We start from the raw sequence: 72,089 nt of genomic DNA on the forward strand, positions 1-72,089 counted from the left end.
CTACGTTGGGCTTTTGCATGTCTGTGGAGTTTCTTTTTTTCTTCTACTTCTTCTGTTTTTTTTTTTTCTCTTTCTTTAATTTTAATTTTTTAAACCTATTATATTTTTTCTACATTTATTCCTTTGTTTGCTTTTCCTATTGTTCTTTTCCCCTTGCAGTTAATCTTTAATGTATATAAATCTTCATCTACCTTTATTTAACTTTGCATATCTATTCTTTCTTTCTTTTCTTTCTCTCCTTTCCTCTCAACATATTTGTTAGTTTTGTTTTCATTGCTTTATTTCCCACTTGGCACCTTGCTTTCTTTGTTTTGTTTTGTTTTTTTTCCCCCAGTCTGTGCTTAAGTTAGTTTTGTTCTTAACGGGTAAATATAATTTTTGATTTCCTTTGTTCACTGGGTCAATCTATTGTACTTTATTTTTGTTGGACTGTTTTCACTTTGCTCATGGGTGTATATGTATATGTGTATATTCCATTATTTTAATTATTATTTGCCTGATTTTGTAACTGCCATTTGTCTGGGGTTCATCTTTGATTTCTCATTTTTCAATATTTGTTTTAATCTCACTTAATGCCATAACAAACCATTTGTGGAATCTTTGTTCCTGACCAGAGGTCAAGCCCTGAGCCTTTGGAGTGGGAGCACTGACTCCAAGACCCTAGACTACCAGAGAACTAACCCTAGGGAGTATCAAATAGTGAGAACTCACACAAAGGAAACCACTTGAATACAAGACCTGGCATCACCAAACCACCAGTAGCGCCCTGTACAGGATGCTTCATCTAAACAACAAAACAAAAATACAAACCCAATCATCAGCAGACAGGATTATCACCTCACTCAGCCTTGCACATCAGAGGAAAAACAAACAAACAAACAAAAACTCAGCACAAATCTCACCCTATACAAAGCTCACACAAACCACTGGACCAACCTTAGGAGGGCAGAAACCAAAAGGAAAAAAGAATTCAACCTTCTTCAAAGAAAGAATTCAACTTTCTTTGAAGCTTGGGGAAAGGAGATCTCAAACACAATAACTAAAAAAAAGTAATGAGAAGGCAGATAAATACTGTACAAATGAAGGAACAAACTAGAAACACAGGGGTCCAAATAAATGAAGAGGAAATAGGCAAACTACCTGAAAAAGAATCCAGAATAATGATAGTAAAGATGATCAAAAACCTTGAAAACAAAATGGAGAAAATGAAAGAATCAGTTAACAAAGACCTAGAAGAATTAAAGAATAAACATACAGAGGCAAACAGCACAATTACTGAAATTAAAAATACTCTAGAAGGAATCAATAGCAGAATATCTGAAGCAGAAGAAGGAATCAGTGAGCTAGAAGATAAACTGGTGGAAATAAGCTCTGAAGAGCAAAATAAAGAAAAAGAATGAAAAGAGCTGAGGACAATCTCAGACACCTCTGGGACCATATCAAATGCACCAACATTCAAATTATAGGGGTCCCAGAAGAAGAAGAGAAAAAGAAAGGGTATGAGAAAATTTTTGAAGAGATTATAGTTGAAAATTTCCCCAACATGGAGAAGAAAATAGTCAATCAAGTCCAATAGGCACAAAGAGTCCCATACAGGATAATCCCAAGGAGAAACTTGCCAAGACACATACTAATCAAACTAAAAAAGACTACACACAAAGCAAGAATATTAAAAGTAGCAAGAGAGAAGCAACAAGTAACATACAGGGAAACCCCATACACTTAACAGCTGATCTTTCAGCAGAAACTCTGCAGGCCAGAAGAGAATGGCAGGATATATTTAAGCTACTGAAAGGGAAAAATCTACAACCAAGATTACTGTACCTGGCAAGGATCTCATTCAAAATTGATGGAGAAATAAAAAGCTTTTTAGACAAGCAAAAGTTAAGAGAATTCAGTACTATCAAACCAGCCTTACAACAAATGATAAGGGGACTTATGTAGCCAAGAAATACAAGAGAAGAAAAAAGAGCTACAAAATTAACCCCAAACAATTAAGAAAATGGCAAAAGGAACATATATATCAATAATTACTTTAAATGTAAATGGAGTAAATGCTCCAACCAAAAGACACAGTCTGGCTGAATGGATACAAAAACAAGACCCACTTCAGACCTCAAGACACATATAAACTGAAAGTAAGAGGATGGAAAAATATATTCCATGAAAATGGGAAGCAAAAGAAAACTGGAGTAGCGGTCCTCATATCAGACAAAATAGACCTGAGTAGCAGTCCTCATATCAGACAAAATAGATCTTAAAATAAAGAAGATCACAAGAGATAAGGAAGGACAATACATTATAATCAAGGGATCAGTCCAAGAGGAAGACATAACAATTGTAAATATCTATGCACCCAACATAGGAGCACCCCAATACATAAGACAAACACTAACAGACATAAAAGGAGAAATTGACAGTAACACAATAATAGTTGGAGACTTTAACACTCCACTCACACCAATGGACAGATCATCAAAACAGAAAATTAATAAGGAAATGTGTCTTAAATGATACATTAGATTAGATGGATCTCACTGATATCTTTGGGACATTCCATCCAAATGCAGAAGAATACACCTTCTTCTCAAGTGCACATGGAACATTCTCCAGGATAGACCACATCTTGGGTCACAAATCGAACCTCAGTAAATTTAAGAAAACTGAAATCGTATCAAGCATCTTCTCCTACCACAATGCTATGAGACTAAATATCAATCACAAGAAAAAAAGCGTAAGATTTTTGCTTAATGGAGATTAAGCAACATGCTTCTAAATAACCAACAGGTTACTGAAGAAATCAAAAGGGAAATCAAAAAATTTCTAGAAACAAATCACAATGAAAACACAACAACTCAAAACCTATGAGATGCAGCAAAAGCAGTTCTCAGAGGGAAGTTTATAGCAATACAATCTTACCTCAAGAAACAAGAAAAACATCAAATAGACAACCTAACTTTACACCTAAAACAACTGGGAAAAGAGCAAAAAAAAAAAAAAAAAACAAAAAACCCTCAAAATTAGTAGAAGGAAAGAAATCATAAAGATCCAAGCAGAAATAAATGAAAAAGAAATGAAAGAAATAATCAGTTCAGTTCAGTTCAGTTCAGTTGCTCAGTCGTGTCCAACTCTTTGTGACCCCATGAATTGCAGCATGCCAGGCCTCCCTGTCCATCACCAACTCCCAGAGTTCACTCAAACTCATGTGCATCAAGTCGGTGATGCCATCCAGCCATTTCATCCTCTGTCGTCCCCTTCTCCTCTTGCCCCCAATCCCTCCCAGCATCAGAATCTTTTCCAATGAGTCAAATCTTCACATCAGGTGGCCAAAGTATTGGAGTTTCAGATGGTTCTTTAAGAAGATAAACAAAATTGACAAACCTTTAGCCAGACTCATCAAGAAAAAAAGAGAGAAGAATCAAATCAACAAAATTAGAAATGGAAAAGAAGAGGTCACAACAGATGATACAGAAACACAAAGGATTGTAAGAGACTATTATGAACAACTATATGGCAATAAAATAGATAACCTGGAAGAAATGCATAGATTCTTAGAAAAGTTCAATCTTCAAGACTGAGCCAGGAAGAAATAGGAATTATGAGCAACCCAATTACAAGCACTAAAATTGAAGCTGTGATCCAAAATCTCCCAAAAAAACAAAAGCCCAGGACCAGATGGCTTCACAGGAGAATTCTATCAAACATTTAGAGAAGAGTTAATGCTTATCCTTGTAAAACTCTTTCAAAAAATTGCAGAGGAAGGAACACTTCCAAATTCATTCTACAAGGCCACCATCACCCTGATACCAAAACCAGACAAAGACAAGCCCAAAAAAGAAAACTATAGGCCAATATCACTGATGAACATAGATGCAAAAATCCTCAAAAAAATTTTAGCAAAAAAAATTCAGCAACACATCAAAAAGCTCATACACCATGATCAAGTTGGGCTTATTCCAGGGATGCAAGGATTCTTCAAAATATACAAATCAATCAATGTGATATACCATATTAACAAATTGAAAGTTAAAAACCATATGATCATCTCAATAGATGCAGAAAAAGCCTTTGACAAAATTTAGCACCCATTTATGATTAAAACTCTTCAAAAAATGGGCACAGAAGGAACCTACCTCAACATAGTAAATGCCATATATGATAAGCCTACAGCAAACATTGTTCTCAATGGTGAAAAACTGAAGGCATTCCCCCTGAGATCAGGAACAAGACAGGGTGTCCACTTTCACCACTATTATTCAGCATAGTTCTGAAATTCCTAGCTATAGCAATCAGAGAAGAAAAAGAAATAAAAGGAATTCAGATCAGAAAAGAAGTAGAGCTCTCACTGTTGGCAGATGACATGATATTGTAAGTAGAAAACCCTAAAGATAGTATCAGAAAACTACTAGAGCTCATCAGTGAATTTAGCAAAGTTGCAGGATACAAAATCAATACACAGAAATCACTTGCATTTCTATATACTAACAATGAAAAATCAGACAGAGAAATTAAAGAATCAATCCCATTCACCATTGCAACAAAAATAATTAAATATCTTGGAATAAACTTACTTAAGGAGACAAAAGAACTGTACACAGAAAATTATAAGACACTAATGAAAGAAATCAAAGATGACATAAACAGATGGAGAGACATTCCATGTTCCTAGGTAAGAAGAATCAATATTGTGAAAATGACTTTATTACTAAACGCAATCTACAGATTTAATGTGATTCCTATCAAATTACCAATGGCATTTTTCACAGAACTAGAACAAAAAATTTCACAATTCATATGGAAACACAAAAGACCCTGAATAGCCAAAGCAGTCTTGAGAAAGAAGAATGAAACTGGAGGAATCAACCTTCCTGACTTCAGATTATACTACAAAGCCACAGTCATCAAGTATGGTACTGGGACAAAGACAGAAATATAGACCAATGGAACAAGATAGAAAGCCCAGAAATAAACGCATGCACCTATGGGTACCTTATTTTTGACAAAGGAGGCAAGAATGTACAATGGGGCAAAGGCAGCCTCTTCAATAAATGGTGCTGGGAAAACTGGACAGCTACATGTAAAAGAATGAAATTAGATCACTTCCTAATACCATACACAAAGATAAACTCAGAATGAATTAAAAACCTAAATGTAAGACCAGAAGCTATAAAACTGTTAGAGGAAAACATAGGCAGAACACTCAATGACATAAATCAAAGCACGATCTTCTAAAACCCACCTCCTCCTGCTGCTGCTGCTGCTAAGTCACTTCAGTCATGTCCGACTCTGTGAGACCCCGTAGACGGCAGCCTACTAGGCTCCCCCATTCCTGGGATTCTCCAGGCAAGAACACTGGAGTGGGTTGCCATTTCCTTCTCCAATGCATGAAAATGAAAAGGGAAAGTGAAGTTGCTCAGTCATGTTCGACTCTAGCGACCCCATGGACTGCAGCCTACCAGGCTCCTCCATCCATGGGATTTTCCAGGCAAGAGTACTGGAGTGGGTTGACATTGCCTTCTCCGACCCACCTCCTAGAGTAATGGAATAAAAACAAAAGTAAACAAATGGGACCTGATTAAACTTTTGCACAGCAAAGGATACCACAAGCAAGGTGAAAAGACTACCCTCAGAATGGGAGAAAATAATAGCAAATGAAATAACTGGCAAAGGATTAATTTCCAAAATATATAAGCAGCTCATACAACTCAATACCAGAAAAACAAACCACCAATCAAAAAGTGGGAAAAAGACCTAAACAGACATTTCTCCAAAGAAGACTTACAGATGGCTAACAAACACATGAAAAGATGCTCAACATTGCTCATTATTAGAGAAATGCAAATCAAAACTACAATGAGATATCATCTCACACCAGTCAGAATGGCTGTCATCAAAAAGTCTACAATCAATAAATGCTGGAGAGAGTGTGGAGAAAAGGGAACACTCTTGCACTTATGGTGGGAGTGTAAATTGACACAGCCACTATGGAAGACAGTATGGAAATTCCTTTAAAAAATAGGAATAAAACCACCATATGACCCAGCAATCCCACTCCTAGGCATATACCCTGAGGAAACCAAAATTGAAAGAGACACATGTATCCCATTGTTCATTGCAGCACTATTTACAATAGCTAGAACTTGGAAGCAACCTAGATTTCCTTCGACATATGAATGGATAAAGAAGTTGTGGTATATGTACACAATGGAATATTACTCAACCATAAAAAGGAAAGCATTTGAGTCAGTTCTAATGAGGTGGATGAACCTAGGATCTATTATACAGAGTGAAGTGAGTCAGAAAGAGAAAAATAAATATTGTATTGTAACGCATATATACAGAATTTAGCTAAGTGGTATTGAAGAATTTATTTACAGGGCAACAATGGAGAAGCAGACATAGAGAATAGACTTATGGACATGGGGAGAGGGGAGGAGAGGGTGAGATATATGGAAAGAGTAACAGAAACTTACATTACCATATGTAAAATAGATAGCCAATGGGAATTTTCTGTATGGCTCAGGAAACTCAAACAGGGGCTCTGTATCAACCTAGAGAAGTGGGAAGGGGAGGGAAATGGGAGGGAGTTTCAAAAGGGAGGGGATATATGTATACCTATGGCTGATTCATGTTGAAGTTTGACAGAAAACAGCAAAATTCTGTAAAGCAATTATCCTTCAATAAAATTTTTTTTTTTTTAAAGAAAGCTGAGTGTTGAAGAATTAATGCTTTTGAACTGTGGTGTTGGAGAAGACTCTTGAGAGCCCCCTTGGACTACAAGGAGATCCAACCAGTCAATCCTAAGGAATCAGTCCTGAATATTCATTGGAAGGACTGATGCTGAAGCTGAAACTCCAATACTTTGGCCACTTGATATGAAGAACTGACTCATTGGAAAAGACCCTGATGCTGAGAAAGATTGAAGGTGGGAGGAGAAGGGGATGACAGAGGATGAGATGGTTGGATGGCATCACCAACTCGATGGACATGAGTTTGAGCAAGCTCTGGGAGTTGGTAACGGACAAGCAAGCATGGCGTGCTTCAGTCTATGGGGTCACAGAGTCAGGCACGACTGAGTGACTGAACTGAACTGAACTGAACTGAACTGAAGAGGGTAGATATCAGGTTAAACACTCTCATTGTTTCTGGACCTGGAGGGATGGTACGGGGAGGGAGGTGGGAGGGGGGTTCAGGATGGGGAACATGTGTACACCTGTGGTGGATTCATGTTGATGTGTGGCAGTACCAATACAATATTGTAAAGTAATTGACCTCCAATTAAATAAATAAATTTAAATAAAAAAAAACATAAGCAGTTTCTTGTATATGAATAAAGTCACATTTCCTACAGAACATGGCTTAGTGATGGATGTAATAGTATCAGTTTCATGAGTAGCAGTGAAAACCTCACTGCCTAACTCCAAAATACCCCACATCAAAAATCCTATAAGTTATTATATCACAAAACTTCCATTAGATGGCAGACAAAAGACCACAATAAACAAATGTCATAGGCCTGATCTAGGAAATACTGGGACTTCCAAGATGGCTTAGATGGTAAAGAATCTGCCTGCAATGTAGGAGAGCCAGGTTCAATCCCTGGGAAGATCCCCTGGAAAAGGAAATGGCAACCCACTCCAGTATTCTTGCCTGGGAAATTCTAACAGAGAACGCTGGCTGTCTACAGTCCGTGGAGTCACAAAGAGTCAGACACGACTGAGTGACTAACATCTTCACTTTTCAAGAAATATTGATAAACTAATAGTGATATTGTCCCATTTCCAACAGAAGCCCCTTAGACTTGAATAGGTTCAAATGTGTTGGGGACCCCTGGGGAGGAGTTACAGCTGTGCTGAGTGGTGGAGAAACCCTCCATCTGCTCTATGCCTGGAAAGGTGGCCTTGCCCCCTGTCTCCTAAGATGGCTATGTCCCCAGAGCCCATCTCTACCCTTTTCTGAGCAGCATCAATCTCAGTAGGTCATATATTCACAACTGCTAAAGCTGACCTTGTTGGCTAAAGATTAGCAAATGGATTTCATTGACATTCTCACGGCCCATTATGTCACAACCTAATTTTAAAGGTGATTTTTGGTTCTCTCCTTCCCATCCCAGTTAACCTCGATGCAGAGTGAAATTAAAAATATGTCAGAAGCTCTTGGCCACATTCACAGCAGGCTCCCCCTTCTGCTCATGTTTATGGATCTCTAGCTTGGCCCTGCATGTGCTTTGTGCACGAGTGACTCTGTGAAGCCTTCCTGAAGCCAAAGCTCTGGATCTTTCCTTTCCCTAAGTATTCTATTGCTGTTTACAGTTATTATGACTATTACTATCCATCATTTAATACAGTGTAAATTGAGCTTTCCTATCACTTGAACTGAAAATTGGCCAAATGATTCTTTCATCTTAAACAAATTTAAATTGGTAGTGGAATTGGAAACAATGTTTTATTTTTCACTTTAAACTCTGAAGTCACAGGAAACATAAACAAATCATTACTTTAAATAAATTTCTTCTTAAAACTGGATAAACAAAAATTGTAGGTCATATATTGTCTAAATCAGCACTATTCTGGCATGACAGTTTGTAACTTCATAAAATTTTCAACAATATTTAAATTCAAATAATTCAAAGCCATTAACCTGAAGTATAAATTTAATTTATAAATTATCTTTGTAGCAAGTTTGACACAGAACACGATCTTGTTCAGGACTGGGTGCAGAAGAAGGAAGAGATTAGAAAACACACACTCTATCTCTCTTGTGCCTCGTTTTACTAAACGAAATAAGGTAAACTAGCTATAGACATCCACTGGTTTAATTAGCCACATTGTTTATTGCATTTCATAATCTATTCCACATCATGAATTATGAGATTTTCATTGCCTTATAGACAGAGTATTATATTGAACACAGGCTTTAAAAATACATTTGGGGTAAAAAGATATTACAAGGTATCAAGTTACAGTTTTCTGATCAACACTTGTCTATATGACATCTGATCCATGAATCCTCAAGACCACAGATTATGGCAGTTCCGTCATGCACAGACTGCTTCCCAGTGTGTGTTGTAGACATAGATTCTCTGTCTTTGCAGCCACCACAGGAAGGCCTGGGGACTCCTTGGTCTTGTTCTACTTTATGACAGAGCTGGCTTCATCTTCATCCCTGTATCTCCTCCTACCTGTCCTCTCTGCAGCTCACAACAGCTCCAGGGGATGTGGTCTTGGTCTTCATCCTACTTTGGAGAGAACTGATCTTCCTGGATTTGGGCTGATCCTGGCTTTTTGGTTTATCCTAATCCAGGCTCTAACTCCAGGGGACATTCTCTCTAATTAGAGAAAGAAGCAGTGACTGTTGGTGAGATAGCCAGAACTGGCATCACTGGACATATAAATGGCTTCCAGATAGTAAGGATGTGTATAAAGGCCTGTAGAGCTAGAAAGATAGCCTACATTTTCAGGTGTAGAGGGACAAATCCATGACCTAGGAGGTGGCAGTGTAGGAGGAACGTTGAGACTACTGTTCATTGCAGTGCATGGGCTTCCCACTGTGATGGCTTCTCTTCCTACTGAGCATGGCCTCTACATGCATGGGCTTGGTAGTTGTGGCTCCCAGGCTCTAGAGCACAGGTTCAGCAGTTGTGGCCTGCAGGCTTAGTTGCTTCTCAGCCTGTGAGATCTTCCTGGACCAGGAATCAAACCCCTGTCCCCTACGTTGGTAGGTGAATTCCCAACCACTAGACCACCAGGGAAGCCCAATACCTATTATTTAATTCCATTTCATCTCCATAGAATGAATGCAGACATACAAAGAGAGCAGGTATTTGAAGAGCTGAGAAAAGAAGTAGTGAAGCCTGTATGGGTAAACTGTATTTAGCTCTCTTTAGTGTCCGTAGCTCTTCCTGTCTCAGAAGCAGCTGCTCATGAGCTGAAAATCTAAAAGAAAATAGATGGTCGAGGCTTCAAAGCCAAGCAGAGGTTTCTGTAATGTCTATGGTCAGAGATAAAAATAAGTCTCCAAGGAACCCAGAGAAGGTTGGATACTGATTAGTACAAAGCCTTCAGGTAGAAAGGGGGAAGGACCACACCTGAGAGAGAGAATGAACCAGGAAGAGCAAGGAATCACCAGGCTGAGGACCAGTCTCAAAGTCGTGCCTCCCTGATTGAATGGAAGTGATAAACACCTAGCACTTCAGCTGCCAGAACCAAACCTAAACACTTTCTGAGTGATAAAATCATTCCAGAATATTAAATCATCTAAAACATTTTTGGGGTAAATATGTATGTTAATCTACCTAAGTACAAATATAACAAATATAGTCTTGCTTTCATTAAAACACTGAGGCCTACAATATCAAGGGGAAAAAATAGGCAGGTTTAGGAAAGGCACTCAACACCAGTGAATGAAAACCACAATCAAGACAAGATTCTAAGGATTTGTAACTATGGAGGTGCTTTCTTATTATAAGCTGAGCATACTATGTGACACCATGGAGAACTTTGTCATGAGCACTTATAATATATTTGTGGGTATCAGGAAAAAAAGATGTTTGAAAATGTGCAAAGAAGAGCTACACATTGTCCTAGAAATGATACTGTCATTGGGGAAAACCCTTAGTGTGCTTTTCAAAAAGTAGTCACATAAAATGCACCTGCTCAACAGGGATCTTAAAGAAGCTCAGTGTGTAGGTCTCTGGTAATAAAGTCCCAGAGTCCAGACCCATTCTGAGTATCATTATTAATTTTATTATTTTTTTTATTAATGCTTCTTAATTCTATTCAACATTTACGTTTTGCAGCATGAATAATTTCACAGCAGATTCCATGACAATAGGGCACATACACTTGGGAAAGGCTCTCAATGACCTGAGCAATGGGCACTTGATTACATACCTGTTCCTTCTATCACATCCTGTCCCAAGGACAGTGTGAGTCTGGGGACATAGTTGACAATGAACATATACATTAGAAAGAATTGTGAGTGAGAAGGTCCATCCAATAAAGGAGAGGAGTGAGGACGAGGTCTCCGGAGGGTGATCTGGTTAGTGACAGTCATAGGGAGGACAGAGATCAAGCGTCCCCTACACGAGGTGTGAGAAAGAGCAAAACCAAAGGTTCTCCCTAAGCCGACGCTCCTGGCTTTGTAGACCTAGAGATCAGACTCACATTTACTCACACCCGCTGTCACCTCCTGTAATCAGAGGTAGGACCCTGCATGTGACTTCTGTGCACAGAACCCTCACTGGGACTGCCGGAGTCCAGCTCCAGCAGCCAGGGATTCAACCTGAAGGGATTCCCTGCCTCAGCGAGAAACTGAGGCAGCCTCTCATTTTTCTTGGACTGCCTGTTTATTTCAAGCTTATGATTCTCTTTTATACTTTTACAAAAGCATTAGGTCAGAGGTTTGATATTTTTAGTTCCCATTGACCCAGATTTATTTTTCTCCAAAAATCGTTGTTGCCCCTTAAAAGGACTTCCTTCCTCAGTGATTCTCTTATCTACTTTTTGTCATGTGTCCTTGTGAATACACTGTAACTCATGCTAATTCTGGGCTGCATACCACATTCCTCAGTTTAATTCTTATCTTTCTAAGTCCTGTTTGCCCCTAGTATCCTAAGCTCACTATTTCTTAGAAAGGGCTTCTTGCTAATAATATCTCTAAAGTCGCTAATTTCTATAAGCTATAGTAGAATATGCTAACATTACAGCAGTCCTTAAATCTTTAGCTTATAACTATTTTAATTATTCCTAAGCCCTCAATTCAGCAAACTCCTTTGCCATAAACACTTTTCTCACAAATGGGCTTCAGATAGCAATCCCTCCCGTGGCCTCAAGCTGCAGCCTGTGTGCTCACCCTGGAACACTTTTTTGTAAAAGTCCTTGAACAAATGTCAGTGATTAACTTTATGAATTATTCTTTGAGCACAGCTGCAGAAGGCTTTATGCCTTCTCGTGCTCCTCTCAAAAACAATAAACACCTTAATATTCTCTTCAGTCAATTCAGCCAAGGAAAGGAAAAAACAAGTCAGAATCACAAAGCCTAACTCCTTCATTCTGGGTCCGTGCCTACGGAACAAAGGGATGGGGTTTAGGGCCGTGCCTCAGTAATGTCAGTAATGCCTAATGCGGCTCCCGACATGGGGCCACACGTGTCATGGCCCTAAACACACCCCTCCCCCAGGGGCTCAGCCCTTGTGCTCAGCTGAGCAGCTGCTTCCCCCAGGAAACTGGGGTCAGAGCAGCTGCTCCTCTCAGTGGAGAACAAGCTAGGGGAGGAGGAAATGGTGGGGAGCCATGGAAGGAGGTGGGAATAGCCTCAGGTCCCGAGCCTAGGAGTCTCTGTCATGAGCTCCCCAGGGTCTGGATCCCTGGCTCCATGCTGACTTTCCCTCACAGACAGCTCCATGCTGACTTTCCCCCAGCTCTCAGCATCACTGACCCTGAAGGACTGGCCACCTGCTCTCCAGGCCACAGAAGCACAGAGCTGTCCCACGCTGACTTCACTACCAAAATCAGAGATGTTTGTTCATAGACAGGGTCAGGGTCCCAGGGAGGGTCTGCTTTGTGGTTCTAAGAAAACTCTTTTCCCCATTCTCTCTGATAGAAAACCCTTGTGTTGATAAGCTTAAGCATTCTGATTGTTTGTTGGCTCATTGATAAGTAGTGTCGGACTCTTTGGGACACTATGGACTGTAGCTCTCCAGGCTCCTCTGTCCATGGGATTTACAAGGCAAGAAAACTGGAGGGGGTTGCTTCCTCCTCCAGGGAATCTTCCCAACCTGTGTCCACTGAGCCACGTAGGAAGCCCAATCATTCTGATATGTACTCTTTTAAACCTCAAAACATATCTGTATATTAGAAATACAAAACCACTATGAAATTTACATTTCATGTGGATGTCATGTAGTCAGAGTTTCCAAAAACATTCAACTAAACCTGTTTCTGAATTTCCTGATTCAAGTCTTCCTCATGCTGTCTATGTGCTCCATCCATCTCAGCTCTGGCTCTCTATCCTGGGCTGCTCTAAACCCAGTTTTACCTGAAGATAGATATACTTCTCCTCTAACTCTCAGAATGACAGTTTCTTTGGTTGGGAAGAGTATTAACTTGAAAACTGTAAGAGTACAGCATCCGAGAATGTGATGCATTCTGTGTATTTGTCCTGATAGTGACACATGTAAACCTTCATTTGTTGGGCAATTAAGATATATCCCCTTTAAGTATCCCTGATTTTTTAATTGCTATTAAATTGAAAAACAACAAATCCAGAGTCTCTTAAATAAATATTATGAAGAAGGAAAATCACCACATAATCATGGAAACTCAGCCTTATTAAAGAGAAGTATAGTAAGACTGATAAAGTTCTAAAAAAAACTATAAAATAGGGAGAGAAAATAGAAAGAAACATTTAAGTATGTCTCTTTACTACTCATGCAGCATAAATTTCATCTGTACTAGGTTTAAGGTTTTACTTTCTTTACTCACATCAGTCTCCCCACCTCCTTGGGTTCTGTCCACATATCTGCCCCCACCAAGGGATTTGCATGTGGCTCCCCAGGGAGGACCTTCCCTTGCAAGTCTGAGATAAAAGCTCAGCTCTGGTCTTGCTCTGACTTATCAGGATCAGTTCAAACTTCTGAACATGAGGTTCCCTGCTTAGCTCCTGGAGCTCCTCCTGCTCTGGGTCCAGGTGAGGATGGAGGGGGATGAGAAGGAGGATGCAAAGAGTGGTGACTCTGGGGCAGCACTGCTTTTCATGTGTGTTTGTCCATATGTTAGATGCACACCTTATCCTCTGTAAAGGGCATGTGATGTTTATCAACATGAGAATGAGGATGGATGTAGAGGGAAGAAGTATGTATGCTCTGGTTGTGACAGAGAAAGAGTGGGAAAGTGGGCATGAGCTCTAGAGACCTCTTTTTCTTTGTAAATCTCTGATTCATTTTGAAATTTGATATGTTGGCTACTAATCAGAATCACAAATAGTTTAGAATGAAATAAACAATAAATGGAAAATTTCTGTATATAACTCTCAAGATTGTCTGAAATCTTGTACTATTATCTCATTATTTTAGGATCCAGTGGGGACATTGTGCTGACCCAGACTCCACTCTCCTTGTCTGTCTTCCCTGGAGAGACGGCGTCCATCTCCTGCAGAACCAGTCAGAGCCTCGAAGATAGTTATGGAGACACTTATTTGAGTTGGCACTTGCAGAAGCCTAGCCAGTCTCCACAGCTTCTGATCTATTTGGTTTCCAATAGAGCCTCTGGGGTCCCAGACAGGTTCACTGGCAGTGGGTCAGGAACAGATTTCACCTTTAAAATCAGCAGGGTGGAGGCTGAGGATGCTGGAGTTTATTACTGCCAACAGAGTATACAAGCACCTCCCACAGTGGTACAGCCCTGAACATAAACCCCCCTCTCCTGGTGGCCCAGCTGCTCACATGTGTTGACTGGGGAGCAGGTAAGCAGAGTCTCTGACTGTGTAGGAAAACATGTTGGAGGTCAGGGGAGTAGGATGAAGCTGAGGACTCTGGACCATGAGAGCCTCAGCTGCACCTCAGACACCACAGGTTAAGGACCATTAGCTGAACAGCCTTGAGTGATAGGACCAGTAGGAGAATGGAGGGTCTAAGTGCCCTCTGAGCAAACAGCTCTGAAGAGGGAGAGGTGAGTGAGAGCTCATCCTACTTCTCTCCCCTTGTGTACAGTGACATGTAGAAAAAATACAGTCAGTATATCAGTGGGACAATGAGGCAGATTTTTAGCAAAATACATGCTTGGATTACTAGTTTGGGTATACTTTTAAGAAGATAGAAGGTCATAATATTAAAAAAGTTTTTTTCCCACTTTTTACACTTTCTGAATATCCTTTTTACTATGTATCTTCCTATTCCTTCAACATATGTCAGATCACAGTCTCCACAAGCAGCCCCCAGATAGAATTAGTGGGGGAAATTTAGGGAAAGTTTTCAGTATGAATGTCCAAAATTTTTTGTTTTGAAATGGTGACAGACACAATATCACAATGCAAACATCTCTGATTTCTCTCAGTTGCCTTTCAGAGAAACACAAATATGAGTATTAGAATTCCTAAAGCTGGGGTTTAACCTTTTTAAAAATAACATAAACTGGAAGCCATAGGGCATATAATTTACACCAGAGAACACTGGAAGGATTCAGAAGACTATGACACACTCTTTTTCTCAAAACTTAGGAATTTTAAGGCGTGGGAAGACTGCAGGAATGGAAATGTGAAGGGGACCAAGTCAACACACGCAACTGAACATACTGCTCTTTGGCTTCGATTTGGTGGGATAAAAAACAGTGGTGCTATAAAACACTGGTGAAAGAAATCAAAGAGGACACTAATAGATGGAGAAATATACCATGTTCATGGATTGGAAGAATCAATATAGTGAAAATGAGTATACTACGCAAAGCAATTTATAGATTCAATGTAATCCCTATCAAGCTACCAACGGTATTCTTCACAGAGCTAGAACGAATAATTTCACAATTTGTATGGAAATACAAAAAACCTTGAATAGCCAAAGCTATCTTGAGAAAGAAGAATGGAACTGGAGGAATCAACCTACCTGACTTGAGGCTCTACTACAAAGCCACAGTCATCAAGACAGTATGGTACTGGCACAAAGACAGAAATATAGATCAATGGAACAAAATAGAAAGCCCAGAGATTAATCCACGCACATATGGACACCTTATCTTTTACAAAGGAGGCAAGAATATACAATGGATTAAAGACAATCTCTTTAACAAGTGGTGCTGGGAAAACTGGTCAACCACTTGTAAAAGAATGAAACTAGAACACTTTCTAACACCATACACAAAAATAAACTCAAAATGGATTAAAGATCTAAATGTAAGACCAGAAACTATAAAACTCCTAGAGGAGAACATAGGCAAAACACTCTCCGACATATATCACAGCAGGATCCTCTATGACCCACCTCCCAGAATATTGGAAATAAAAGCAAAAATAAACAAATGGGACCTAATTAAACTTAAAAGCTTCCGCACACCAAAGGAAACTATAAGCAAGGTGAAAAGACAGCCTTCAGAATGGGAGAAAATAATAGCAAATGAAGCAACAGACAAACAACTAATCTCAAAAATATACAAGCAACTCCTACAGCTCAATTCCAGAAAAATAAATGACCCAATCAAAAAATGGGCCAAAGAACTAAATAGACATTTCTCCAAAGAAGACATACAGATGGCTAACAAACACATGAAAAGATGCTCAATATCACTCATTATCAGAGAAATGCAAATCAAAACCACTATGAGGTACCATTTCAAGCCAGTCAGAATGGCTGCGATCCAAAAGTCTATAAGCAATAAATGCTGGAGAGGGTGTGGAGACAAGGGAACCCTCTTACACTGTTTGTGGGAATGCAAACTAGTACAGCCACTATGGAGAACAGTGTGGAGATTCCTTAAAAAACTGGAAATAGAACTGCCTTATGATCCAGCAATCCCACTGCTGGGCATACACACTGAGGAAACCAGAAGGGAAAGAGACATGTGTACCCCAATGTTCATCGCAGCACTGTTTATAATAGCCAGGACATGGAAGCAACCTAGATGTCCATCAGCAGATGAATGGATAAGAAAGCAGTGGTACATATACACAATGGAGTATTACTCAGCCATTGAAAAGAATACATTTGAATCAGTTCTAATGAGGTGGATGAAACTGGAGCCTATTATACAGAGTGAAGTAAGCCAGAAAGAAAAACACCAATACAGTATACTAATGCATATATATGGAATTTAAAAAGATGGTAACGATAACCCTGTATATGAGACAGCAAAAGAAACACTGATGTATAGAAAAGTCTTTTGGACTCTGTGGGAGAGGGAGAGGGTGGGATGATTTGGGAGAATGGCATTGAAATATGTATAATATCATATATGAAACGAGTTGCCAGTCCAGATTCAATGCACAATACTGGATGCTTGGGGCTGATGCACTGGGACGACCCAGAGGGATGGTATGGGGAGGCAGGAGGGAGGAGGGTTCAGGATGGGGAACACATGTATGTCTGTGGCGGATTCATTTCGATATATGGCAGAACCAATACAATATTGTAAAGTTTAAAAATAAAATTAAATTTAAAAAAAGAAAAAGAAAACAGTGGTGCTGATAAGAAGAACCCAGAGAGAAAACCCAGTATGTTCCTTATGGAATTACAAGGAGAAAGGGCCATCTGCCTGGTTTCCCAGGTTGTGTCTGGGCCACTGCACGTGTCACAGGAAATGTGTGTGTGGCCAGGGCTTGAGACCTTCCATCTTCAAGGGCTCAGTGATGTTCCTGTGCAGAGACCTAAAGTCATGTCACCTAGTCACTGTCAACTTTACTCAGCCAAGGAGAATCTCAAAGACACACTTGCTCTTCCATGTGGTCCAGCAGAGGCCATATATTTGGACTGGGGAGGTGCTACCAACAGTGACAGGGAACGTCTTAAGAGTTCAAAACCCAGGAAATGCCGAGGAGATGGAGACCAACTTCCAGCATCTGGACAAGTATTAAGGACTTGAGAAAAGAAAAAGTCTGAATAAGTAGGTTTCTGTTTTCTGACCCAGCAAACCTAGTCTGCCTGCTGACTCAGACTTCAGCCAAGTCCCCTGTGATGGAAGTTACGTTATGGGGCCACAAACCTCAGGTGGATTTATTGTTTCCAGATGGGTTGGTCCACTTGAGCCAAGTCAGAGCTTCTGTTCACATGCAGTTTTGGAAAATGATGTAAGAGCAAAATGTTGGTAAACATTGGCTCAACAAGAAAGGAATGTTTTGACTTTGTTATTTCAAGCCATTTAATTCTCATTTTCCATTTTCCCCTGATGCTATACAAATATGAATTTTCCACTTTACATTTTGGTTATTGGTAAATTTTTCAGTGGATGGATTTCCAAGTTGTCCAACATTCATGGAGATTTATGCCATATTTTAATCCAAATCACTTTGGAGCTTAGAAAGTTGGTAACATATCGTCATAAAAACAAAAAATTCAAACAATAAATAAATACCTTGGGTTCACACAAGTGTCATTCCTAAATGTGGATCTGACTTCTGTTTCTAGTGATAGCCAAGTAGAATGCAAATGCTTCAAATACATCCCATTTTTAGAAATGCTCTTATTACTTCTGAATGTATCATAGGCGTGCTAATCACATTCTCTGACATGGAGTGAATTGCATTAAATAATTTCAAGTCCACCTGGGTAGTAGAATACTGTTTCTTGTTAAGGGGGTAAAACTTATTAGAGGTCATCCTTTCCAGAATAATCTGTTTAGTAGCAAGTGCAATTAAAACTGGATTCTTAATTATAATAATTTAAGAAATGGTTTACATAGAGAATTTATAACACAAGCAAAGAATCGCTGGACTTCTGGAGGTATTTCTACATGTATTCACAGTTCAGTTCAGTTCAGTCACTCAGTCATGTCCGACTCTGCGACCCCATGAACCGCAGCACGCCAGGCTTCCCTGTCCATCACCAACTCCCAGAGTCCACCCAAACCCATGTCCACTGAGTCGGTGATGCCATCCAACCATCTCATCCTCTGTCATCCCCTTCTCCTCCTGCCCTCAATCTTTCCCAGCATCAGGGTCTTTTCAAATGAGTCAGCTCTTTGCATCAGGTGGCCAAAGTATTGGAGTTTCAGCTTCAACATCAGTCCTACCAATGAACACCCAGGATTGATCTCCTTTAGGATGGACTGGTTGGATCTCCTTGCAGTCCAAGAGTCTTCTCCAACACAACAGTTCAAAAGCATCAATTCTTCAGTGCTCAGCTTTCTTTATAGTCCAACTTTCACATCCATACATGACCACTGGAAAAATCATAGCCTTGACTAGACGGACCTTTGTTGACAAAGTAGTGTTTCTGCTTTTTAACATGCTGTCTAGGTTGGTCATAACTTTCCTTCCAAGGAGTAAGCGTCTTTTAATTTCATGGCTGAAGTCACCATCTGCAGTAATTGTGGAGCCCAGAAAAATAAAGTCAGCCACTGTTTCCCCATCTATTTCCCATGAAGTGATGGGACCAGATGCCATGATCTTCGTTTTTTGAATGTTGAGCTTTAAGCCAACTTTTTCACTCTCCTCTTTCACTTTCATCAAGCAGGAACAGTTTTATCCCAAATTCAATTGACTTCTTGCTACCATCATCAATGAGGAGTCTGGAGATGCTGAATGTATTTCTCTGAGCAGGAAACTCACTGGACCCTGAACAGTGTATAAAGACTCAGCTTCTCAGGGGCAGGACCAGCTTTGGTGTCCAGAGGATGAGCTGACACCAATATGGGCTCAAGAGGAAAAGGCTTTGGAGCCTTGAGAAAGAAACCTTGAGGCCCTCAATCACAGGCACTGAGTCCTCTTCTTGGTAAACAGAGGTCAGGGCATCACTAGGACAGCCTCCCACAGCCTCTTCCTTCCTTCTGACTAAGGCAGCTCATGCCCCACAGTCCCTCCAGGAAAGGGCTGCCACGTCCCCCTGGAGCATCCACTGGTTTCTCTTGTATATAGTATATTTCTTGTTGCTCAGCAGGCTGATCTCTGAGTGTCTGTTATGTCCAGATAGTTGATGTCTTTGATCAGCTCTTTGTGTCCTCATTGGCCCAGGAGGCAGGGCTGCTTGCACCACAGCTGAACTTACTGCACAGCCCTCTGCTTTTCTGGCCCAACTCAAATCTGGCAGATTCCATATCACCTGGTCCATGAGCCAGATCAGCCCTCCTACGTGTGGACTATGTAGTGTCCAGAAGTCATAGAGGCTGTCAGACAATTCCTTTAAGAAAAAAAAAAAAAAAAAACACATATTCAACAGCCTCAAAAGTGATGTATTTCCCAGTCCTATTTATGGGACACATGAGACCTCTCTTACCATTGGGGCAACTTTTCATGCAATTTTGTGTCAGCTGTTCATGTTCAGAAATATAATCTGGGCAGTATGTCCAACCAAGGGATGTACCACCACACAACAACCAAAATATCACCAAGCAGCCCCAGAAAATTCCTGACTCATAGCAGGTGACTGCTTTGACACAATTTCTGAACTGGTGCTCCAGTTACAAGGGTTACACTGAAATTATCTATGCCTGTACCTACTGTTACCTGGTCCTTGTGTGAAAAGCACACCAAGGGGAAGTCAAGTCCATTTAGCAATACACATTGCATGTTTTGTTCAAAAGATTTTCCTTATTTGCCTATCACCTTAAAGATTTTTTTAAATTAATTAATTTATTTTAATTGGAGGCTAATTACTTTACAATTTTATAGTGGTTTTTGCCATACATTGACATGAATTAGCCATGGGTGTACATATGTTCCCCATCCTGAACCCTCCTCCCATTACCCTCCCCATTCCATCCCTCAGGGTCATCCCAGTGCACTAGCCCTGAGCAGCCTGTCTCAGGCATCGAACCTGGACTGGCGATCTATTTCACATATGATAATATACATGTTTCAATGCTATTCTCTCAAATCATCCCACCCTTGCCTTCTCCCAGAGTCCAAAAGTCTGTTCTTTACATCTGTGTCTCTTTTACTATCTCGCACATAGGGTCATCATTACCATCTTTCTAATATCCAAATACATGTATTGGTGTTTTTCTTTCTGACTTACTTCACTCCGTATAACAGGCTCCAGTTTCATCCATCTCATTAGAACTGATTCAAATGCATTTTTTAAAATAGCTGAGTAATATTCCACTGTGTATATGTACCACAGCTTTCTTATCCATTCATCAGCCGATGGACATCTAGGTTGCTTCCATGTCCTGGCTACTGTAAACAGTGCTGTGATGAACATTGGGGTACACGTGTCTCTTTCAATTCTGGTTTCTTTGGTGTGTATGCCCAGCAGTGGGATTGCTGGGTCATATGGCAGTTTTTAGAACTGGACATGGAACAACAGACTGGTTCCGAATAGGAAAAGGAGTACGTCAAGGCTGTATATTGTCACCCTGCTTATTTAATTTATATGCAGAGTACATCATGACAAATTCTGGGCTGAAAGAAGCACAATCTGGAATCAAGTTTGCCAGGAGAAATATCAATAACCTCAGATATGAAGATGACACCACCCTTATGGCAGAAAGTGAAGAGGAACTCAAAAACCTCTTGATGAAAGTGAAAGAGGAGAGTAAAAAAGTTGGCTTAAAGCTCAACATTCAGAAAACTAGGATCATGGCATCTGGTCCCATCACTTCATGGCAAATAGATGGGGAAACAGTGAAAACAGTATCAGACTTTATTTTTTTTTCGGCTCCCAAATCACTGCTGGTGATTACAGCCATGAAATTAAAAGATGCTTACTCCTTGGAAGGAAAGTTATGACCAACTCAGATAGCATATTAAAAATCAGAGACATTACTTTGCCAACAAAGGTTCGTCTAGTCAAGGCTATGGTTTTTCCAGTGGTCTTATATGGATGTGAGAGTTGGACTGTGAAGAAGGCTGAGTGCTGAAGAATTGATGCTTTTGAACTGTGGTGCTGGAGAAGACTCTTGAGAGTCCCTTGGACTGCAAGGAGATCCAACCAGTCCATTCTAAAGGAGATCAGTCCTGGGTGTTCTTTGGAAGTAATGATGCTAAAGCTGAAACTCCAGTACTTTGGCCACCTCATGCTAAGAGTTGACTCATTGGAAAAGACTCTAATTCTGGGAGGGATTGGGGGCAGGAGGAGAAGGGGACGACAGAGGATGAGATGGCTGGATGGCATCACTGACTTGATGGACGTGAGTTTGGGTGAACTCTGGGAGTTGGTGATGGACAGGGAGGCCTGGCATGCTGCAATTCATGGGGTCACAGTCAGACACGACTGAGCAACTGAACTGAACTGAACTGATGGCAGTTCTATTTCCAGATTTTTAAGGAATCTCCACACTGTTCTCCACAGTGGCTGTACTAGTTTGCATTCCTACCAACAGTATAAGAGGGTTCCCTTTTCTCCACACCCTCTCCAGCATTTATTGTTTGTAGACTTTTTGATAGCAGCCATTCTGATTGGCATGAGATGGTACCTCATTGTGGTTTTGATTTGCATTTCTCTGAGAAGGCAATGGCAACCCACTGCAGTACTCTTGCCTGGAAAATCCCATGGATGGAGGAGCCTGGTAGGCTACCATTCATGGGGTAGCTACAAGTCGGACATGACTGAGCGACTTCACTTTCACTTTTCACTTTTCGCTTTCATGCATTGGAGAAGGCAATGGCAACCCACTGGAGAATCTCAGGGACGGAGGAGCCTGGTGTGCTGCCGTCTGTGGGGTCGCACAGAGTCGGACATGACTGCCTGGAGAATCCCAGGGACGGAGGAGCCTGGTGTGCTGCCGTCTGTGGGGTCGCACAGAGTCAGACACGACTGAGGCAACTTAGCAGCAGCAGCAGCAGCAGATAATGAGTAATGTTGAGCATCTTTTCATGTGTTTGTTAGCCTTCTGTATGTCTTCTTTGGAGAAATGTCTGTTTAATTCTTTGGCCCATTTTTTGATTGGGTCATTTATTTTTCTGGAATTGAGCTGCAGGAGCTGCTTGTATATTTTTGAGATTAGTCCTTTGTCAGTTGCTTCATTTGCTGTTATTTTCTCCCATTCTGAAGGCTGTGTTTTCACCTTGCTTATAGGTTCCTTCATTGTGCAAAAGCTTTTAAGTTTAATTAGGTCTCACTTGTTTATTTTTGCTTTTATTTCCATTACTCTGGGAGGTGGGTCATAGAGGATCCTGCTGTGATGTATGTCAGAGAGTGTTTTGCCTATATTTTCCTCTAGGAGTTTTATAGTTTCTGGTCTTATATTTAGATCTTTAATCCATTTTGAGTTTATTTTTATGTATGGTGTTAGAAAGTGTTCTAGTTTCATTCTTTTACAAGTGGTTGACCAGTTTTCCCAGCACCACTTGTTAAAGAGATTGTCTTTTCTCCATTGTATATTCTTGCCTTCTTTGTCAAAGATAAGGTGTCCATAGGTGCGTGGATTTATCTCTGGGCTTTCAATTTTGTTCCATTGATCTATATTTCTGTCTTTGTGCCAGTACCATACTGTCTTGATGACTGTAGCTTTGTAGTATAGTTTGAAGTCAGGCAGGTTGATTCCTCCCATTCCATTCTTCTTTCTCAAGGTGATTTGGCTATTTGAGGTTTTTTGTATTTCCATACAAATTGTGATATTATTTGTTCTAGTTCTCTGAAAAGTACTGTTGGTAGCTCGATAGGGATTGCATTGAATCTATAGATTGCTTTGGGTAGTATACTCATTTTCACTATATTGATTCTTCCAATCCATGAACATGATATATTTCTCCATCTATTTGTGTCATCTTTGATTTCTTTCATTAGTGTTTTATAGTTTTCTATACACAGGTCTTTTGTTTCTTTAGGTAGATTTATTCCTAAGTATTTTATTCTTTTTGTTGCAATGATGAATGGAATTGTTTCCTTAATTTCTCTTTCTGTTTTCTCATTGTGAGTGCATAGGAAAGCAAGGGATTTCTCTGTGTTAATTTTATATCCTGAAACTTTACTATATTCATTAATTAGCTCTAGTAATTTTCTGGTGGAGTCTTTAGGGTTTTCTATGTAGAAGATCATGTCATCTGCAAACAGTGAGAGTTTTACTTCTTTTCCAATCTGGATTCCTTTTATTTCTTTTCTTCTCTGATTGCTGTGGCTAAAACTTCCAAAACTATGTTGAATGGTAGTGGTGAGAGTGGGCACCCTTGTCTTGTTCCTGACTTTAGGGGAAATGCTTTCAATTTTTCACCATTGAGGATAATGTTTGCTATGGGTTTATCATATATGGCTTATATTATGTTTAGGTATGTTCCTTCTATGCCTGCTTTCTCAAGGGTTTTTTCTCATAAATGGATGTTGAATTTTGTCAAAGGCTTTCTCTGCATCTATTGAGATAATCATTTGTTAATGTGGTGTATCATATTGATTGATTTGTGAACACTGAAGAATCCTTGCATTCCTGGGATAAAGCCCACTTGGTCATGATGTATGATCTTTTTAATAGTTGTTGGATTCTGTTTGCTAGAATTTTGTTAAGGATTTTTGCATCTATGCTTATCAGTGATATTGACCTATAGTTTTCTTTTTTGTGTGGCATCTTTGTCTGGTTTTGGTATTAGGGGGATGGTGGCCTCATAGAATGAGTTTGGAAGTTTACCTTCCTATGCAACTTTCTGGAGGAGTTTGAGTAAGATGGGTGTTAGCTCTTCTCTAAATTTTTGGTAAAATTCAGCTTGGAAGCCATCTGGTCCTGGGCTTTTGTTTGTTTGAAGATTTCTGATCACAGTTTCAATTGTGATGGGTCTGTTAAGATTTTCTATTTCTTCCTGATTCAGTTTTGGAAAGTTATACTTTTCTAAGAATTTGTCCATTTCTTCCAAGTTGTCCATTTTATTGGCATATAGTTGCTGATAGCAGTCTCTTATGATCCTTTGTATTTCTGTGTTGTCTGTTGTGATTTTTCCATTTTCATTTCTAATTTTGTTGATTTGATTCTTCTCCCTTTTTTTCTTGATGAGTCTGGCTAATGGTTTGTCTATTTTATTTATCTTCTCAAAGAACCAGCTTTTATCTTTGTTGATTTTTGCTATGGTCTCCTTTGTTTCTTTTTCATTTATTTCTGCCATTATTTTTACGATTTCTTTCCTTCTACTAAAACTTGGTTCTTCATTTCTTCTTTTTCTAGTTGCTTTAGCTGTAGAGTTAGGTTATTTATTTGGTTTTTCTCTTGTTTCTTGAGATAAGCTTGTATTGCTATGAACCTTCCCCTTAGCACTGCTTTTACTGAATCCCATAGGTTTTGGGTTGTTGTGTGTTCATTTTCATTCATTTCTATGCATATTTTGATTTCTTTTGTGATTTCTTCTGTGATTTGTTTGTTATTCAGAAGTGTATTGTTTAGCCCCCATATGTTTGTATTTTTCATAGTTTTGTTTCTTTTTTTTCCTGTAGTTGACATCTAATCTTACTGCATTGTGATCAGAAAAGATGCCTGGAATGATTTCAATTTTTTTGAATTTACCAAGGCTAGATTTATGGCCCAGGGTGTGATCTATCCTGAAGAAGTTTCCATGTACACTTGAGAAAAAGGTGAAATTCATTGTTTTGGGGTTAGATGTCCTATAGATATCAATTAGGTCTAACTGGTCCATTGTGTCATTTAAAGTTTATGTTTCCTTGCTAATTTTCTGTTTAGTTGATCTATCCATAGATGTGAGTGGGGTATTGAAGTCTCCCACTATTATTGTGTTACTGTTAATTTCCCCTTTCATACTTGTTAACATTTGCCTTACATATTGCAGTGCTCCTATGTTGGGGGCTTATATATTTATAATTGTTATATCTTCTTCTTGGATTGATCCTTTGATCATTATGTAGTGTCCTTCTTTGTCTCTTTTCATAGCCTTTATTTTCAAAGTCTATTTTATCTGAATGAGTATTGCTATTCCTGCTTTCTTTTGGTCTCCATTTATGTGAAATATCTTTTTCCAGCCCTTCACTTTTAGTCTATAGGTGTCCCTTGGTTTGAGATGAGTCTCTTGTAGACAGCATATATAGGGGTCTTGTTTTTGTATCCATTCAGCCAGTCTTTGTCTTTTGGTTGGGTCATTCAACCCATTTACATTTAAGGTAATTACTGATAAGTATGATCCCATTGCCATTTACTTTGTTGTTTTGGGTTCGAGTTTATAAACCTTTTCTGTGTTTCCTATCCAGAAAAAATCCTTTAGCATTTGTTGAAGAGTTGGTTTGGTGGTGCTGAAGTCTCTCAGCTTTTGCCTGTCTGTAAGTTTTGATTTCTCCTTCATATTTGAATGAGATCCTTGCTGAGTACAGTAATCTGGGTTGTAGGTTTTTCTCTTTCATCACTTTAAGTATGTCCTGCCATTCCCTTCTGGCCTGAAGAGTTTCTATTGAAAGATCAGCTGTTATCCTTATGGGAATCCCCTTGTGTGTTATTTGTTGCTTTTCCCTTGCTGCTTTTAATATTTGCTCTTTGTGTTTGATCTTTGTTAATTTGATTAATATGTGTCTTGGGGTGTTTCACGTTGGGTTTATCCTGTTTGGGACTCTCTGGGTTTCTTGAACTTGGGTGGCTATTTCCTTCCCCATTTTAGGTAAGTTTTCAACTATTATCTCCTCAAGTATTTTCTCACAGCCTTTCTTATTGTCTTCTTCTGGCACTCCTATGATTTGAATGTTGGGGCTTTTGACATTGTCCCAGAGGTCTCTGAGGTTGTCCTCATTTCTTTTAATTATTTTTTCTTTTTTCCTCTCTGCTTCACTTATTTATACCATTCTATTTTCCACCTCACTTATCCTATCTTCTGCCTCAGTTATGCTACTGTTGTTTCCCTCCAGAGTGTTTTTATCTCAGTTATTGCATTATGCATTATTGATTGACTCTTTTATTTCTTCTAAGTCTTTGTTAAACATTTCTTGCATCTTCTCAATCCTTGTCTTCAGACTATTTATCCATAACTCCATTTTGTTTTCAAGATTTTGGATCACTTTTACTATCATTATTATGAATTCTTTTTCAGGTAGACTTCTTATCTCTTCCTCTTTTGTTTGGTTTGGTGGGCATTTATCATGTTCCTTTACCTGCTGAATATTTTTCTGCCTTTTCATCTTGTTTAGATTGCTGTGTTGGGGGTGGCCTTTCTGTATGCTGGAAGTTTGTGATTCCTCATCATTTTGGAGGTTCCTCCTTGTGGGTGGAGTTGGACGAGTGGCTTGTCAAGGGTTCCTGGTTATGGAAGCTTGCATTGGTGTTCTAGTAGGTGGAGCTGGATCTCCTCTCTCTGGAGTGCAATGAAGTGTTCAGTAGTGAGTTTTGAGGTGTCTATGGGTTTGGTGTGACTTTTGGCCACCTGTATTTTAATGCACAGGGTTATGTTCCTGCGTTGTTGGAGAATTAGGTTGATATGTTTTGCTCTGAAACTTGTTGGCTCTTGGGTGGAGTTTGGTTTCAGTGTAGGTATGGAGGCTTTTGGATGAGCTCTTATTGCTTAATGTTCCCTGGAGTCAGGAGTTTTCTGGTGTTCTCAAGTTTTGGATTTAAGCCTTCTGCCTCTGGCTTTCAGTCTTATTCTTACAATAGCCTCAAAACTTCTCCATCCATACAGCACCAATGATAAAACATCTAGGTTAATGGTGAAAAATTCTCCAAAGTGGGGGACACCTAGAAAGGTTCACTGAATTACATGGAGAAGAGAAGAGGGGGGAGGGAAATAGAGGTGACCAGAAGAATAGGGGGAATCAAAAGGGGAGAGAGCAGTCTAGCCAGTAATCAATTCCCTATGTGCTCTCCACAGTCTTGAACACTCAGAGAGGTTCACAGAGTTCCATAGAGAAGAGAAGAGGGAGGAAGGAGATAGAGTTGACTAAGAGAAGAAGAGGGGGAGTCAAAAGGAGAGAGACAGATCTAGCCAGTAATCAGTTCCCTAAGTGTTCTCCACAGGCTGGAACACCCAAAGAGATTCATGGAGTTAAGTAGAGAAGGGAAGGGGAGGGAGGAGATAGAGGTGACCTGGGAGAGAAAAAGTAGAGTCAAAAGGGGAAGAGCGCAATCAAGCCAGTAATCACACTCCTAAGTAAAAATAGGTATTGAAGATTGGATTCTTAAAGGTACAAAATTGATAACAAAAACCAAAAAGCAGAGATTAAAAATCTAGAGTAAAGGTTAGACTCTCAAAAATACAATATTAAAGAAATGAAACAAAATCACAAAAATTATAAAATATATATATATATGAAATTTGCTTTAAAAATAGGGTCTTTCTCTTTTGCAAGGTAATAGTAGGTTATAAAAATGAAAATTAAAGGAGTAGTAGACAACTTAAACATTTTTTAAATTAAAAAAATTTTTAATGATAATAGCAAAATATATCTAGGAATTTCTCTGAAGCTGTTGAGGGCAGTGTAGGGTCAGTTCAGTTTCAGATAGTTCCTTGTTCCAGCTTATACTTCTTCTCAAAGTCTATCGGCCCCTTCCAATATAGTCAGTGCTAACTACAGGGTTTTAATCTGTTGCACCTGTCACTTCCAAAACGGTTCACTCTTCTTTGTTTATTTTGGCTTCCTCTGTTTGCAAGTCTCTTCAGTGTCTAATTTCCACCCTGACACAAGGGGGCGAAGGTGGTCACTTATTTAGGTTGACTTGTTCAGTTGTGCTGTGGGTAGGGAGGAACACCACAAACAAATATCACTGGCGTGTGTGGAGAGTGCTCAGTGTCTAGGCCACACTGGGTTTGCCCCCGCTCACGGAGTGTGTGCTTTCCCGGTCTATCCTGCTCAGGCTCCAGGTTGCTCTGCAGAGGAACTGTCTAAAGCGGGCCCTGGGTTGCATGCACTTCCCAGGTCTAAGCCGCTCAGGTTCAGGTTCTCGGGTACTCCACAAAGGCACAGACTTGGTTGGGCCTGCGTTTTGTGCCCTTCCCAGGTCCGAGCAGCTCAGGCAACCAGGTGCTTGGCGAGTGTGCTGTCCCAGCTGAGTGGTGCATCTTATCACCTCCCCAGTCCCAGACCCTCGGTTTCTTGGGTGTGCAGCAAGAGTCCCATCTCAGGTGTGCCATGTGTCTCCTCTGGGGAGCTGATCTCTGACTGCAACCCTACTGGTGGATGTCAACCGTCCAGAATCCCAGGAAGACTTGGTTAGTAACTGAGAGCCTGCTCACAGTTTGGTGGAGGATGCTGTCTCTGGGGCCGAGATTGCCCCTCGCCTTCTGGCTCTGGCTGCTGCCTGCCTGCCTCCCTGCCTCCAGCTGGGGGATGGGCCAGTCCGCAGCCGGGTAGCTCTCCTCTGGTATTTGTTCAGTCCTTTGTTCTGTGAGCGGGCCGGCAGTGCCTTAGGTTAGAGCTTTTTGCGGGAAAGTTCTCTCTCTCTCTCTTATTTTCTCATTGGCTATCCCACAGTTTGGATTGCTGTCTCACATTAGCTTCCTCAGATTGTCCTCAGGGCATTCAGGCCCAGTCCTTACCCTAAGCATGCAGCTCGCGCCTCCCTGTTCAGCCCCTGCTTGCTGATGGCCGATGTGAGCATCTGGGCTACTTCTCTGCTGGGAGTTGTGGTTAGGTGTGTAATTTGTGGGTTTTGTTTTTTTTTTTTCCTCCAAGTTATTTTGCACTCTGGGATTCCAAAACTCCCCACAGACCCACTGGTGAGAGGCTTTCCTGGTGTTTAGAAACTTCTCCTCCTTCATGACTCCCTCCCCTGAACGGGTCTCCATCCCTAACTCTTTTGTCTCTCTTTTTATTTTTATATTTTGTCCTACTTCCTTTCGAAGAGAATGCTTTTTCTAGGTGCCTGGTATCCTCTGCCAGCATTCAGAAGTTGTTGTGTAGAATTTGCTCAGCGTTCAAATGATATTTCGATGAATTTGTGGGGGAGTAGGTGGTCTCCCCACCCTATTCCTCTGCCATCTTAGGACCGCCCCCCCCACCTTAAAGATTTTGATGCTGAGAGGCTGGAAATTCATATCATGACTCCTCTCTCCTCCTCTTATTCTCTCTCTAAATATCTCTCTCTTTTTTTTTTTAATCTCTGCAAGTCTTTAACACAGATATATTTTCTCACATGTTTCTCATTATCTCTTCTTTTTTTTTTCATATGTTCTGAGTTTAGTGAACTCCCAACACTAGAAGTGTAGTCACCAACACCACGAGTTTAGCTTGTGCATGCGTGCTCAGTCACTTTAGTACTGTCAGACTGTTTTTGACACTATGGACTGTAACCTGCCAGGCTTCCCTATTCATGGGATTCTCTAGGCACAAATACTGGAGTGGGTTGCCATGCTGTCCTCCAGGGGGTCTTTCCAGCCCAGGGATTGAACCTGAGTCTCCTGCATTGCAGGCAGTATGTTTATCAACTGAGCCACCAGGGAAGCCCAGAAATTTAGTTTATACCAAGACAAATGATTGTATGCAATCTTGAAACATTATTGTATATTTCAAACAAAAAGGTGTTGTATGCTTAAGGTTATTGTGACCAGCATTTATTTGCTATATTGTTATAAGAGAATTAAAGATTTCCTCTCTTTGTTGTTGCTCAGTCACTCAGTTATGTCCGACTCTTTGCCTCCCCATGGACTGCAGCATGCCAGTCTTCCCTGTCCTTCACCATCTCCCGGAATTTGCTCAAACTCATGTCCATTGGGTTGATGATCCCATCCAACCATCTCATCCTCTGCAGTCCCCTTCTCCTCCTGCCTTCAATCTTTCTCAGTATTAGGGTCTTTTCTAATGAGTCAGCTCTTTGCATCAGGTGGCCAAAGTATTGGAGTTTCAGCTTCAGTATCAGTCCTTCCAATGAATATTCAGGACTGATTTCCTTTAGGATTGACTGGTTTGATCTCCTTGCAGTCCAAGGAACTCTCAAGAGTCTTCTCCAACACCACAGTTCAAAAGCATCAATTCTTCATTGCTTGGCCTTCTTCATGGTCCAACTCTCACATTCATACATGACTACTGGAAAACCATAGCTTTGACTAGATGGACCTTTGTCAGCAAAGTAATGTCTCTGCTTTTTATGTTGTCTAGGTTTGTCATAGGGAGAAGTCAATGGCACCCCACTCCAGTACTCTTGCCTGGAAAATCCCATGGATGGAGGAACCTGGTAGGCTGCAGTCCATGAGGTTGCTATGAGTCGGACACGACTGAGTGACTTCACTTTCACTTTTCACTTTCATGCATTGGAGAAGGAAATGGCAACCCACTCCAGTATTCTTGCCTGGAGAATTCCAGGGACAGGGGAGCCGGGTGGGCTGCCGTCTATGGGGTCGCACAGAGTTGGACACGACTGAAGCGACTTAGCAGCAGCAGCAGCAGCAGCATGTTTGTCATAACTTTTCTTCCAAGGATCAAGCATCTTAATTTCATGGCTGAAGTCACCATCTGCACTGATTTTGGAGCCCAGGAAAATACGTTTTTCACTGTTTCCGTTGTTTCCCCATCTGTTTGCCATGAAGTGATGAGACCAGATGCCATTATCTTAGTTTTCTGAATGTTGAGCTTTAAGCCAGATTTTTCACTCTCCTCTTTCACCTTCATCAAGAAGCTCTTTAGTTCCTCTTCGTTATGTGCCATAAGGGTGGTGTCATCTGCATATATAAGGTTATTTGTATTTCTCTTTATATTTATAAAATAATAATATTATTTTGATACAATTATGTGAAATAATAGATTTCTATACATTCTAATAACTGGCTTTATATTTCACATAGGCTGTGAGGACTCCAGGATAGAGAGGCAATCTTGGGTTCAAGATGTTTCTGACTGACCGGGAAAATGGTATGTAATGTGAGTAACATCTGCACAAGGAAGTTGCTAGCAATTTACCAAGGTCTATAGTTTTTTCTTAAACTTATAATATCTTCTTATCTCCTCCAGGGAGCTCAGATATTATCTATTTTTAATGTATGTATTTATTTTTAATGTCTGATTCTTATTCTCTGCTTTGTCTAATCACTGTTTTACAGAAGCCAACCTGAAAATGTCTGGGTGCACTGAAAAATGGGTTCAGCTAATGTGTCAGAGAGTGTTTGGACTTCAGGTCATCCATGGATTCTGCTCAAAAGTGACTGAGATGTGAAGTTCACTCCTATGAGCCCAGTGCTTCCTTAAGGCAGAAAATCGCCATTCTCACTTACTCATGAAGGCAGTGTATTTCTCTTTTATAAGATAAGGAAAGGCAAAAAATACTTTATCCATCCCTTATGTTTTTCCTGTTCTGAACCTTTCATCTGAGTTAATGGGAGATGAAAAGAAATGGTTACAGAGAATTTAGTTGATTTTAGATATCAGTTTAAGTCATTCAATTTGATGTTTTTTTCACAGTGCATTGACTATTCCTTTCATATAACTATAAGAACTTTTAAATTCCTGAAATCATGGACTATGTAAGAAAAAGCATTAAATTTGAGAATTCTGTTCATAGTTTCCATTTTTTTTTTCAGATACACCTCCTTACCGAGATGAAAAATTGGAGAAAATTATTTCCTTTGCAATCTTGGTATACCATACAAATTCTCATTCAAAGGCAGCAGCATCAACTAGAACTTAAGGGACTAGAATCTGGATTTGTTCCCAGATTCTTCCCATGTTCTCCACTCCCTATTTCTCAGTGAACTAGACATTCTTATAGGGCCAAAGCAGGAAAAACTTCCCATGTGTTCAGTGGAAAAATTATTAAACCTTCAGAGGAGCTGTGCCTGTTTAGGAAAACATTTTTTGAGTACAAGAGTGAGTGTTGAGTGAAGATCCTGAAGGAGTTGAAGAGCTTAGAGGGCATAGAAAGCCTGGGCAAGCACTGCAGTGAATTTATTGTCTTACTTTGTCCAGTTCATCTATGGGTGAGCGGGATACAGCACATAGCTTACATATCAACACAGAAGACCTTTATTTCACTACGCTCAAGCTGACCCCTCCCACCCTCACCTTGGTTCTGTCCACACCGCTGCCCCCACATGGAAATTATGCATGTTGTTCCCCAAGGAGGACCTTCCCTTGCAAGTCTGAGATAAAGGCTCAGCTCTGGTCTTGCTCTGACTTATCAGGACTCCTCAGTTCACACTTCCGAACATGAAGTTCCCTGCTCAGCTCCTGGGGCTCCTCCTGCTCTGGGTCCCAGGTAAGGATGGAGGGGCATGAGAAGGAGGATGGGAGTGAGCTCTAGGGCAGCACTGCTCTCCATGTGTGTTCTCTGCATATTAGATGTGTGTGACTTGTCCTGCAGATGGGCATGGGATGCTTAGATCTGTTAGAGTGAGGAAGGTTCCAGAAGGAAGAAAGTCCTGTGTTCTGGTCAAGTTGGTGACAGGGAGGTGGGGATGGCATGGGTGATGTTTAGTGGTCTCTTTAAACTTTACAGATGTCAGATTAACTATTGTTATTGTACAATTTTGCTGTATGACTCAAAATCACAGAAAATGAGAGTAAAACAAAGTAATACTAACATTTCAGCTAAAATAAATAAGAAAATGGAAATAATGAAAATGGTTGCTTTCTTAAACATTTGCTTTGTAACTTTCTAATTCTCTGTTTCTTTTAGGATCCAGTGGGGATGTAGTGCTGACCCAGACTCCACTCTCCTTGTCTGTCATCCCTGGTGAGACGGCCTCCATCTCCTGCAAGTCAAGTCAGAGCCTCCTGCATAGTGATGGAAAAACTTATTTGAACTGGTTTCAACATAAACCAGGCCAGTCTCCACAGTGACTGATCTATCAGGCTTCCAACCGTGACACTGGGGTCTCAGAGAGGTTCACTGGCAGCGGGTCAGGGACAGATTTCACACTTAAAATCAGCAGAGTGCAGATTGAGTATGCTGGCATCTATTACTGTTTTCAGCATACATATGATCCTCCCACAGTGATACAGCCCTGAACACAAACCTCCTTCCCTGGGTGGCTCAGCTGGTCAAAGTACAGCTTTTCTGGGGAACTGACAGAAGATGCTCTGAGTCTGTGTCAGAAGAAGACGGTGGAGAACTCAGAGGAATAGTTTGCAATGAGGGCTCTAGACCATGAGTGTCTTGTCTACATCTCAGGCATCACGTGTTTGGCAGGATTAAGGGGTGCTCTGAATACATGTCTATTGTTACCTATGACTTTCTTCACAAGATAAGTTCCTTAATCCAATGGCCCCTCTTATGGGCAAACCACAGGTTCTGTGAATCTGTAGACCGTAATACTGGCTGAGGCTAGAAGGGCAGGGAAGGGTAAACTCTACACAGATTACAGCTAATCCCAGGAATGATGCATCACAACTCCTCAAGGAGGAAGTGATACGGAAACAAAGTACCACCATGTGGCTGCTGGTGTTGATCCCTAAAGCTGAGAACATTGATAGGTGACAGTTTTGGATCTGTACTGATAAGGGTGGCAGACACAATGGATATGGTGGGGGCGGGGCATGTGGAGGTGGTGTACATAGTGGATGTGGGCTCCTGTTGTTGGATGTTTGCACAGCCTCCATCCATGTCACCTGGACCTCTGTGTTCATGGACATGGAGAGCAAATACTGTGGTAGTTATGTCATGTTCTGGGGCCAGTGACTGAGCTGCCTGAGATGTAAGAACTCATCTGCTCAGAGATGTAAAAACCTTTCAGTGCTTGGTTATTAGGTGTCTGGTCTGTGGTCGCTGCTCTGTAGAACGTTGATTTAAATGAGTTGCAATTACATCATGCCCACTTCCTTGGGTTTATCTACATTCCTTTTCCCCAGACTGCTGATCTCTGATCTGCCAATCTTCTCTTTGATTAACCAGCTACCCTGAAATTGCTGTAAACTCTTATCTTGGGCCACTTCTCTGTCCAGTTTAAGATGATATCTATGTACACTGTTGAAATACCTGCTAGCTTAACATCTTGTTTCACACCTGCCATTAATTGGGCTGTAGCGTGGAAATTATACATCTTTATTCAAACCAACATATGATGTCAACTTAGCCTTGGAGAAAGCCTGGATACTTTTCACTTTGTTTTCCCGTGTGGAATTAGCTGATTCACCACTCCCATAAAGCCCAAATATAAGGTGATAGGGGAACCTGAGATACCTGTCCATTAAGATGAAGTGCGCCTGTTTCATTTGCTTAGATCCAATCCTATAAGAACCACCTCCAGCCTAAGATAGATTGCCACTGAGACCCATCCATACTGAGACTCTGTTGGATCTGAAATTCAAAGGTTTTAACAGGCAGCTCAATCACATAGCTACTTATTGTTTTATAGACTAGTGTATAGAGGTCTCTGACATTCTGGGATCTGATTTTTTATCAATGCTAGTTTTTCTGTTTGTTTTTGATCACAGTATGGTTTTTTACTAGAACCCTAGAAATCTATGATGTGACTATATACCAGCAATTTTCAGACTGTGCACACAGCATCGTTGTCTAACACAGATGCAGCCTCACCACGTGATGTGGTCCAAATGGTGGAGCCAATCACAGTGCTGCCTGAGCCTGATGCAGAGTCCTTTCCTGCCCTGCACCCACGTGATGGAGCAGCACTCGCAGCAGCAGATGGATGGGATGGAGTGATGTACTCATTGAGGTCATGTGTTGTCTCAACACTCCACAGAAGCATCAAAAATACTGTATTTCACTGTTAGTGGCCCCAGGAACAAGATACAGCTTGTTGGTCTCTAAAAGGATAAGCCAGGATGCCTTAGACACGTGAATCCCCAACATAGTAATGTGGCAGGCTCATGAATTTTGGAGACTTACATTTCACCTTGTGGAAGACATATATTTTTGCAAGTCAACCTGAGTCTTAGCAATTTTTTGCTGGTCAGGTCTACTTAGTGTATTGTTCAATAAGGCTTGTGTAGTGGAATTCAGTGTAGAATGTTCAGATCATCAAGGTTTCCTCAGCCCTACACTGTGACAGAGACAAAGACAGTTAACAACACAATGAGACAGTACTGGAGATATGATCAATTTCAGGTGCATCGTAGGTGAATACAAACTATACCAGGGATGTCTTAGATCCTATGTCTTCACTCTGCTGCTTTGCCAATGTATGCAATCAAGTAAGGACAGAACTCTTTCAAGGTATTATGTCACAAACTGCCACTAGATGGCAGACAAACACCACAATAAACACATGTCCTTGGCTAGATGTAGGAAATACTGAGAAAGTTAACAATGATACTGTCCCATTTTCAACATGAAGCCCTCAATGCTTGAACGGGTTCAGGTGTGACCTGGGGAAGAGCTGCAGCTATGCTGAGTGGTGCAGAAACCCTCCGTGTGTCCTGCGCACTGTGGCTATAAGGGTGACGATGGCCCCGCCCCGTTGAGATGGTTGTGTCCTCAGAGCCCATCTCTACCTTCTAAGCAGGATCAATCTCAGGAGACCATATTTCCAGAGCTGCTGATGCTGACCTTGTTGGCTAAAGATTTGAAACTGGACTTCATGGACATCCTCAGGTACAATTTAATCACAACCCACTTGTAAAGATAACTTTGGAATCTGTCCTTCCCATCTAATTTCAATCCACAGTGAAGCTAAGAATGTTGCAGAAACTCTGGTCACAGCCATAGCGGCCTCCCCCTTGTGCTCAATCCCCACTTCTGCCCTGCTGTGCATGGAGCCTGCATGTGCATGGTACATGAGTAAATGTGTGAAGCCTTCCTAAGGCCTAAGCTCTGGACTTTTCTGATCATTTGAACTTAAAATTTTTAAGTTTTGATTCTTTGAACTTGAATCAATATAAATGGGTAGAAAGTTGAAAATAACACATTTCACCCCAAAAACCATCAAATCACAGGAAATATTAAGGAATCATTGTTTAAAATAAATCAGATTTTAAAACTGGATAAACATAACAATTGTAGGCCTCAGATTGTCTAACTCAGCACAGTTCTGACATGAAAGTTCATAATTTCATAAAATTTTCCAAAAGTTTAAATTGAAATCATTAAAACCCCTTAACCTGAAGCATAAATTAAATCTGTAAATAATCTTTGTGATGAAACTTTGAATATTATTTTGTTCAGGAATGGGAGAAGAAAAAAGGATGAGAGAACACACACACACTCAACCCTCACATTCACACACTCAAACACAGTCTCTCAAGAGTTATCTAACAAATAGAATACTGGCGAATTTGGTAACAGAAATGGTCTACATGCTGTATTAACATACATTTCAAAATCCCTTCCATATTCTACATTATAAGATTTTCATCATCTGTAGAGACCTAGTAGTGCTTTCATGGGAATTTTAGAGAACAATTCCTAGGGAATAAAATGTACTAAACTCTACCAAGTAACACTTTTCTGATCTAACAGTGGTCTATGTAACAACTGATCCCCGAGTCCTCAAGGACATAGAAAACACAAAAACCACTGTGAGCAGACTGGCTTCCCGCTGTGTGTTGTAGACACAGCTTCTCTGTCTTTGCAGCCACAACAGGAGGGTTTGGGGACTCCCTCGTCTCATAACACTGATGGCAGAGGTGGTTTCATCTTCATCCATCATTTCCTCCTGCCTGTCCTCTCTGCAGCTCACAGCAACTCCAGAGGATGTGGCCTCGGTCTTCATCCTACTTTGGAGAGCGCTGATCTTCCTGGATTTGGACTGATCCTGGCTTTTGAGTTCATCCTGGTCAAACTCCAACCCCAGGGACATTCTTTCTAACTGGAGAAAGAATTGGTAACTGTTGGTGAGATAACCAGGACTGGCGTCCCTGGATATATGAATGGCTTCCTCAGCTCCTTCCAACTCAACACCCTGCTCTGATCCAGCAGTGGCTCCACCCCCAGGATGGACACCCACCACTTTTGCTGCAACATCCCATCCTGGGCTCCCATCAGGCCTGTGTCCATGCCCTGCCCACACTGTGTGGCTCCAGTCTCGTGTGCAAGGCTTCCATCTTCACCTTCCCAAGGTTGTCTTCCTCCCACTTCTTGAGCCCCATCACCCTGTACCTGCCCTGAGAGCTGCCAGTTCTTAGGACGTGGGGGTGGGGGAAACAGGCAGAGCTGGAAACAAATGGATTCAGAGACATAAAATCAATCATTGGCCGGGAGAGGACCATAGGTCCTCCACCTATGGGATTCTCCAGGCAAGAATACTGGAGTGGGTTGCCATTTCCTTCTCTAAGGATCTTCCCAACCCAGGGATTGAACCCAGGTCTCCCACATTGCAGGCAGAAGTTTTAAGCTCTGAACCACCAGGGAAGCCCCCTTGAAGGCAGTAGCTTGGGTTAAAGGGAAAGAAAGACATGAACAGTCCTTCAAGGAGGTTAGGCCACACAGAGCATGGATGTGTATAAAGGTGTTCAGAGTTAGAACATAGCTGAAAATTGTCAGGTATGGAGGGACTAAGTCCCTGCCTTGGTGGCTTTGGAGGACATGTTGGGACAGAGCAGTCAGTATGGAGGTCACAGTGCTCAGCTGGGATAACAGGAAGCAATGGAGATGCTTGGAATCTGGGCGCTTACTAACCAATTGTGACACACACATTTTACTGCTCTTCTACCTCACTGCCTCTCTGACTGGTGGTGATGACAATTTCTCCCACCAAGAATATCAGGGAATCCAGCAAGAGGAAGCCTCTGTGGCTCCAATAATATCCACTGGTATCAAATAAAAGGAGCCTGTTTAATTCCTTTGAGTGTCGTACCTGATCCAGACCCTGTCTTAGAAGGAGAGAGACCAAGAAAGCATGTCATGGATCCTGAAGAAATCAAAAGAAACCTGTACTCACTGGACAATGGACTGACTGTGTCCTGTGACCCCCAGGGGGAAGTAATTCTCTGAGGCAAGTGTGTGCTGCCTGTGGGACCCAGACCCGGGCACTCCCAGCCCCTGAGCTGTTACTGAGCTCAGCCAACCCTGCAGCCTCGTCCAGCCCTGCCACTCCCTGCTGATTTACATGTTTTCAGAGCACAGCCCACTGCCCTGGACACTTCCTCATAGTCTGGTCACAGCCTGGGCAGGAGTCCGCGTCCTGGTCAGAATGCACAGTGAACATGAGGGCCCCCAGGCAGCTCCTCGGTCTCCTGCTGCTCTGGCTCCCAGGAAAGGAGGGAGAACACTGGGGGTTTGTTCAGTCCAGTGTGGTCAGTACTGCCTGGCCCTTCAGGGAAGTCCTCTTATAACTTAATTAATCCTGTGGAGGTATGTTTTTGTGTTTCCAATCTCATCTGCCAGGTGCGACCTCCAGATGATTCAGTCTCTATCTTCCCTGTCTGCATCTCTAGGAGACAGAGTCTCCATCACTTGTCGGGCCAGTCAAAGCGTTAGAAATAATTTACAGTGGTATCAAGAGAAACCAGGGAAAGCTCCTAAGTTCCTCATCTATGACAGAACCAGTGTGTACACAGGGGTCCCATCCCATTTCAGTGGCAGTGGATCTGGGACAGATTATACCTTCACCACCAGCAGCCTGGAGGCTGATGATTTTGCAACTTATTACTGTAAACAGGATAACAGTAGACCTCCCACAGTATTACACACCCAAACATAAACCAACCAGGAGAGCAGATGGGTGAGGCTGGGCTGCCCTAGCTCCTCTAGGTACCTTCATCTGCTCAGAGCATTTCTCAAATGCAGCCACATGTGCAAGTTACTGATTTATGAAAAATAGTCCTATATAATCTATATGCAGATGCATATGTACCTATTTGCTATATTGATGTTTGGCACATATTATATATCATGAATTCAAGTCCAACAGTGGGTCTGTGACTCCCTTGGACACACATACAGGCATTATAAGCATTTACACAGAATAGACATGTAACTTAAATAAACTGAAAGGAATCTGATTATATTCCATCCTAACATTAGTGTGTAGGACTAAATATAGTACTTGCTCCATCTAGGGGAATTTTCTTTTTATTCCTTGTATCTAAAACTCCCATCAAATTGATATGTTGTCTTTAAAATATTTCTAAGTCTGTAGGAATCCAGAGGGAATGAGTGGAAACAAGTTTTCTAATGTTAAAAGTTAAATATTTGCATCCTGTGAAATTCACATTCATGGTGTGTTGACAATGATCCCTTGAATTCCAAGTAGATTTTTGTTTCATTTGAGGCACAATCTTATTGATAACTTCATCCAACAGGTCATAGAATTTGTGATTTATGGAGATAATGACAAGTAAGAAACCTACCCGTAAAGAAACACAATAGAACCAAAGATGTTTCCTCTTTTATTTATACACTCGATCTTAGCCAAAAGGCCAAGAGGCGATTCCTCTTTATATTTATAATATAATAAAATATTTGGTGCTATTACCTGGAATAATAGATTTCTAAACATTCTAATAAACAGCTTCAGACTTCACATAAGGCTGTAAGGATTCCAGAATAGACAGCCAATCTATGGGGGGAAAGTATTCCTAATTGACTAGGATAAGTATTCCTAGTGAGAGCATTTATTTTTTATTCATGTATTTGTTTTTAATATCTGACTCTTATTCTCTGATTGATCAGGCCTTGCTCTAGAAGGATAAATATGCAAATTTCTGGAAGCACTGAAAGATGGGACAGCTAGTACGTCAAAGTGCATTTGGACTTTGGGGATCCCTGGCTTCTGGCCAAAAGTGACTAAGTACATGAGTTCACTCCTGTGAGGCCAATGCTTCCTTAAAGCAGAAAATCATTGTTCTCACTTACCTATGCAGCCGTGTATTTTTATTGTAAGATAAGGAAGGGCCACTAAATACTTCATTCATCCCTTGTGTCTTTTCTATTCTGAACTTTCCATTTGTGTTAACCGGAGAGGAAAAGAAGTATTTACTGAGAATTTAGTTGGTTCGGATATCAGTGTATGTGATTTAATTTGATGTTTTCTTTTCGAGTGTCTTAAATATCTTTTTCAAAATTATAGGAATCACTTTTGACTTTAAGTGTGAAGTGTTAGTTGCTCAGTGGTGTCTGACTCTCTGCGACCCCATGGACTGAAAGCCCACCAGGTTCCTCTGCCCATTCTTCACCAGGCAAGAATACTGGAGTGGGTTCCATTTCCTTCTCCAGCAGAAGATGTAGGCTCAGGGATCAAACCCACATCTCCTACATCTCCACATTGGTTTCTTTAGTACTAGTGCCACCTGAAAGCCTCTTTTCCTTGGTTTATTGATCCTTACTGAAGGAAAACAAGAGTAACTATGCTAAAGCATAGTTAAAGAATAGCAAGAGGAGATAAGAAAGCCTTCCTCAGCGATCAATGCAAAGAAATAGAGGAAAACAACAGAATGGGAAAGACTAGAGATCTCTTCAAGAAAATTAGAGATACCAAGGGAACATTTCATGCAAAGATGGGCTCGATAAAGGACAGAAATGGTAAAAACCTAACAGAAGCAGAAGATATTAACAAGAGGTAGCAAGAATACACAGAAGAACTGTACAAAAAAGATCTTCACTACCCAGATAATCACGATGGTGTGATCACTCACCTAGACCCAGACATCCTGGAATGTGAAGTCAAGTGGGCCTTAGAAAGCATCACTACAAACAAAGCTAGCGGAGGTAATGGAATTCCAGTTGAGCTATTCCAAATCCTGAAAGATGATGCTGTGAAAGTGCTGCACTCAATATGCCAGCAAATTTGGAAAACTCAGCAGTGGCCACAGGACTGGAAAAGGTCAGTTTTCATTCCAATCCCAAAGAAAGGCAATGCCAAAGAATGCTCAAACTACCGCACAATTGCACTCATCTCACACGCTAGTAAAGTAATGCTCAAAATTCTCCAAGCCAGGCTTCAGCAATACATGAACCGTGAACTTCCTGATGTTCAAGCTGGTTTTAGAAAAGGCAGAGGAACCAGAGATCAAATTGCCAACATCCTCTGGATCATGGAAAAAGCAAGAGTGTTCAAAAAAAACATCTATTTCTGCTTTATTGACTATGCCAAAGCCTTTGACTGTGTGGATCACAATAAACTATGGAAAATTCTGAAAGAGATGGGAATACCAGACCACCTGACCTGCCTTTTGAGAAATCTGTATGCAGGTCAGGAAGCAACAGATAGAACTGGACATGGAACAACAGACTGGTTCCAAATAGGAAAAGGAGTAGGTCAAGGCTGTATATTGTCACCCTGCTTATTTAACTTCTATGCAGAGTACATCATGAGAAACGCTGGGCTGGAAGAAGCACAAGCTGGAATCAAGATTGCTGGGAGAAATATCATAACCTCAGATATGCAGATGACACCACCCTTATGGCAGAAAGTGAAGAGGAACTCAAAAGCCTCTTGATGAAAGTGAAAGTGGAGAGTGAAAAAGTTGGCTTAAAGCTCAACATTCAGAAAACTAAGATCATGGCATCTGGTCCCATCACTTCATGGGAAATAGATGGGAAAACAGTGGAAACAGTGTCAGACTTTATTTTTGGGGGCTTCAAAATCACTGCAGATGGTGATTGCAGCCATGAAATTAAAAGACACTTACTCCTTGGAAGGAAAGTTATGACCAACCTAGATAGCATATTCAAAAGCAGAGACATTACTTTGCCAACAAAGGTCCGTCTAGTCAAGGCTATGGTTTTTCCAGTGGTCATGTATGGATGTGAGAGTTGGACAGTGAAGAAAGCTGAGAGCCGAAGAATTGATGCTTTTGAACTGTGGTGTTGGAGAAGACTCTTGAGAGTCCTTTGGACTGCAAGGAGATCCAACCAGTCCATTCTGAAGGAGATCAGCCCTGAGATTTCTTTGGAGGGAATGATGCTGAAGCTGAAACTCCAGTACTTTGGCCACCTCATGGAAAGAGTTGACTCACTGGAAAAGACTCTGATGCTGGGAGGGATTGGGGGCAGGAAGAGAAGGGGACGACAGAGGATGAGATGGCTGGATGGCATCACTGACTGGATGGACATGAGTCTGAGTGAACTCCGGGAGTTGGTGATAGACAGGGAGGCCTGGCGTGCTGCAATTCATGGGGTCGCAAAGAGTCAGACACAACTGAATGACCGAACTTAACTGAACTGATGCTAAAGCCTGTTATAAGAATTAAATAAATGAATACATACAAAGTACTGTATGACTAATTAAGTTTATAAATGAAAGTGAAACATGAGTGAAAGTGTTAGTCGCTCATTCGTGTCTGATTCTTTGCAACCCCTTGAACTGTAACCTGCCCGGCCCCTCTGTCCATGGAGTTCTCCAGGCTCTCACTCAGTAAATACTTGTTATCAATGTCAATTTGCTTCATCTTGTAATTATGTAGATACAATCTTTCCCATCATATTTTTATTTCAGATCATTCCATAGATTGTCATTATCTTCTGAAACTCCCACTTTGTCAAGTGGTGGAATAGCTTATTTCCTACAACCTAAAAAGAAGTGTACACATTTGGAAAAAGAAATATATATATTTGTTGTGAGGTTTAGTTGGTCAGTCATGTCTGACTGTTTTTGACGTCATGAACTACAGCCTGCTAGGCTCCTCTGTCCAAGGGATTTCCCAGATAAGAATACTAGAGTGGGTTGTCATTCCCTTCTCCAGAGGATCTTCCCCTTAGCAGGGATCGAACCCATGCTTCCTGCACTGACATTGGCAGGTGGAGTCCTTACATAGACATCAAAGGGGCTCCAGGTAAGAAGGAGTTTGATCCCATTTTTAATATTTGTTCATCAACACCTCTCAGTCTATTCTCCTTTTTTCCATTTTGCCTCATATGTGTGCAACTGCCACAGGGAAACTCAAAACTCACAAACCCAGGTCCATACAAGGTCCCTCCACAGCCCTACAAAAGCCCAAACTTCTGCTTCTCTCCATCCATCCTGGCCCCACTTGTGCCCATCTTACTCCACCTGGAATTTCCTTATGTCAGTGATAATCTTTCTCAAAAAATCTAGATGTGGGGACTGTCTGGAAGCTCAAGATAATTCTTAATAATTAATTCTATCTCATTTCCAGAGATTGACAGCATACTGGTAAAGAGAGAATGTACTGAAAAGCTAAGAAATAGTGACGCCTAGGGACCTGAGCCTAATTTAACCCTCTTTGCTGCTGCTGTTGCTGCTAAGTCGCTTCAGTCGTGTCCGACTCTGTGTGACCCCATAGACGGCAGCCCACCAGGCTCCCCCATCCCTGGGATTCTCCAGGCAAGAACACTGGAGTCGGTTGCCATTTCCTTCTCCAATGCATGAAACTGAAAAGTGAAAGTGAAGTCACTCAGTTGTGTCCAACTCTTCGGAACCCCCTGGACTGCAGCCTACCAGGCTCCTCCATCCATGGGATTTTCAAGGCAAGAGTACTGGAGTGGGTTGCCATTGCCTTCTCCATTAACCCTCTTTAATGTCCCTTAAACACATTGCTGTCTCAGTAACAGCTGCTCACAAACCGAACACCTCAAAGAAAGGAGAAGGTGGAGGCCTCAAGTCAAACACAGCTTTCAACAGTATCTCTGACCCTGATTCCCTGGAGGAAACAGCTGCTCAGCTGAGCCCCCAGGGGAGGGGTATGTGTAGGAACGTACAGGGAGGCTATTCCCACCTCCTTCCAGGGCTCCCCATCATTTCCTCCTCCCCCAGCTTGTCCTGCACTGAGAGGAGCAGCTGCTCTGACCCTGATTCCCTGGAGGAAGCAGCTGCTCAGCTGAGCCCACAGGGGAGGGGTGTGTTTAGGAATATAATGTACAGTTCCCGTTGAAGGTTCTGTGCACCGAAGTCACGTGCAGGGTCCCCAGTCTCCACACTGGGCACATTTTTCTCAGCAATAAAATTAGTCTCCAAGGACCACAGAGAAGGTTGGATCCTGATTGGCACAAAGTCTTCAGGTAGAATGGGGGAAGGGCCACACCTGGGAGAGGAAATGAACCAGGAAGAGCAAGGAATCACCAGGCTGAGGGCCAGCCTCAAAGTCATGTCTCCCTGATTGGATGAAAGTGCTAAACACCTAACATTTTGCCAGAATCAAAAGTAAATTATTTATGGTGACAAAAATCATTCCAGAGTCTAAAATCATCTTTAATATTTTTAGGGAAATTATGTCCATTAATTTACATTTACATTAAGTGTATATGCTACAGCCTCACTTTTATTAAAACACTGAGGCATATATTATCAAGGGCAAAAATACTCAGTTTGAGAGAAGGTAATCAACATAGGTGGAATAAAATAGACATTGAGACAGAGCCAAAGGATCTGTAGCTATGAGGGAAATTACTTTTGTATGCTTATCATATTAAGTGATAAGATGCAGAATAGTTTCATGAAGCCACAAACTTTTAGAAATGACCAAGAAGAATTAGATACCTACATTAACAAGAGACTTGACTGATCTTCTTCCAGTGCTTGGTTGCTTTGGGTCCAGTCAGTGGTAGATACTCTGCAAAATGTTAACATCACACCAGGTTATAATTGCATCATGCCCACATCCTTAGGTTTAGCTGCACCTTAAGGATATTTCAGTCATTGTTCAGGTTACATATACTTAAAACTATATAAAATTTTACATGGAACTATATATAGGTTAAAAAAAAAACCTACCTGAATAAGGCACATTCATTTTTTTCCTTCATAACTACTCTTCCATATTTGTATTCACGCTAAGTTCCCCTCTTCCCCAGTTCCTCCTGGGGCTGCTGTGCTGACTCCGTCCCCTCCCTCTGGTCTGCAGTCGTGGAAAGAGGCATCTCCATCTCCTGCAAGGCCATCCCATCTCATCCATAGAAATGAATACACCTGTCCTCCCTCCTTCCAGAACAAACCACACACTCTCCTCACCCACTGACATAGGGGTCCCCCAGGCTCCTGGGGTCCCATCCTGGCTCAGTGGCCATGGATCTGGGACGGATTTCACACTCACACTCACCACTGTGGAGACTGGGGACCCTGAATGTGACTTCTGTGCACAGAGCCTTCAATGGGAACTGTACATTACGTTCCTAAACACACCCCTCCCCTGTGGGCTCAGCTGAGCAGCTGCTTCCTCCAGGGAATCAGGGTCAGAGCAGCTGCTCCTCTCAGTGCAGGACAAGCTTGGGGAGGAGGAAATGATGGGGAGCCCTGGAAGGACTCCCAGGGAATAGCCTCAGGTCCCGAGCCCAGGAGTCTCTGTTATGAGCTCCCTGGGGTCTGCACCGCTGGTTGAGATGCTCACAGACAGCTCCATGCTGACTCTCCCTTGGTTCTCAGCATCACTGATCCTAGAGGACCGGTCATCTGCCCTCTAGCCCCAGGAGCACAGGCCTGGCCCACTGTGACTTCACCACTAGACTCAAAGACATTTGTTCATAGACAGGGTCAGGGCCCCAGGGAGGGACTGGTCTGTGGTTCTGAGAAAACTCTTTCCCTCAGTCTCTCTGGTGGAAATTCCAAGTCTGGAGAATCTTAATCATCCTGGTGTATATTCTCTTAAAATCTGGAAATTATCCTCATATTAGAAACAAATACCATGATGAAATTTAAACTTCATGTGGGTATCATGTAGCCACAGCTTCTAAGTTTGTTAACTTAAATCTGCTTCTGAACTTCCTGGCTTTGAATCGTGCTCCTGCCTTCTGTGTGCTCCACCCATCTCAGCTCCTGCTTCTGTCCTAGACTACCATGACCTCAGGTTTCCTTGAAGGTAGACATCTTCTCCCCTAACTCTCAGAATGCCCGTGTCCTTGGCTGGAGTAGTTAGTGATTTTCAAAGTGTAAGAGTGAGGCATCTGTAGAGTGTGACATGGTTTATATTTTTATCCAGATAGTGATATATGTCAACCTTCATGTGTTGTGTACTTAATATATCTGCCCGTTCTTCCTGTATGTTTTTTAATATCACAATTAAATTGAAAAAGAACAAATCCAGAGTTTAAAGCAAATATTTTGAAAAGAACAAAAATCAGCACATATTCAGGGAAGCTCAGCATTCTTAAGTAGAAGTGTAATATGATGTACAGATGCGAGATTTGAATCGTAAAGAAGGCTTAGCGCCAAAGAACTGATGCTTTTGAACTGTGGTTCTGGAGAAGACTCTTGAGAGTCCCTTGGACAGCAAGAAGATGTAACCAGATCAATGCTAAAGGAAATGAACCCTGACTATTCATTGGAAGGACTGATGCTGAAGCTACAATACGTTGGCCACCTGACTCCAAGAGCTGACTCATTGGAAAAGATCTTGATGCTGGGAAAGACTGAGGGCAAGAGGAAAAGGTGGCGACAGATGGTTGGATGGTATCATTGGCTCAATGACATGAGTTTGAGCAAACTCTGGGAGATAGTGAAGGACAGGGAAGCCCAGCTTGCTGCAGTTCATATGGTTGCAAAGAGTCAGACACCATTCAGCAACTGAACTACAACAACATGAATTCAAAAGTTGTAAGAAACTAAAGAGGGAGGGTAAATGCAAAGACACATTTAACTGTGCCATTTACTCTTACAAATTGTGAATTGCATCCATACTGAGATTGAAGGTCTTTCTTCCACACAGAGACGCTTTTTCTCCCTTTGCTCTCACGAGTCTCCGCTCCCCCTGGCTCTATCCATGCTACTGCCCCCACCAGGTGATTTGCATGTGGTTCCCCAGGGAGGACCTTCCCTTGCAAGTCTGAGATACAAGCTCAGCTCTGGTCTTGCTTTGACTTCTCAGGACTCCTCAGTTCAAACTTCTGAACATGAGGTTCCCTGCTCACCTACTGGGGCTCCTCCTGCTCTGGGTCTCAGGCAAGGACGGAGGGGCATGAAAAGGAAGATGGGGGGTGAGCTCTGGGGGCAGCACTGCTCTCCATGTGTCTTTGCCCCCATGTTAGATACACACCTCACTCTCTGTTAAGGGCATGTGATATCCAGCAATATGAGAATCAGGATAAATACAGAGGAAACAAGTAGGTGTGCTCTGGCAAACACTGACAGATACAAAATGTTGGCAACTGTGCATGACTCCTAGAAATCTCTTTTTACATTGTGAATCTTGGATTATTTTGAAACTAGATATTTGGGATATTAATCAGAATTAAAAAGAAATAATAATTTAGCCTGAAGTAAACTGGGAAATTGTGAAAATAACTTCTCAATTTTGTCTGAAATCTTGTACTTTTCTCTAATTCTTTTAGGATCCAATGGGGCTATTGTTCTGACCCAGACTCCACGCTCCCTGTCTGTCATCCCTGGAGAGACGGCCTCCATCTCCTGCAGAGCCAGTCAGAGCATTCAAAATAGATATGGAGACAATCTTTTGCACTGGTATGTGCAGAAGCCCAGCCAGTCTCCACAGCTCCTGATCTATGGAACTTCTAACCAGGCCTCTGGAGTCTGAGACAGGTTCACCGGCAGTGGGTCAGGGACAGATTTCACCCTCAAAACCAGCAGGGAGGAGGCTGAGGTTGCTGGAGTTTATTATTGCAGGAAAGTAAAGAAACTCCTTCCACAGTGATTCAGCCCCGAACATAAGCCCCCCTCTCCTGGTGGCCCAGCTGCTCACATGTGTTGACTGTGTGGTGAGCAGGCGGGCAGAGTCTCTGAGTCTGTGTAGGAGGAAGATGCTGGAGAACCAAGGGAACAGAATATGTCTGAGGGCTCAGGAAGGTGATGAAGTGTCTTTGCTCAACTTCAGACAACACAGGTTAAGGCCATGGGGGTTCTTGATTGACAGCACCAGCAGGACAATGGTGGGTCTAAGTGCCCTCTGAACCAACAGACCTGAGGAGGGAGAGGTGAGTGAGAGGCATCATACTTTCCCCCTTGCGTAGAGTGACGTGTAGAATCAATACAGTTCGTATATCAGGGAGACAATGAGGCAGATTTGTAGCAGAACAGGTGGTGGGATTTTTAGGGAGATAAAATGTCATAATATTAAAAAGTAGTTTTTTCCACTTTATGCACTTTCTGAATCTTCTTTTTCCTATATATCTTCCTATTTCTTCATCATGTGTCAGATCACAGTCTCTACAAGGAGTTCCCAGACAAAATTAATGGGGAAAATTTAGTGAAAATTTTGAGTTATGAATGTTCAAATTTTTTTGAAATGATAGCAAGCACAATATCCTAATGCTAACATTAATTGTTTCAATTAACTTTCAGAGAAAAAAAAATATGAGGATTAGAATTCCTTAACCTGGGTTAAAAAAAATTTTTTTAATAACATAAACTAGACGGGGTAGGGTATAGAATTTACACCAAGGAACATTGGAAGGATACAGAATAATATGCTAAGTTCTTTTTCTCAAAAGTTAAGAATTTTAAGCTGTTGGGAGACTGCAGGAATGGAAACGTGAATGGAATCGAGTTGACACACACAGCTGAGCATACTGCTCTTTGGCTTCTATTCAGTGGGATTAAAAATGGTGGTGCTGTGGAGGACTGATAAGAAGAACCCAGAGAGAAAACCCAGTATGTTCCTTATGGAATCACGGGGAGGAAGGGCCATCTGCCTGGTTTCCTGGGTTGTGTATGCTGCTGCTAAGTCGCTTCAGTCATGTCCGACTGTGTGCGACCCTGTGGACTTTAGCCTTCCAGGCTCCTCTGTCCGTGGGATTCTCGAGGCAAGAATACTGGAGTGGTTTGCCATGCCCTCCTCCAGGAGATCTTCCCAACCCAGGGATTGAAACCACGTCTCTTATGTCTGCTGCATTGGCAGGCACTAGTTCTTGACCACTAGTGCCACCTGGGAAGCCCCTGCTGTGTCTCGGCCACTGCACATGTCACAGGAAATGAGAGTGTGGCCAGGGATTGAGATCTTCCATCATCAAGGGCTCAGTGACGTTCCTGGGCAGAGACCCAAGGTCATGTCCCCTAGTCACTGTCACCTTAACTCAGCCGAGCAGTCTCCAGACATACTTGCTCCTGAACGTGGTCCAGCAGAGGCCGAGGAGATGGAGACCAACTTCCAGCAGTCAGACAAGTATTAAAGATGCACACAGCAGCCTTGAGTAAAGAAAAAGAAAATGTCTGAAAAAGTAGGAGCTTTCTATTTTCTGACCCAGCACCCCTAGCCTGCCTGCTGACTCAGATTTCAGGACTCTCCTCTCTCATGGAAGTTACCTTATGAGGCCTCAAACCTCAGGTGGATTTATGGTTTCCAGCTGGGTTGGTGCACTTGACCCAAGTCAGAACTTCTGTCCACATGAAATTTTGGAAAACAATATAAGAGCAAAGTGTTGGGTAAACATTGGCTCAACAAGAAAGGAATATTTCAAGTCATCTAATTCTTACACTTTCCATTTTCCCCTGATATTATACAAATATGAATTTTCCACATTACATTTTCTATACTGGTAACTTTTTCAGTGGCTAGATTTCCAAATTGTCCAACATTCATGGAGATTTTGGAGAAGGAAATGGCACCCCACTCCAGTACTCTTGCCTGGAAAATCCCATGGATGGAGGAGCCTGGTAGGCTACAGCCCATGGGGTCGCGAAGAGTCGGACACAACTGAGCAACTTCACTTTCACTTTCATGAATTGGAGAAGGAAATGGCAACCCACTCCAGTGTTCTTGCCTGGAGAATCCCAGGGACGGGGGAGCCTGGTGGGCTGCCGTCTATGGGGTCACAGAGTCAGACAGGACTGAAGCGACTTAGCAGCAACAGCAACAGTGTGGAGATTTATTTTTACAATTTATTTCACATTTCTATCAGGATCACTTTATCAGGAGGTTAGAAACTTGGTAGTATATTGTCATAAAAACAGAAAATTCAAACAATAAATACTTTGGGTTCACATGAATGTTCATTTCCTAAAAGTGCATCTGACTCCTGTCTCTAGTGATAGTTGTATAGAATATGAATACTTCAAATGATCCCTTTTTTAGAAATGCTCTAAAAATACATCTGAGTTTATCACAGGCATGCTAGTCACATTCTCTGACATGGCGTGGATTGCATTAAATAATTTCAAATCCACCTGGACTACATAATACTGTTTATGGTTAAAGGGGTAAGACTTATTAGAGGTCATTCCTTTCCACACAATGGATTTCATAGTAAGTGCAATTAAAGCTGGATTCTTGATTATAATAGAAATTTTAAGAAACGGTATACACAGAGAATCTGTAACACATGCAGAGAACTGCTGGACTTCAGGAGGTATTTCTACACATATTCACAGGAGGAACAGTTTTATACCAATTCAGTTGACTTCTTACTACCATCATCAATGAGGAGCCTGGAGATGCTACGTGTTTTTCTCTGAGCAGGAAACTCACTGGACCCTGAATGGTGTATAAAGATCCAAACACAAACTTACCATAGAGAGACTCAGCTTCTCATGGTGGCAGGAGCAGCTGCAGTGTCCAGAGGATGAGCTGACACCAGGATGGGCTCTAGTGGAAATGGCCTTGGAGCCTCGAGAAAGAGACCATGAGCACCTTGGTCACAGGCATTGAGTCCTCTTTTTGTAAACAGAGATCAGAGCATCACTAGGACAGCCTCCCACAGCCTCTTCCTTCCTTCTGACTAAGGCAGCCTCACGTCCCACAGTCCCTCCAGGGAAGGGCTGCCATGTCCCCCCTGGAGCATCCACTAGGTTCCCTGATGAGTTTCCTGTTGCTCAGCAGGCTGATCTCTGAGTGTCGGTTATGTCCAGATGGCTGATGTCTTTGATGAGCTCTCTCTGTCCGCACTGGCCCGGAGGCAGGGCTGCTCGCACCGCAGGCTGAACCTACTGCACAGCCCTCTGAAATCTGGCAGAGTCAATGTCACCTGGTCCATGAGCCAGACCAGGCCTCCTACATATAGACTATGTAGTGTCCAAAAGTCACAGAGGCTGTCAGACAATTCCTTTAAGAAAAAGACACACGTTCAGAACCCTGGAAAATGATGCACATCCCAGTCTTGTTTATGACACCCTTGAAAACTCTCTTACCATTGGGGGAAAACTTTCTGTGCAGTTTGGTATCAAGTGTTCTTGTGCAGAAATATAATCTGGGCAGTACGTCCAACCAAGGGAGATCATCAACTACACAACGACCAGAAAATCACCAAGCAGCCTGAAAAGATTCCCAACTCACTGCAGACGACTTTGTTTTGACACAATTTCTGAACTGGTGCTCCAGTTAGGAGGGTTTAAATTGGAATTATCTTGGCGTGTATCTACTGTCACCTGGTCCTTGTGTCAAAAGCACACCAGGAGGCAGTCAAGTCCATTTTCTAATACACGTTGCGTGTTTCATTCCTAAGTTTCTCTTTATTTACCTATGACCTTGAATATTTTGATGCTGCAAGGCTGGAAATTCACTTTTTGTCTCCTCTCTCTCTCTCTCGTGCTCTCTCTAAATCTCTGTTTTCTTTTATTTCTGCAATTCTTTAACATAGACATATTTTCTCAGCTGCTTCTCTTTCTCTCTTTTTTCTCCATGTTCTAAGTGTCATGAACTCCCAACACTAGAAGTGTGGCGACCAACACTAGTAGTTTAGCTTGTGCATGAGTGCTCGGTTGCTTCAGTCATGTCCGACTCTTGTGAGCCTATGGGCTGTAGCCCACCAGACTCCTCTGTCCATGGGATTCATCAGGCAAGAATACTGGAGGGGCTTACCATGCCTTCCTCCGCAATCTTCCTGACCCAGGGGTCGATCCTGAATCTCCTGCATTGAAGCTGGTTTCTTTACTGACTGAGCCACCAGGGAAGTCCAGAACTTTAGTTTATACCAAGACAAATGATTTGACTGCATCTTGAAACATTATTGTCTGTTTCAAACAAAGAGGTTTTGTATGTTTAGGTTGATTGTGACCAGTAATTATTTGGTATATTTATATAATAGAATAAACAAATTGTCCTCCTTATAAAATAATAAATTATTTGCGGGGAATTACCTGAAATAATAGATTTTTATACATTCTAATAACTGGTTTTATAATTCACATAGGCTGTGGGGATACCAGAACAGAGAGACAACCTGTGGGATCAGGTTTCTGATTGTCTAGGATAAGGTTATGGAATGTGAGTAACATCTGCACGAGGAAGTTTCCAGCAATTTATCATACACTATAGTTCTTCCTTAATCTTATACCTTCTTAACTCCTCCAGGGAGTGCAAATGTTCTCCTATTTAATATTCAACATATGTACTTATTTTTAATATCTGATTCTTATTCTCTCCTTGGTCTGGTAACTGTTTTAAAGAAGCCAACATGCAAATTTCTGGAAGCACCAAAAGATGGGGTCAGCTAATGCTTCAGAGAGCGTTTGAACTTCAGTCCTGGTCTTGGTCAAAGTGACTAGGTAGACACGAACTTCACGGCAGAGAAAAACCACTCTCACTTACTCATGAAGGCAAAGTATTTTCATTTTAAGATGAGGAATGGCCACAAAATACTTTATTCATCCCTGTGTCTTTCCTGTTCAAAACCTTATATTTGAGTTAATGGGAGATGAAAAGAAATGGTTATAGAGAATTCAGTTGATTTTAAATATCAGTTTAAGTGATTTAACTTGATTTTTTCCCCTACAATATCTTGAATATCCCTTCTGTGTTAGGATTTGTAAACTCCTGAAATCATGAGTAGGTTAAAAAAAGCATTAAATTTGAGAATTCTCAGCTTATAGTTTCCTTTTTTTTTAGGTACACCTGCTTATCTGGATGAAAAATTGGAGAAAATTATGTCCTTTGCAATCTTGGTATACCATACAAATTCTCATTCAAAGGAAGCTTCAACTAAAACTTAAGGGACTAGAATCTGTGATTTGTTGCCTAAAATCTTCCAGTGTTCTCCACTCCCCATTTCTCAAGTGAACTACACATTCTTAGAGGCCAAAGAAAAAAAACACATGTAGACAGTGGAAAAATATTAAACATTCAGAGAATCTGTGCTTTTGTAGGAGAATATATTTTGAGTACACGGGTGAGTTTTGAGTGAAGATCCCAGAGGCCATGAGAGCTTATATGGCACAGAAAGCTTGGGCAGGCAATGCAGTGAAATTATTGTCTTACTTTGTCCAGTTCGTCTATGGGTGAGTGGGATACAGCACAGAGTAAAACTATTACAGACAAAGGCTCCATCTCCAGCACACGATTTCCTCTCTCATCGTATTGATCAGTTGTGTAGATCGACAGAATTTTTTACTTATTTTAAGAGAAAGGAAACAAAAATGAGTCAAACATTTAGATACCGATTCTCTCACGACCATGAAAAGTAAGGTCTTAATGATGTGAAACAAATGGGCATGGATCAAACCTGTTTCACCTGTGTTTTGAGAAAGCTTATACAGTCATGTTAGGGGAAGCACACTGATTGAAACCGCCCACCCTGGCCAGGCACCATAGTAATCATTTGCATGAGTTGTTTTATGACAGGAGATCCCGATAAGAAATACGGAACTAATAAGCCACCACCAACCAGAAGAGTTCGAAAAGGTCGAAAGGAGACACCCCATGTCCATCCACTTCCCAGAATCCCTCTCGCTAGCATCCATCTTGGCTGAGTGATGTGTGCGCCACCAGGAAAGACTCTGAATTAGAATGATTGGCCAAAGACTACCTGGAAACTAATCCCATTACCATAGAACATGAGACTGTGAGCCACGCGCAAGAGCGGTTCTCCTGGGTTCCCTTACCCTACTGCTTTCCACCCAGGTGCCCTTTCCCAATAAAATCTCTTGCTTTGTCAGCACATGTGTCTCCTCAGGCAATTCATTTCCAAGTGTTAGACAAGAGCCCAGTTTTGGGCCCTGGAAGGGGTCCCCCTTCCTGCAACAGTCAGAGGATAAATACATTCACATAGACTTGTCTTTATTTCCTAGAAACTAAAATGCTTTTCCAAAGACTGTGGGTGACAAATTTGCTTTCAAGTTTAAAAGGCAATCAGCTCCCTAGACATCACAAAAGCCTTTGGGTGCAGGATCTAGCCCAGCAGATCTGCAGCAGGGAGCGCCCTCTGCTGGGTGGACTGCTCCCAACTCCTCCTCAATGACAATCTCTCACCTGTTCACATGAGGGATCTGGGTTTGGATCCAGGAGGTGAACAGGCCTCTATGTGTCTCTAACCTTGCCCATGACAGCATGGGCTTGTCTGAGAGGGTGGCCAGTTCCACAGAAAACGCTACACAGAGGGTGTCACAATGTTACAGTCGCCATTCCACAGAAAATGACAGCAGGAACACAAATTCAAACACCAACAGCACAGTCTCCAAGGTCATGCATATCACACAGTGGCTTCTGGTTTTGAGGAACTGAAACTAATAGTATCTGACAACAGAGTCAAAAGTGCAGTGAACCTGCCTGCCTGAGGCCTTCCTCATCCAGTTGACTACAGTCAAGATTGGAGGCTCACAGAGGCCTGCCCCTCACCTGGAACTCATACAGCTTATACATTCAACCCTGACAAACTCTCCTTGTTGCTGCGTGGTGTGAAGTGACTAGTGTGGGGCTGCTATTTAGTTTTGTTAACAGGCCTCAGCCTGGTTTGCTAATATACGTGAGGCAGAGAGTGTTTTTTAAAATGAGAAATCTTATACTTTCTGTCTGAAGTAGGAGAGGAATGTTTTAAAGACTTTTTTCCTGACAGAGGATCAATTTCTAAGAGATTTTACATTTTCTGTAGATTTTAGGATAGTTGTCTATGAGATAAGATAACTATTAATAGAGACCTTTAAAAGTTTTCTAGTAAGTTCACAAAAAAGACAAATTCTCTCTGAAATTAACCCATCTTAAAGAATATTTTGTAAAAGGAGTTTCTGAAAACTTGATTTGTCTTAAAAGAAAATACCACAGAATTCTCACTTTAATTCTTTTCCCCACAATTTATGTTTCTATTCTCAGGACTGAATTTATTTGTTTCTTAAGACTTCTATAAGAAAGTACTAGAGATTGATGGGCTAAAACAACAGAAAGGTATTCTGTCAGGACTGAAGACCTGAGGAATGAAACCAAGTGTTGTCCAGGGCAGCTACCCTCTGAGGTGAAGGCTCTCCTCACCTTTCTTCCCTTTCTTGAGCCCCAGGTTTTCCTTAACCGTTGGCACCATAAGTCCAGTCACCGCGTCTGTCCTCACATGGTCTCTTCTCTGAATCTCTGTCTTTGTGTCCTTTCTCCTCCCTTAGAAGGCCGCTTATATTAAAGGCCCACCATAGCACAGTATGACCACACCATGATCACCAAATGATATCAATACTGGCTATTTTCTAAATAATGTCGTGTTCAGAGGTCCTCGAGTCTAAAATGTCACTATAATTTTTAGGGGAACAGAATTCAACCAGTAATAGTACACAAAAGCAATTCTGACTTTAATAGATGCTAAAGGACTCATATAAAACTAGTATTAATATTTCTAATAGCTTCTTCCCTTTGTTTTGTATTGGTTTGCTTTTCTTTCAGATGCTTATCTTTTGACTTCGTTCACTGCATCATTAATTAGAGGGCTGGAATTTTCAGAACAGCAGCCTGCCTGCCGCCTGCTAGAAACCCCTATTAGTCTTGGTAGCTTCAGAAAGCAGGAAGAAAACCCAGGAGAATTTTTTTTAAAAAAGACAAGATCAAAGAAAGCAAAAACTTAAAGAAGTATAAATAAATAAAAGGGTGAGTCACACTTCAGTGAACTATAGAACATATAAAATTCTTTATCTCCCTCTACACCGTGGTTTTTTTTTGAGTGAGTGAGATTATTACCATAAAGTTCAGAGTTGAAAGGCAAGCATCATTTTTGCTCAGTTATCAAAATTTTATTCTTGAGTATTTCTCAAAGAATATACAGACCAAATATTATTATGGAATCCTGCAGGATATTGTATTAGTTCATTTCTCTTGATTAGGTTAGTCTGATTTGGATTTAAATTGCCCAAAGTCTAAGAAAGCAAAGTCTACGTTTATAATTGCCAAGATTCTGTTTTCAGTACAAAAGGAATTTGACATTGTCATTATTTTTAAGGAACAGTTCAGTTCACCATGACCTGCATCAGGCTGACCCATGAGAACAGTCCTGTAGTTTTCCTATTTAATAAAAGCTGGTGTGACAGACTGACCCCCTGAGCACTGGTGGCCTGGAGCCTGATTCCATAAGAACTGGACTGAAATAAAAGCCCAGAAAGGTGACAGTGATAGACACAGGCCTCCCTGAGACATTCAAATAAGGAATCCAGTCATCGCTCTTCTCACAAACACCATCTCCTTTTGAAATGCAGGCTCATGACTGTGGCTTCCAACATACAGGCAGTGAGAACCTTAGTTTTTCACACAGAACTGACAAACCAGGAAATCCTGCGGAAACTGGTTCTACCTAATGGGAGTTAACAGAGGAAGAGCTCTCTTTAAGCACCACTGGGAATAAAAGAAAACACGGTCATACATTTTTCATGTTGTCCCATCATCTCAAGTGAACTTTTTCTTCAAGAACTTCTTTGACTATATATATATATATACATGTACATACATACATATATATGTATATACATATGTATACATATACATACATATATATATGTGGCTTCCTGATTGGAAAGATCCCCTGAAGAAGGAAATGGCATCTCACTCCAGTATTCTTGCGTGCGAAATCCCATGAACAGAGGAGCCTGGTGGGTGGGCTGCAGTTCTCGATGTTGCAAAGGGTTTGATACATCTCAGCAACTAAAGAAAAACAGCAACATATATACAGATACATATATCGAGAGACAGACAGAAAGACAGAGAGAGAGAGACAGAAACAGAGACAAAGACAGACAGATAGAATCATGATAGCATATGCACTAGGTTGAAGCTGCTGGGTTTTTGATATTTCATTTGATATTTCATTTTACATAAAATTCTTACACATTTTTCCTTATCTTAAACTGAACTATCAACTTTCTGCACAAGCTATATCGTTTTTCCCCTGTCAATTTCATTTGACTTAAGTGTCTTTGAAATTTAATTCACTAGGTGCCAGGAAAAGAGCAGTTCTAACACCTGATTTCAGCATTCTTTAACAGGTAACCTGAGACCATAGTTATTGGACAGATCTTGAACCAGCTCGACCTTCATACTCTTGTTTGGAGAAATTTCTGAAGGTCAGTACTAGCTGTTCTGTTATCTAGATCATCTGGGAAGAAAAGCAAGATGGTGGTCCCCTTCCGAATACTGACCCTGGATACACATGTCAGGGTCTTCAGTGCTTTCTTAGAGCTCCAGGCCTTGTACACTGTGTCCTGCATTTTCTCAGTGAGATTCTTCTTCCTACTGTTCCAAGCAGTATAAACTTTAGCTAATGGTATTCATCTAAACACACAAGAGCTTTATTTCACTTTGCTTGAGCTTGATCCCTCCCACCCTCCTCTGGCTCTGTCTACACCGCTGCCCCACCAGGGGATTTGCATGTGGTTCCCCAGGGAGGACCTTCACTTGCAAGTCTGAGATAAAAGCTCAGCTCTGGTCTTGCTCTGACTTATCAGGACTCCTCAGTTCAAACTTCTGAACATGAGATTCCCTGCTCAGCTCCTGGGGCTCCTCCTGCTCTGGGTCCCAGGTAAGGACAGAGGGGGCATGAGAAGAGGATGGGGGCCTCAGTTCTGGGGGCATCTCAGCTCTCCATGTGCGTTCTATCTGTGTGTTCGATGTGTATGGCTTGTCATGCAGACGAACATAGGATGTTTAGATCTGAGAGAGTGAGGAAAGTTCCAGAAGGAAGAAGGACCTGTACTCTGGTCAGGATGGTGACAGAGGAAGTGAGGATGATGTAGGGGATGTTTAGTGGCTTCTGTACACTTCACGGATGTCAGGTTCATTATCCTGATTGTACCTTTTTTTGTATGGATGAAAAGTATTGATAATGAGAGGAAAAAGAAGTAGTATTTTAGCTAACATAAATAAGAAATTGGAAATGATAAGTAGAGCTCATAATATTTGCATGTAACTTGATAATTTTCTATCATTTCTTTAGGATCCAGTGGGGATGTTGTGCTGACCCAGACTCCCCTCTCCCTGTCTGTCATCCCTGGAGAGACGGTCTCCATCTCCTGCAAGTCTACTCAGAGTCTGAAATATAGTGATGGAAAAACCTATTTGCGTTGGCTTCAACATAAACCAGGCCAATCACCACAGAGTCTGATCTATCAGGTTTCCAACCGTTACACTGGGGTCCCAGACAGGTTCACTGGCAGTGGGTCAGAGACAGATTTCACACTTACGATCAGCAGTGTGCAGGCTGAGGATGCTGGAGTCTATTACTGTGTTCAAGAGACACATGATCCTCGCACAGTGATACAGCCCTGAACACAAACCGCCCTGCCTGGGTGGTGCAGCTGCTGGAAGTGCAGCTTCTCTGGGGAACTGACAGCGAATGCTCTGAGTCTGTACAAGAGGTGGCAGTCTCAGGGGAATTGGTTGCAGTGAGGGCTCTGGATCATGAGTGTCATAGCTATTCTTCAGGCACCACATGTTAAGGTCCCATGAACTGCACAGCCTGGTCCTGGCAGAAGCAGCAGGGACTGTAGGGGTCCTGTGTCCTATAGCAGCCAATTCTGTGAAAGGAGGGCTGAGTGAAAGGTCAGGGATTTCTTCTCACCCAGGTTCCCATTGTCTCATTGGGGTGATATGGAGGAGAGCTCAAGGAAACGAACATAACAATGGTATTTACTGCCATCTGAGACAAAAAGGATGAAACCATGCATTCTTCTTCAGAATTTGACTTGTATTTAATAGTTGTATATATTTGGAGATTTATTGAACCGTTTCCCCTTGGTTTGCATGCATAAGTCACTTCAGTTGTATCTGACTCTTTGTGACACCATGGACTGTAGACTGCCATGCTCCTCTGTCCATGGGACTTCCCAGGCAAGAATACTGGAGTAGGTTGCCATTTCCTTCTCCAGGGGATCTTCTTGACCCAGGGATCGAACCCACATGTCTTATATCTCCCCACTGGCAGGAGGGTTCTTTACCACTAATGTGATCAGGAAAGCCCTTTCCCCTTGGTTTATTGATCGGTAATGAAGGAAATGAAAAGATTTTATTTTCTTTAGCAATAAAAATGCTAAAACTTGTTATAAGAATTAAATAGATGAATTCATACAAAATAGTTATCATATGACTGGCAAAGTTTGTAAGTGAAAATGAAAAGTGAGTGGCAGTGTGAGTCGCTCAGTCATGGCTTTGCAATCCCATGGACTGTAGCCTGCCTGGGTCCTCTGTCCATGGAATTCTCCAGGTTGTCACTCAGTAAATACTTGTTGCCATTGTCAGTTTGCTTCATCTTGTACTTAGAGAGATATGGTCTTTTGCACAGTAGCTTAATTTTGAATCATTCCTTAGATTCTCTTTATCTTTGGTAACTCCAACTTTGTTAAGTGGTGGAGTATCGTATTTTCTATAACCTACCAAGAAGTGTATAAATTTTGGGGGAAAAAGGAAGGGCTACAGCCCATCATTCTTTCCAAGGCAAGAATACTGGAGCAGGTTGCCATTTCCAACTTGAGAGGATCTTCCTGACCAAGGGATTGAACCTGATCTCCTGCATTGGCAATGGCAAGCAGAGTCTTTTTATAGACATCAGAGGGGCTCCAGATAACAAGGAGTCTGACTCCATTGTTAAAATGGGATCAGCGACACCTCTCAGGCTGTTCTCCAACATCCACTTTGCCCTATATCTGTCCAACAGCCACAGGGACACTCAAAACTCACAAACCCAAGTCCACACAAGGTGAATTTACCAAGTCCCTCTGCAACCCTATTAAGAGCCCAAACTTCTGCCTCTTTCAACCCAGCCTGCTCCAGCTAGTGCCCACCTTACTCCACCTGGAATTTGCTTATGTAAGTGATAATCTTTCTCTCAAATTATATAGGTATGGGGGCTGTCTGGAGACTCAAGAAAATTCTTAATAATTAATTCTATCTCATGTACAGGGAGTACAAAGAGAGAATGTACTTGAAAAGTTGAGAAGTAGTGAAGCCTAGGGAAGTGAGCCCTATTCCTCTTTAATGACACTTAAACACTTTTGCCATCTCACTAAGGAATCCTCAAAGCTTAAAAATTTTAAGAAAAAAAAGAGATGTTGGAGGCCTCAAAGCCAGCACAGCTTTCAGTAATATCCTTGGTCAGAGATAAAAATAAGGGTCCGTTAACTGCACTGCATAGTTATATGGATGCTCATTCACCAACAACTCTTGGACTCCAGCCCTTGTTACCCCATTCAATGACACAACTGCCAATAAGTCATACCTAATTCCTTTTTTCAGGGATAGAAGTGATTAAGGATATAAACTTGTCATTTGTTATGTATAAAATACCATTGAAAATATATTAATGTTAATTTTTTATTTAACACCCAAAGCATTTCCAACATCACTTTGCTGCCCAGGTATGTATCTCTAGTTGGCCTGCAAGACACTTTTATTGATTCTTCATTTTTTGTAAAACTTATGTTTACAAGAAGAAAATAAATCAAAACTTTTTTTGTGTGTTGTATGAAAATAGTTCACTCGAGTGTGTATCTGTTAATTTATTTGTCATCAAAAGAGCACTTTGCCTAAAAGAAAGGACTGACAAGTGTGCAAAATGTTTACAATCCTTTGTGAAATTGTAGTTTATCATTAGTTTGTATCTGTAAGTTATTGTTATAAATATTACCTGTATTTTTTGTTATATACAACTTTATACTTTGAAGCTTGTATCTGTGAATTTGCAATTGAAATTTATTTTGCCAATGTTTTCTGAATGAACTGAATAAAGCTTCTGTTGTAGCAAAAAAAAAAAAAAAAAGGGTCCAAGGCCACCAGAGAAGGTTGGATCCTGATTAGAACAAAGCCTTCAGGTAGAATGGGGGAAGGGCCACACCTGGGAGAGGAGATGAACCAGCAAGAGCAGGGAATCACCAGGCTGAGGACCAGCCTCAAATTCATGTCTCCCTGATTGGATGAAAGTGATCAAAGCTAGTATTTTGCCAGATTCAAAAGTAAATCATTTCTGACTGACATGAATCATTCCAGGGTCTAAAATCATCCTTAACATTTTTAGGGTAAAATGTATGTTAATCTACATAAACATGAAGTGTGTACATTACAGTCTCTCTTTTATTAAAACACGGAGGCATACATTATCAAGAGGGAAAAATACTCAGATTCAGAGAACACAGGTGGAATATAATGGACATCAAGACAGAGCCAGAGGATTCGTAGCTATGAGGGGAAGTACTTATTATATGCTTATCATATATGTGACAGGATGTAGAATATTTTCATGAAACGAGAAACTTTTAAAAATGACCAGGAAGAATTAAGTACCTACATTAACAAGAGATTTGACTGAGCTTCTTCCAGTGCTTTGTTGTTTGGGGTCCAGTCAGCAGTATATACTCTGCAAAATGTTCATATCATGCTGCTGCTGCTGCTGCTAGGTCACTTCAGTCGTGTCCAACTCTGTGCGACGCCATAAACGGTAGCCCACTAGGCTCCCCCGTCCCTGGGATTCTCCAGGCAAGAACACTGGAGTGGGATGCCATTTCCTTCTCCAAAGCATAAACATGAAAAGTGAAAGTGAACTCAGTCGTGTCCGACTCTTCGCGACCCCATGGACTGCAGCCTACCAGGCTCCTCCATCCATGGGATTTTCCAGGCAAGAGTACTGGAGTGGGGTGCCACCGCCTCCTCTGTTCATATCATACCAGGTTATAATTACATCATGCCCATGTCCTTAGCTTTATCTACATCCTAGGGATATTTTAGCCTTTGCTTAGGTTATAGGTACCTAAAACTAGAGAAAATTTATACACAGAACTACATTGATGTTAAAAAAAAAAAAAAACCTGAATAAGCCACATCATTTTTTTCCTTCATAACTCCTGTTCCATGTTTGCACTCACACTAAGTTCCTTCCTTTCCCAGTTTCCCATAGGGCTGAGGAGACTCCATCTCCTCCCTCTGGCCTGTGGCCATGGAGGGAGCGCCGCCATCTCCTGAAGGCCATCTCTTCTCATCCACCGTAATGGACACACCTGCCCACCATGTTTCCGGCACAAACCACACACTCTCCTCAACCACTGATCATAGGGCTTCCCCAGGCTTCAGGGGTCCCAGCCTGGCTCAGTGACTGTGGGTCTGGGATGGATTTCACACTTACACTCACCAGGGTGGGGTCCCTACATGTGACTTCTGTGCACAGAACCCTCACTGGGACCACACGTGTCATGGCTCTAAACACACCCCTCCCCCATGGGCTCAGCCCTTGTGCTCAGCTGAGCAGCTGCTTGCCCCAGGGAATCAGGGTCAGAGCAGCTGCTCCTCTCAGTGGAGAACAAACTGGGGGAGGAGGAAATGGTGGGGAGCCCCAGAAGGAGGTGGAAACATCCTCAGGTCCAGACCACAGGAGTCCCTGTCATGACCTCCCCAGGGTCTGGACCACTGGCTGAGATGCTCACAGATGGCTCCATGCTGACTCTCCCTCAGCTCTCAGCATCACTGACTGTGGAGGACCCACCACCTGCTCTCCAGGCCTGTGGAGCACAGACCTTCCCCACACTGATTTACCTGCCAGACTCAGGCACTTGCTCATAGACAGAGTTGGGGCCCCAGGGAGGGACTGGTAAGTGATTCTGAGAAAACTGTCTTTCCCTCAGTCTCTCTGGCAGAAAAGCCTAGTCTAGAGAATCTTAATCATCCTAATGTATATTCTCTTAAAAATCTGGAATTTATCCTCATATTAGAGACAGAATACTATGATGAAATTTGAACTTCATGTGAGTACCATGTAGTCACAGCTTCTAAGTTTGTTCAACTAAATCTGTTCTAGAATTTCCTGGCTTTGAATCATACTCATGCCTTTCCTTTGTTCCATGCATCTCACCTCCTGCTTCTGTCCTAGACTACCATGACCTCAGGTTTCCCTGAAGGTAGACATCTTCTCCCCTAACTCTCAGAATCCCCATGTTCTTGGTTGGAGTAGTTAGTGGTTATCAAAGTGCAAGAGTCAGGCATCTATAGGGCATGACCTATTTTATATTTTTATCCAGATGGTGATACATGTAAACCTTCATGTGTTGTATACTTAACATATTTGCCTGTTCTTCCTTACGTTTTTAAAAATCAAAATGAAAATGAAAAAGAACAAATCCAGAGTCTTTAAACAAATATTTAAACAAGAACAAAAATTAGCACATAGAGAGGGAAACTCAGCATTCTTAAAGAGAAGTGTAATATGATGCACGAATATGAGAGTTGGATCATAAAGAAGGCTGAGCACCGAAGAAGTCATGCTTTTGAACTATGGTTCTGGAGAAGACTCTTGAGAGTCCCTTGACAACAAGGAGATCAAACTAATCAATCTTTTTTTTTTCCCCTCTGTTTATTTATTTATTTATTTATTTTACATTACAATATTGTATTGCTTTTGCCATACATTGACTTGAATCTGCATTGGGTGTACTTGTGTTCTCCATCCTGAACCCCTCTTCCACCTCCCTCCCCATCCCATCCCTCTGGGTCATCCCAGTGCACCAGCCCTGAGCGTCCTGTATCGTGCATTGAACCTGGACTGGCCATTGGTTTCACATATGATAATTACATGTTTCAATGCCATTCTCCCATATCATCCCTCCCTTGCCCTCTCCCACAGAGTCCAAAAGACTGTTCTATACATCTGTGTCTCTTTTGCTGTCTCACATACAGGGTTATCGTTGCCATCTTTCTAAATTCCATATATATGCATTAGTGTACTGTATTGGTGTTTTTCTTTCTGGCTTACTTCACTCTGTATAATAGGCTCCAGTTTCATCCACCTCATTAGAACTGATTCAAATGTTTTCTTTTTAATGGCTGAGTACTATTCCATTGTGTATATGTGCCACAGCTTTCTTATCCATTCATCTGCTGATGCACATCTAGATTGCTTCCATGTCCTGGCTATTATAAACAGTGCTACAATGAACATTGGAGTACACATGTCTCTTTCAATTCTGCAAACCAGTCAATCTTAAGGGAAATCAAACCTGAGTATTCATTGCAAGGATTGGTGCTGAAGTTTAAGCTCTAGCACCTTGGCCACTTGATGCAAAGAGCCAGATCATTGGGAAAGAACTTGACGCTGGGAAAGATTGAGGGCAGGAGGACACGGAGTTGACAGATGGTTGGATGGCATCATTGACCCAATAGACATGAGTCTAAGCAAGCTCCAGGAGATTACGAAGGACAGGGGAGCCCAGCTTGCTGCAGTTCATGGGGTTGCAGAGTCAGACACCATTTACTATCTGACCTACAATAACATGAATTCAAAAGTTCTAAGAAACTAGAGAACCAGGAGGGAAAATGGAAGGACACATTTAACTGTGTGCTTTTTACCCTTGCAAAGCATGAATTTCATCTGTAATGAAGTTGAAGGTCTTTCTTCCAAATGTTTCTTCAAACATTTTCTCTTTCTTTGCTCCCCCTTGGGCTCTGTGCACATCGCTGCCCCCACCAGGGGATTTGCCTGTTGTTCCCCAGGGAGGACCTTCCCTTGCAAGTCTGAGATAGAAGCTCAGCTCTGGTCTTACTCTGACTTACCAGGACTCCTCAGTTCACACTTCTGAACATGAGGTTCCCTGTCAGCTCCTGGGCTCCTCCTGCTCTGGGTCCCAGGTGAGGATGGAGGGGAATGAGAAGGAAGATGCAGAGAGTGGTGAGCTCTGGGGCAGCACTGCTTTTCATGTGTCTTTGTCCCCATGTTAGATGCACACCTTGCCCTCTGTAAAGGGCATGTGATGTTTATCAACATGAGAATGAGGATAAATGCAGAGGAAGTAAGTAGGTGTTCCCTGTTAAATACTGTGAGATACAAAGTGTGGGCAAGTGTGCATGACTCCTAGAGACCTTTTACATTGTGAATCTTGGATTATTTTGAAACTGGAAATTTTGGGTATTAATCAGGATTAAAAAAATAACTTAGTCTGAAATAAGCAAGAGAAAATTTCAGAAAATGCCTCTTCAAATTTGTCTGAAATATTGTGCTTTTCTCTATTTATTTTAGGGTGCATTGGGGCTATAAGGCAGACCCAGACTCTACGCTCCCTGTCTGTCATCCCTGGAGAGACGGCCTCCATCTCCTGCAGAGCCAGTCAGAGCGTTCAAAATAGATATGGAGACAATTTTTTTGCATTGGTATGTGCAGAAGCCCAGCCAGTCTCCACAGCTCCTGATCTATGGAGCTTCTAACCAGGCCTCTGGAGTCTGAGACAGGTTCACCGGCAGTGGGTCAGGGACAGATTTCACCTTCAAAACCAGCAGGGTGGGGGCTGAGGATGCTGGAGTTTATTATTGCCACCAAAGTAAAGAAACTCCTCCCACAGTGATTCAGCCCCGAACATAAACCCCCTTCTCCTGGTGGCCCAGCTGCTCACATGTGTTGACTGTGTGGGGAGCAGGCGGGCAGAGTCTCTGAGTCTGTGTAGGAGGAAGATGCTGGAGAACCAGGGGAATAGAATGTGTCTGAGGGCTCAGGAAGGTGATGAAGTGTCTTTGCTCAACTTCAGACAACACGGATTAAGGCCATGGGGGTTCTTGATTGACAGCACCAGCAGGACAATGGGGGGTCTAAGTGCCCTCTGAGCCAACAGACCTGAGGAGGGAGAGGTGAGTGAGAGGCATCATACTTTACCCCTTGAGTACAGTGACATGTAGAATCAATACAGTTCGTATATCAGGGAGACAATGAGGCAGATTTGTAGCAGAATAGGTGGTGGGATTTTTAGGGAGATAAAATGTCATAATATTAAAAAGTAGTTTTTTCCACTTTCTGCACTTTCTGAATCTTCTTTTTCCTACATATCTTCCTATTTCTTAATCATGTGTCAGATCACAGTCTCTACAAGGAGTCCCCAGACAGACTTAGTGGGGAAAATTTACTGAAAATTTCGAGTTATGAATGTTCAAAATTTTTTTGAAGTGATAGCAAGCACAATATCCTAATGCTAACATTAATTGTCTCAATTAACCTTCAGAGAGAAAAAATAAGAGTATTTGAATTCCTTAACCTGGGTTAAAACAAAAATTTTTTAATAACATAAACTAGACAGGGTAGGGTATAGAATTTACACCAAGGAACATTGGAAGGATACAGAATAATATGCCAAGTTCTTTTCCTCAAAGTTAAGAATTTTAAGCTGTGGGGACACTGCAGGAATGGAAACGTGAATGGATTCAAGTCGACACACACAACTGAGCATACTGCTCTTGGCTTCTATTCAGTGGGATTTAAAATGGTGGTGCTGTTGAGGACTGATAAGAAGAACCCAGAGAGAAAACCCAGTGTGTTCCTTATGGAATCACGGGGAGGAAGGGCCATCTGCCTGGTTTCCTGGGTTGTGTATGCTGCTGCTAAGTTGCTTCAGTCATGTCCGACTGTGTGCGACCCTGTGGACTGTAGCCTTCCAGGCTCCTCTGTCCCTGGGATTCTCGAGGCAAGAATACTGGAGTGGTTTGCCATGCCCTCCTCCAGGAGATCTTCCCAACCCAGGGATTGAAACCACGTCTCTTATGTCTGCTGCATTGGCAGGCACTAGTTCTTGACCACTAGTGCCACCTGGGAAGCCCCTGCTGTGTCTCGGCCACTGCACATGTCACAGGAAATGAGTGTGTGGCCAGGGATTGAGATCTTCCATCATCAAGGGCTCAGTGACGTTCCTGGGCAGAGACCCAAGGTCATGTCCCCTAGTCACTGCACCTTAACTCAGCCGAGCAGTCTCCAGACATACTTGCTCCTGAACGTGGTCCAGCAGAGGCCGAGGAGATGGAGACCAACTTCCAGCAGTCAGACAAGTATTAAAGATGCACACAGCAGCCTTGAGTAAAGAAAAAGAAAATGTCTGAAAAAGTAGGAGGTTTCTATTTTCTGACCCAGCACCCCTAGCCTGCCTGCTGACTCAGATTTCAGGACTCTCCTCTCTCATGGAAGTTACCTTATGAGGCCTCAAACCTCAGGTGGATTTATGGTTTCCAGCTGGGTTGGTGCACTTGACCCAAGTCAGAGCTTCTGTCCACATGAAATTTTGGAAAACAATATAAGAGCAAAATGTTGGGTAAGCATTGGCTCAACAAGAAAGGAATATTTTTTACTTTGTTATTTCAAGTCATCTAATTCTTACACTTTCCATTTTCCTCTGATATTATACAAATATGAATTTTCCACTTTACATTTTCTTTATTGGTAACTTTTTCAGTAGCTAGATTTCCAAACTGTCCAATATTCACGGAGATTTTGGAGAAGGAAATGGCAACCCAGTCCAGTACTCTTGCCTGGAAAATCCCATGGACAAAGGAGCCTGATAGGCTACACTCCATGTGGTCGTGAAGAGTCGGACACAACTGAGCGACTTCACTTTCACTTTTCACTTCCATGCATTGGAGAAGGAAATGGCAACCCACTCCAATGTTCTTGCCTGGAGAATCCCAGGGACAGAGGAGCCTGGTGGGCTGCCGTCTATGGGGTCACAGAGTCAGACACGACTGAAGCGACTTAGCAGCAGCAGCAACAGCATGGAGATATGTCACATTTTTATCAGGATCACTTTATCAGGAGCTTAGAAACTTGGTAGTATATTGTCATAAAAACAAAAAATTCAAACAATAAATAAATACTTTTGTGCCAGGGTCCAGCCCTTGTTGGATCCAGGGATTTCCTCAGGATGACGGCGTCGGCGATTTAGAAAAGCGATAGCTTAATTAAGTATTAATTAGAGATATAAAGAGTGGTTGAATAGGAATAGCTCAGTGAGAAAATTCAGTGGATAAAAGAGGCTGAATAACTTGGTTTACGTGGAAAACCAATAAAACTCCAAGACAAGGAGTTTGCATCACCTACGTAGGCCGCAGGCGTCCTCCCGTTCTCCCGAAGGAGAGAAGACACTGAGGCCTCCCCAGTCAGATCTTAGAAGCCCAGGCAAAATTAGTAGGCTTGAAGAGCCTCCACACTCCAGATGGGAATTCAGCCAGAAGGTGAGAGAAAGAACAACATGGTGAGACCAAGCTTCGGTGAGAAAGGCCTGTAGCTTTATTTTTAACAGGGGCTTTTATACCCTAAGTTGCACATAGAGGATAATAGGGGGTGTGAAATCATGCAAAGTCAGCAGTCTTTGATCCTTATCGAAACCAGGGTTTCTTTTCCACAAACTTATCGTATACAAATGGTTTAGGTGATTTACATCATCTTCTGGCCAGAAGGCCTGTTAACATTTTATGACTCTGATAAAGGTTTGTCAACCATAAGACTTATTTTCTCTAAGAGTAATTATTTTAAAGTTTGGCGCCATCCTCCGAAGGTGTTAGATAAAGTTGCATTCCTATAGGGCAGAGGTGCAGTGGGTTTACAACAAAGGAAAGAATTTATTACCTTAAGGGTCTAAAGTGGTTAAAACCAAGGCCACTACTTATTTTTTTCTACATACCAACTATATTAATTAATACACTTCCAAGGATACAGTACAGGGGACGTGGAAACTTGGCAGCAAGCGTGGCTCAACAATGAAATCTTCTACTAGTTCTATTCTGACAATTTCTAACTCTCCGAGAGGCTCTAAACTATTTAAATATCGTGGCTGGGAGACTGTAAACAATCATATGCATAGCTGTAGGAGTCCGGATAAACCTGTCAGACAAGTTAGAGAGCCATCTGAGGGGTTTGTGAACTAAAACATTCTTGTCACACCCAGGAACTTTATTAACTGGAGCTGTAAGTTAACTCTTTTTCAGAGAGGGAGATGGTGGTGGGGGACAGCCCCCCATAAACACAGAGGTGTAGGTGAGAGCACAAAGCAGTAAAGTAGGCAACTCTGGTTTTGGGGGTAGATGCTAAAAAATTTCCAGGGAGACTCCGGAGGCTCGATCCCACCTTTGCGTATGTTGAGCCTCCTTCCTCATGACCCTTGCCACGGGCGCAGTTCCTCACACTGGCTCCCGGCACTTTGGGCTCACATGAATGTTCATTTTCTAAAAGTGCATCTGACTCCTGTTTCTAGTGATAGTTGTATAGAATGTGAATACTTCAAATAGATCCCATTTTTAGAAATGCTCTAAAAATACTTCTGAGTTTATCACAGGCGTGCTAGTCACATTCTCTGACATGGTGTGGATTGCATTAAATAATTTCAAATCCACCTGGACTACATAATACTGTTTCTGGTTAAAGGGATAAAACTTATTAGAGGTCATTCCTTTCCAGATAATGGATTTCATAGTAAGTGCAATTAAAGCTGGATTCTTGATTATAATAGAAATTTTAGGAAACGGTATACACAGAGAATTTGTAACACGAGCAGAGAACCACTGGACTTCGGGAGGTAGTTCTACACATATTCACAGAAGGAATAGTTTTATACCAATACAGTTGACTTCTTATTACCATCATCAGTGAGGAGCCTGGAGATGCTACACGTTTTTCTCTGAGCAGGAAACTCACTGGACCCTGAATGGTGTATAAAGATCCAAACACAAACTTACCATAGGGAGACTCAGCTTCTCACGGTTGTAGGAGCAGCTGCAGTGCCCAGAGGATGAGCTGACACCAGGATGGGCTCCAGTGGAAATGGCCTTGGAGCCTCGAGAAAGAGACCGTGAGCACCTCGGTCACAGGCACTGAGTCCTCTTTTTGTAAACAGAGATCAGAGCATCACTAGGACAGCCTCCCACAGCCTCTTCCTTCCTTCTGACTAAGGCAGCTCACGCCCCACAGTCCCACCAGGGAAGGGCTGCCATGTCCCCCCTTGAGCATCCACCAGGTTCCCTGATGGTTTTCCTGTTGCTCAGCAGGCTGATCTCTGAGTGTCAGTTATGTCCAGATGGCTGATGTCTTTGATCAGCTCTCTCTGTCCGCACTGGCACGGAGGCAGGGCTGCTCGCACCACAGGCTGAACCTACTGCACAGCCCTCTGAAATCTGGCAGATTCAGTGTCACCTGGTCCATGAGCCAGACCAGCCCTCCTACATGTGGATTATGTACTGTCCAGAAGTCACAGAGGCTGTCAGACAATTCCTTTAAGAAAAAGACACACGTTCAGAACCCTGGAAAGTGATGCACATCCCAGTCTTGTTTATGACACCCTTGAAAACTCTCTTACCATTGGGGGAAAACTTTCTGTGCAATTTGGTATCAAGTGTTCTTGTCCAGAAATATAATCTGGGCAGTACGTCCAACCAAGGGAGATCATCAACTACACAACGACCAGAAAATCACCAAGCAGCCTGAAAAGATTCCCAACTCACTGCAGACGACTTTGTTTTGACACAATTTCTGAACTGGTGCTCCAGTTAGGAGGGTTTAAATTGGAATTATATTTGCGTGAATCTACTGTCTCCTGGTCCTTATGTCAAAAGCACACCAGAAGGCAGTCAAATCCATTTTCTAATATACGTTGTGTGTTACATTCCTAAGTTTCTCTTTATTTACCTATGACCTTGAATATTTTGATGCTGCGAGGCTGGAAATTCACTTTTTGCTTCTTCTCTCTCTCTCTCTCTTGTGCTCTCTCTAAATCTCTGTTTTCTTTTATTTCTGCAATTCCTTAACATAGACATATTTTCTCAGCTGCTTCTCCTTCTCTCTTTTTTCTACATGTTCTAAGTGTCATGAACTCCTAACACTAGAAGTATGGCGACCAACACTAGTACTTTAGCTTGTGCATGAGTGCTCGGTCGCTTCAGTCATGTCCAACTCTTGTGAGCCTATGGGCTGTAGCCCACCAGACTCCTCTGTCTGTGGGATTCATCAGGCAAGAATACTGGAGGGGCTTACCATGCCTCCCTCCGCAATCTTCCTGACCCAGGGGTTGATCCTGAATCTCCTGTATTGAAGCTGGTTTCTTTACTGACTGAGCCACCAGGGAAGCCCAGAAGTTTAGTTTATACCAAGAGAAATGATTTGACTGAATCTTGAAACATTATTGTCTCTTTCAAACAAAGAGGTTTTGTATGTTTAGGTTGATTGTGACCAGCAATTATTTGGTATATTTTTATAATAGAATAAACAAACTGTCCTCCTTATAAAATAATAAATTATTTGGAGGGAATTACCTGAAATAATAGGTTTCTATACATTCTAATAACTGGTTTTATAATTCACATAGGCTGTGGGGATACCAGAACAGAGAAACAACCTGTGGGATCAGGTTTCTGATTGTCTAGGATAAGGTTATGGAATGTGAGTAACATCTGCACGAGGATGTTTCCAGTAATTTATCATAGACTATAGTTCTTCCTTAATCTTATACCTTCTTAACTCCTGCAGGGAGTGCAAATGTTATCCTATTTAATATTCAACATATGTACTTATTTTTAATATCTGATTCTTATTCTCTCCTTGGTCTGGTAACTGTTTTAAAGAAGCCAACATGCAAATTTCTGGAAGCACCAAAAGATGGGGTCAGCTAATGCTTCAGAGAGCATTTGAACTTCAGTCCTGGTCTTGGTCAAAGTGACTAGGTAGACATGAACTTCATGGCAGAGAAAAACCATTCTCACTCATGAAGGCAATGTATTTTTATTTTCAGATGAGGAATGGCCACAAAATACTTTATTCATCCCTTGTGTCTTTCCTGTTCAGAAACTTTCATTTGAGTTAATGGGAGATGAAAAGAAATGGTTACAGAGAATTCCGTTGATTTTAGATATTAGTTTAAGTGATTTAACTTGACTTTTCCCCCTACAATATCTTGAATATCCCTTCTGTATTAGGATTTGTAAACTCCTGAAATCATGAATAGGTTAAAAAAAAGCATTAAATTTGAGAATTCTCAGCTTATAATTTCCTTTATTT

The 72,089-nt window shown here is 41.8% G+C and overlaps 1 long non-coding RNA gene across 1 annotated transcript; it reads right to left on the minus strand.

Annotated features, from left to right (window-relative positions):
• Positions 1-36,385: 36,385 nt before the first annotated feature.
• Positions 36,386-45,679, minus strand: LOC109566140 (uncharacterized). Its single transcript, XR_002181756.2, has 3 exons — positions 44,986-45,679; positions 44,756-44,824; positions 36,386-37,182 (listed from the first exon to the last, which is right to left on the minus strand). It is a non-coding gene; the product is annotated as an uncharacterized lncRNA (long non-coding RNA).
• Positions 45,680-72,089: the final 26,410 nt, after the last annotated feature.

This window comes from Bos indicus, chromosome 11 (genome assembly GCF_029378745.1).
Source record: "Bos indicus isolate NIAB-ARS_2022 breed Sahiwal x Tharparkar chromosome 11, NIAB-ARS_B.indTharparkar_mat_pri_1.0, whole genome shotgun sequence".
NCBI lineage: Eukaryota > Metazoa > Chordata > Mammalia > Artiodactyla > Bovidae > Bos > Bos indicus.